General features: G+C 39.6%; 1 protein-coding gene and 1 pseudogene across 1 annotated transcript; one reads left to right on the forward strand and one right to left on the reverse strand.

Moving 5' to 3' along the window:
* Window positions 1-22,606: 22,606 nt before the first annotated feature.
* LOC132649943 (protein regulator of cytokinesis 1-like) lies at window positions 22,607-40,140 on the reverse strand (annotated as a pseudogene).
* Window positions 40,141-45,638: 5,498 nt separating this feature from the next.
* On the forward strand, window positions 45,639-56,866 carry LOC132649944 (synaptonemal complex protein 3-like). The gene is made up of 6 exons (XM_060374713.1): window positions 45,639-45,701; window positions 48,899-49,041; window positions 52,696-52,813; window positions 53,570-53,669; window positions 54,109-54,207; window positions 56,454-56,866. The coding sequence occupies exons 2-6, from the start codon at window positions 48,912-48,914 to the stop codon at window positions 56,544-56,546; spliced, it is 540 nt and encodes a 179-aa protein (XP_060230696.1). The 5' UTR covers window positions 45,639-45,701; window positions 48,899-48,911; the 3' UTR covers window positions 56,547-56,866.
* Window positions 56,867-72,089: the final 15,223 nt, after the last annotated feature.

The following is a 72,089-nucleotide window of genomic DNA, read 5'->3' on the forward strand; positions in this document are numbered from 1 at the left end:
TGTGTTCTTTCACCGACCCCTGGCCATTTGGTTATCCGTAGTGTTCACTGTCTGTTTCTGGATTCTGCAGATCAGACTAGTCTTTCTCTGGTGTCTGGAGAATTCTTCAGGAAATGAGGGAGTTTCAGTGGCTTCAGTGTGTGTGTTGGTGATTCAGCTATACCGGTAGGAGGAAAGTTCGCAGGCACAGAAGGGCAAATGCAGGTTAGCATGTGATTGAGCGTGTGCTTGTAGGTGTGTCTTAAGTGACAGGGTGTTGGAGAATGAAGAGCCCTTCAGTGTGTAAGATGGGTGCCTTGCAGGTACTGAAGGTGTTGCAGGCACTTAAGGGATCACAAGCACTGTTGAAGATTGAAGGTGTGTGTTGTTTTTTCAGGTCTGCTAGGCTTTGGTGGCTATTCAGCTGGTTATCTACCATTGAGGGGTTGGATGGCCCATACAATCACTGGCTGGGCAGCCCTGTGTAGTCAGTACTGCCATTTGCAGACTTGGGATCTGGGAAGGATTGTACTGTGGATCTGACTCTCTGTGGCTGGCACTGTTTGGGCATGTGCTCTGGCGGGGTGAGGTTTCTGGTGGTGTGTGCACTCCGGCGGGGCCAGGTGGTGGTGGTCATGGGGGCTGCGCTCTGAGGGTCCAGAGCTCAGCAAGAGGGCACTAGGCAGGGCGTGGATTGCTCAGAAGTGTGCTCTGAGGGGTGGCATTCAGCAGGTGGTTACAGCTCTCTGCCGCGGCTGTACTTCCCCTATTCTTATCCACTCCTCCATTCCCCTCAGAAAAGGGCAGTCCTCCCAGGGATATCAACCAAACATGTCATATCAAGTGGCAATAAGATTAGGTACCGCCCCTCATATTAAGGTTGGACAAGGCAACCCAATAGTCCTCAAAGCCAGGCAAAAGCATCATAAATAGCCCCCTACTCCCACTATTAAGAGTCCCACAAAAAAACAAGCTAACAACTATAACATATATACAGAGGGCCTAGGTAAGACCCATGCAGGCTACCTGAGTGTCAGTTCAGTCTCTGAGCCCCTGTGAGTTCAGGTTTGTTTACTCTGTTTTTTTTTTTTTTTTTTTTTTTTGTGGTATCCTTGACCCCTCTGGCTCCTACACTCCTTCCTCTCCCTCTTCAGCAAGATTACCAAAACTCCACATAATTTTTGGCTGTGGGTCTCCGTATCTGTTCCCATAAGTTTCTCAATGAAGTCTCTTTGATGAGAATTGGCTTAGGTGACAATTTATGTTTATAAAAGAACACTATTAGGCATCATTTAATTGACACTTTTTTGCTATTCAAGTTTGGTTCAGGTTGAGTCTCAGGGACACCCAACCTGTGGTTTCTGGTCATCCAGGCAGTGTTAGGGGCAGGCTCCCTCTTGTGGCATGGGTCTCAAGCTGGACCAGTCATTGGTTAGCCACTCCCACAATTTCTGTGCCACCTTTACCCGAGCATATCCTGTAGGCAGGAAAAATTGTAGGTTGAAGGTTTTGGGTGGGATTTGTGTCCCAAAACCTCTACTGAAAGTCTTGCTTGGTTGTAGGAGATGGCCATTTCAGGCTCTGTATCACCCATTACTAGGAGTGGGTCACCCTATTAGGAGAATTCCTTGGAGTTCCTGTTGCTCTAGGTTTCTAACTTGCCCTCAGATTGCCCCCCAATACCACTTGTCTCCCCCATTTCTTTAAGAGTTTCTCAGTCATTTGAGATTTCTCTGTTGAGAATTTTGTTTAGATCTGAATCCCACTTTTAATTGGATTATTTGGTTTGTTGATGTCAGTTTCTCCATATATATAAATAATATATATACTATATATAACATTATATATATATATAACATATATGATATCATATGATATGATATATCATATATATCTATGATATTAGCCCTCTTCCAGGTGTGGAGTTGATGAAAGGTTTTTCCCATTCTGTAGGTTGTAATTTTGTCCTATTGACAGTGTATTTTCTCTTACAGAAGCTTTTCAATCTCATTTATTGTTTGCTGTTCTTAGTGCCTGTACTATTGGTGTTCTGTTCAGGAAGTTGTCTCCTGTGCCAACGCATTCAAGGCTATTTCCTACTTTCTCTTTAGTATATCTGGTATTGCTGTTAATTTAGTGGTATGGTCTAACAATATTATTATTCCTATAATTATTTTGGTGGTATATGTAACCCACTATCACAAACAATAAATAACACAGACACCCAGTAGATATTAGAATAGCCTTATCTTACCTGGGACAAGGCAGATATTAACCCTCTAAACTCCCTTTAACTCCCAGCCCCATCCCAAGTTACCTCCCATCCATAATTCCATAAATATTTGTTTTTTTCTCCAATTTAGGCCAATTCCTCTATCCATTCTGGCCATGCACTTTTCTCTCCCATCTAACCCATGGTGGCTTCTTCCTTCTCTCTCCTCTTACCCTTGTGTTCTTCCCTAGATTCTCCTGTCCCCTAAGCCTCTGAATCTTAGCCAGGGCTAACAACAACTTCTACCCTATGCAAGTGTAGGCTTTTTATCAGCCAATCAGGAATAATTGGGGAACATTCCCTCTTATCACGTGAGTACAAGAGACAGTTCAACATTAATAACAATGCCCATGGCAAGAGAGTAATCACATATCAAGTCACTAAAATCAGCATTTGAATACATAGCACCAGACCAACTCTCAACATCTGGTTTCATGTTGAAGTCTTTGATCCACTTGGACTTGAGTTTTGTGCAGGTTAATACATATGAATATATTTGCATTCTTCTATTTGCCAATGTCTCTTAGACCAGCACCATTTGTTGAAGATACTTTCTTTTTTTCATTGTGTATTTCTGGCTTCTTTGTTAAAAATAAATTAAACGGCTATAGTTCTGTGGATTCATGTCTTTGATTTAATTCTATTGAACAATCTTTTCTGTTTTTATGCCAATTTCATGCAGTTTTTATTACTACAGCTCTATAGTACAGCTTGAATTCAGGGCTAGTGATACTTCCATATGTTCTTTTATTGTACAGGATTGTTTTAGGTTTCCTGGTTTATTAATTTTTCCATATTAAGTTAGTTATTGTTCTTTCAAAGTCTGTAAAGAACTGTGTTGGTATTTTGCTGGAAATTGCATTGAATATGTAGATTGCTTTTGGTAAGATGGCCATTTTTACTATGTTAATTGTACTGATCCATGAGCCTGGGACATCTTTCCACCTTCTGATATCTTCAATTTCTTTCTTCAGAGACTTGAAGTTTTTGTCATACAAGTTTTTCACTTGCTAGGCTTGTTACTCCAAGAAATTTTAAATTATTCATGGCTATTGTAAAAAGTGTTGTTTTCCCGATTTATCTCTCAACCCATTTGTCATTTGTATATAGAAGGGATACTTTTTTTTTTTCTTTTTTTAGCTAATCTTGTATCCAGCCACTTGACTAAGGTTGTCTATCCATTGTAGGAATTCCTTGGTAGAAATTTCAGGGTATGTATACTATCATAGCATCTGCAAATAATAATACTTTGACTTCTTTCTTTCTAATTATTTATCCCCGTCATCTCCTTTAGTTGTATTGTAGCTCTAGCTAGGACTTCAAGCACTGTACTGAATAGATATGGAGAGAGTGGGCAGCCTTTTCTTGTTCCTGACTGTAGTGGGTTGGCTTTGAATTTCTGTCCACGCAATTTGATGTTGGCTATTGGCTTGCTATAAATTGCCTTTGTTATAGTTATGTATGTCCCTTGTATCCCTAATCTCTCTAAGACTTTAATCATGAAGGAGTGCTAGATTTTGTCCAAGTCTTTTTCAGTATCTAATGAGATGACTATGTTTTTTTCTTTTCCTTTCGGTTTGTTTATATGGTGGATTATATTGATGGATTTTCCTATGTTGAACCCTCCCTGCATCTCTGGAATGAATCCTACTTGATCATGGTGGATGATGATTTTGAGCTGTTTTTAGATTCTGTTGGTATTTTATGGAGTATTTTTGCATCAATGTTCATGAGGGAAACTGGTCTGTAATTCCCTTTCCTTGTTGAATGGTTGTGTTTTGGGGGGAGTATCAGGATGACTGTGCCCTCATAAAATGAGTTTGGCAACATTCCTTCTGTTTCTATTTTGTGGAATATTTTAAGGATCATTGGCATTAGCTCTTATTTTTAAGCCTGACAGAATTCTGAACTCAAACCATTTGGTCCTGGGCTTTTTTTGGTTGGGAGACTTCTAATGAATGTTTTTATTTCCTTAGGCTTATAAAGTCTATTTAAATTGTTTATTTGATCTTGATTTAACTTTGGTAAGTGTTATTTATTAATAAAATTATATATTTCTTTTAGATTTTTCACCTTTTTGGAGTATAGGTTTTTAAAAATATATGACTTGATGTTTCTTTTGATTTCCTTTGTGTCTGTTGTTACGTCCTTCTTTTTGCTTCTGATTGTATTAATTTGGAAATTTTCTCTGTCTTTTAGTTTAGATAAAGGTTCATATATCTTGTTTTTATCAAAGACTCAACTCTTAGTTTCATTGTCTTTGTTTTTATTTTATTTATTTCAGCTCTCAATTTGATTATTTCCTGCCATTTACTCCACTTTTGGGTGTGTTTTTAAATTGCTAGTATGAGATATCTACAATTTCTTTATATAGGTCCATAAATAGTCCTTTCATTACGTGCCACAAGTTTGGGTATATTGTGACTTCATTTTTATTGAATTCTACAAAGTCTTATTTTTTTTCTTTATGTCTTCTGGAACCCAGTTGTCACTGAGTAGAGAATTACTCAGTTTCCATGAGTTTGTAGACTTTTTGTTGTTGTTGAAATCTAGTTTTAATCTGTGATGGTCTAATGAGATGCAGAGGATTATTTAAATTTCATTGTATTTGTAGAGACTTGCTTTGTGGCTCAGTATATGGTCATTTTTTGAGAATGTTCCATAAAGTGCAGAGAAAAAGGTATATTCTTTTGTGTTTAGGTGAAATGTTCTGTAGACATCTATTAGGTCCTTTTGGCTCATAACATCTGTTAGTGTCAGAATTCTTCTGTTTAGTTTTTGTCTGGAAGACCTGTCCATTAGTAAGAGTGGGGTACTGAAGTCAATGTGTGATTTAAGGTTTAGTATTATTTACTTTACAACTATGTCAGCCCTTGTGTTTTGGGCATAGACATTAAGAACTGAAAGATCATCTTGGTGGATCTTTCTTTGATATATATGATGTGTCCTCTCCTATCTCTTTTAATTAATTTTAGTTGAAAGTCTATTTTATTAGATATTAGAATGGCTACACTAGCTTATTTCTTAAGTCTTTTTACACTGAGGTAATATCTATCTTTGATGCTGAGGTGTGCTTCTTGTATGCATCGGGAGAATGGATCCTGTTTTTACAACCATTCTGTTCGCCTGTGTCTTGAGGGGGGATTAGGTCCATTGAGATTGAAAGATATCAATGACCAATGTTTGCTAATTCCTGTTATTCTGTTGTTGGTTTTGTTGTTGGTGGTGGTGGTAGTGGCGTTGGTGGTGGTGGTGATTGTGTGTGTGTATGTGTGTGTGTGTGTGAAATTGTCTACTGAGTGAAGTGGGGACAAGGAGAAGGGAAAGGATGAAGGAATAATTAGAAGGAAAAAATAAAAGAAATGTGATTATATTTTTTAAAAAATATAAAATAAGTTTAAAATACAAAAATTTCATTAAAAACTTGTAGAGAGAAAAAGTGTGGGAGATTCCAGAGAATACAAATTAGAGCAGTCAGAATGTACTTTATATACAGGGAACTGTCAAAGAACAAACTCAGTAAGGTTTTTATATGCATATACACACCATTAGACACACTAGTTTAAAGCCACACAATATGCCAAGACTTTCTTAGAACATGCACCATACTGTTTGTTACTCTCTGATCATTTTCCCCCTTTGGAATTGAAGTCAGTCAGGGACTTAGGTACTCATGGCATGCACTCTTCTAACAAGATTGACCCACAGTGTCAGTGCTCTGGATGAACAGCCATTTGTTCTCATCATGTAATAAAGATTTGGTGTGACCTGATTAACATCACCTGATGGTATGTTTGACAAAATGCCAGTATTTGTGTATTCCATGTTAAAGAACCCTCATGCATGGACTATGAATGCAGTTGGTAGAGTACCTGTCTTTCATGCTTAAAGAATTGTTTTTTTTTTTTGTACCAATATGACACAAACCAGGTATGGTGGTATGTCACTATAATCCTCACAGTCAAGGGGTGGAGACCAGATGATCAAAAGTTCATGATTATTCAGCTACACCAAAGCTAGCCAGGGATACATGAAGCCCTATCTTAAAAAAAGAATCTTTTCTGTTCTCATCACCATATCCTGGCCCAAAACTCCACCAAAGCCTTCTGCTCTATTAGTGGTTACAGCAGCTGGTATACAGAACCTCAAGTAAGACTTCCAACCTCCCCACCACACCACTAGCAGAACACCAACAATCCCTCAGTGCCTACTCAGTGTACTCCCAAATATATTACTCTCCTCATCACTAAATACAGGCCCACAACTCCAGAAGAAACCTCCTTCTCCACTATAGGCTAAGCTTGCAACTAGAAGCTCAGGTACATCATTTCCACCCACAGATCACCAACATTCCTACCTAGTCATTCCAGCCTACACTCAACCACCTATTCCCCCTTGTCACCATATCCTGATCCATAACTCTGGTGGAAGCCCCCTGCTCCAGCCAGCCAAAAGAGCCCCAGGTAAAGTGGTCACCAGTGGATGATACCCACTTTCTCAGTGCTTTCCCAGCACACCCCTAACTGGTCCTCCCCTCCTCCTCCTCATACTGTGAACTGAAACTTCAGCCAAAGGAACCTGCTGGACCATAGGACACTCCAGGCCACCAGAAACACTGGTAGCCTATGTGTCTCAGACAGTCCCCACTCAGTGCCTGCCCAGCCTACCCCCAATTGCTCCATCTGTCCTCATGAAAATATCTCAGTCCCTAACTCCTGTGGAGTTGAGAAACAAAGGCCACAAAACCAGCCAGAATTACAACCCCCAGCTTAGGTAAAGATCCTCTACTCAAACATAGGACACTCCAGACAGAAGACCAGAGAGGAAACCAAAGCCAAGGGGAAAAAACAACAAAGACAAACTCAGGAATTGACACTTAGACCTAAAATCATCTCAAATCCAGATGCCTAGATGCCAGTGTCAGAACACAATCAACAACACCCAAGACAATATGTCAACACGAGAGCTCAGCAATCATAGAAAAACAAGCCCTGAATATTCCAATGCAGATGAACCACAAAAAATCAAACCAAACCAAAAACAAAACAAATCAAAACAATCTTAAAAAAATTAATGAAAAATCCCTTAAAAATTGAGGGAAAGGCAAACAACAAAAATTGTTGGAAACCAATAAATCCCTAAAAGAACGCTAAGAAAAAACAACAAACACTTGGAAGAAATGAATAAAACTGTTCAAGATGTAAAACTGGAAATAAAAGTAGTAGAGAAAATAAAAACTGATGGAAACCTTGAAATGGAATACCTAGACAAACATCACCAACAGAATATAAAAGATAGGAGGGAGAATATCAGACATTGAAGAGATGATAGAAGAAATAGATACATAAGTTAGAGAAAATGTTAAATCTGAAAAATTTCTGACACAAAACATTCAGGAAATCTGGGTCATTATGAAAAGTCCAAACCTAAGAATGAAAGGAATAGAAGAAGGAGAAGATTCCCAGATCAAAGGCCTAAAAATTATTTTTAACAAAATCATAGAAGAAAGTTGTCCCAACCTAAAGAAGGACATAGCTGTAAAGGTACAATGGGAAGTTTACAAAACAACTAGTAGAATTAGACCAAAAAAAGAAAGTCCCCCTGCCACATAATAATCAAAACACTAAACATACAAAACAAAGAAAATATTAAAAGATCCAAGGGGAAAAAAACCAAGTAACATATAAAGAAGTATTAAAATTAGAACTGATTTCTCAAGGAAGACTGTAAAAGCCAGCAGGGCCTGTACAAGTATTCTGAAAACTCTAAGAGACAACAGATGCCAACACAGACTACTATAACCAGCAAAACTTTCAGTTACTATAGATGGAGAAAACAAGATAGTCCATGACAATACCAAATTTAAGCAATGCCTTTCCACAAATCTAGACGTATAGAAGGTACTAGAAGAAAAACTCCCACCCAAGGAAGTTAACTGCACCCATGAAAACACAGGATATAAATAATCTCATACCAGCAAATCCAAAAGAAGGGAAGGAAGTACAGGCACACACTTTAGTGCATGCATGTGATATATAGATATACACATATATATGTGATATACAGATCTTCCCATAAAGCAGAAGTTTATGCATTGCATATTAGACTATAGAAAGGGCAATGGCTTATGTCGGTTTCTTATTCTGGGGGTTCCTTTGCACAACTACAACTGGGGAAATGTTCTACATTTGACTTTGACCAGCAATCACCAGATTTAAGGCCAGAACTATTGGATGAATGTGTATAACAAGGTGATACAAGGCAAAAACAAATACAAAACCAAACCAAAACAAAATAAGCAAGAAAGTAAATTCTTACATTGAAAAGGGGACAGGATATTCCTCTTGTCCTCTTTTAGGCATGGACAGCTGGGCATGGGATACTGGAGGCAGAGCTGGAGCCAAGGCTGGTTGGAGGCACTGCAAAGCCTGTAGATGGCTGAGGTGGCCGCATGTGGCTGGCACTCTCTGTGTGTGAGTGTTGAGTAACCTGGGGCTTCTCCAAACAAGCTGGGAATCTTTGCCACTCTTTCCTGTTACTGTGGGTGGTCTAGCCCAGGTCACATCCCAAGCTCAACCCAGCCCAAATCGTTCCTGACTCTTCCAGATTTAGGCTGTTGCCTCCACCACCCTCTTGTTGTCTTTTCTGTTACTGGGCTTTCCACCACTCCCATCCATCTGCTAGTCACCAAAGCTTGCTTTCTAAAATACTCCAGAAAAGAAGGACACTTATACAAGGTCCTGGCTGGGAAGACATAGCTCACCCAGAAAGAATAAAGGAGGCTGCATAAGCCCAGGTACTCATGATGAATGGTGGGGATCTGTGATGTTGTATTGGGCCACAGCATGTGGCCTAGAGTTTTTCATGTATTGAGTCTACTGTGATGGCTGGGCTCTCTAGGTGCTGTTATCTTTTAGGCTCTTGGAGCAGAAAGAGAGGCTATAGGTAAGCTGCTGGTTTTTAAAAATATGAGTGGACTATCTGTGCAGGTGTCCAGAGAGGCCAGAAGAGGCCCCTGGTCCCTTGGAGCTGGAGTTACAAGCAGCTTTGAGCTGTCACCTGGGTGCTGGGAATTGAACTCTGGCTCTGTGCAATAGCAGCCAGTGCTGTTAACCACTGAGCCATCTCTACAGCTCCAGAAGGTATTGATGGTTCTTATTAGGGCTCTCAGTTTCCTCATGTTCTTTCCTAGGTGCCAGCAGGGTCCAACCTGAGCAGGAAAGAAGAAGACAGGGGGCTAGAAACAGCCTAAAGGCAGATTTCACACTTAAGGTTCAGGAGTTTGAGACCTTGTGCCCACAAAAGAAGTTGAAGCTTAGAGGTAACAAATGAGGCTTCCTAGTTTCCAGTCTTCATGCTAGCCCTATGATCTTTGTCGTGGTGCTTAATCTCTGTGTTTCATTTAACTTCAAAGTGATGATATTGTCATATAAATACTTCTAGGGCTTTGCGATTACATCTGGAAAGTATATAAAACACAGCAAGGAATGAGCATTTTATAAAATTACTATTAGTGAATGTTGTGCTCCAAGTCTCATTTAAGACCAGCCTGGCCTCAAACTGACGGACCTTCAACTTTTATTCTCCTGTCTCTGCCTCCCAAGTAGTGATGCTAGTGATTCTTTGATATTAGGTGTCCAACTTGACACAAGCTAGAGTCATCTTAAAAGAGGAACCTCAGTTGAGGTCATAAAGCACAAGAGACTGTGCTACCCCTAAGCAGGTGGTCCTGGGTGTTATAAGAAAGCAAGAGGATCCAGGCAGTGGTGGTGCATGCCTTTAAACCCAGCACTTGGGAGCTTGAGTTAGACATATCTCTATGAGTTTGAGGCCACCCTGGTCTACAGAGTGAGTTCCAGCACAGCCAGAACTATATAGAGAAATTCTGTCTCAAAAAACCAAACCAACCAACCAACCAACCAACCAACCAACCAACCAACCAACCAAACAAGCAAAATATGGGGAGCAAGCCATAGCAATAAGCATTATCCTTCCATAGCCTCTGCTTTAGTTCCTGCCTCCAGGTTCCAGCCCTGACTTCCCTCAGTGGTGGATCCAATAAACCCCTTTTGAGTTGCTTTTGGTAATAGTTTTTATCACAGCAGTTCACAGTAACTAGGCCATTAGGGATGTCACTCCAACCCTCCATCTAATGTAGACCAGTAGAGCTATGAAAAGAAAGGCAAAAGAGAGAAGTAAAATGTTTTTAATAAAATCTCAACCATTGTTGGGCCTGATAAGTCCTGCTGCATCTACCTGAGCCTGGCTCGAGTTTGGGGACCTGTCTTTAGCTTCTGATTTAAGAGGCACCACTTCCTGGCAAAAGTGATTCAGCATATCCGCCTTAAAATTAACCCTGCCTGGCAACTGTTACGTGGAGTTTTATTGCTGGCCCACCTCTCCTTGCACCACTTAACCTCACCCTCTACGTTATCTTACATCACTTCCTTAATCCTGCCCCTTGACTCAAACCTATAAAATGGGCTGTTTAATTTAATAAATCGAGTTCCTGCTTTGACAGATCTCCCGGCTTGGGTGTTTTATTCCCTGGGGCAACCAGGGGGGCCAACACTCGCCATCCTGCTTAGCCATGGAGGGCATCCAGGTGGACTGGCCACCCTCCTCTCAGATCTACCTGGCTGTTACCAACCCAGCAAACCATTTCATTTTACCAATAGAATCGGGAGACAGATGTTGAGTTGAAAGTCGGCTTGCTCAGTGAACCAGAGAAAGCATCCAGCTAACCTTCCTCAGCCAACACACCGAAAGGAATACCCTCACTCCTACATTGTTTCTAACAGCCTCCTTCCAACTGAATATCCCTCCCTTCTACTTCCTGTGCAGCTTACTCTCTCTCCTCCTTACTTCCTCTTACTCTCTATATTTTCTTTTTCCTATGTTCAATTTTTGTCAATTGGTTTCTTGCTCTGCCTCTTGACCTAGGGTTAACTATATTTAATTCTGTTTACAATGTTCAAGAAGAAAGCTCTTGGATTAAAGGTGTGTGCTAAGGCTGAGCCATACCACAACAAGAAAAAGTTTTTTCCAGTAAACAACACAACCTTGGGTTCATAGTGTGATTAAATATCCTGCAACATTTCCCTTTTTTTGCCTAAATAAAAAGGAAAGATTGGGTATAATGACACATACATGTAATCCCAGCACTTGACTGTAGTCTCAGCACTCAGGGAGGCAGAAGCAGGCAGATCTCTATGAGTTCAAGGCCAACCGGGTCTACAAAGGGAGTCAAGTAAAACAAAGGCTACCAGAGAAACCCTGTCTCGAAAACCAAACCAACTGACTAAACAACAACAACAAAAACAACAAAACCTAAAAAGGAAAGGTTTTAACTCTAGCATAGTAAAACTGTTTACAATAATGAAGCTATTTCTCTCAAGATTTCCAGAAAATCCATCTTGGTTGTATTTGGTAGTCTTGGGATTAAATACTTTTGAGTTCCATGTTGTGCAAAATGTTCTTGTCAGTCTCCTATGAACTCATCAATTTGAATGTCCTGAGCAGTTTGTAATCTAAAGCTGATCTTTGGATGGTGTTTGTCAGCTTAGTGGCAAAACTGACTGGAACACAACAGTCAACCCAAAGGTGTCCACTGTTTGCTCAGAACCTGGTGGCAGAGTGCATTGGAGCAGTTTTTCCCAGTGGTTGGTGTTCCCACAGTCTAGATGAATTCATGGTTGCAGGATTGCATCATCATCTTGGATACCTCAAAGGTTACTATTAGGAATGGTCATGGTTTGTTGTTGAAAACTTAGCAGATATCCAAAAGATCTGAGGACCACGATCTGTTAAGCACATCTGAGGTACACAAACTTTGTTCCTTGTTACCTGCTTCAGACTCAAACCTGAAAACACATACAGGAAGCTGGATATAGCTTATTTCTAGAATTAGTTAGTACTCTGTATGGCTACTAGTATCACAACAGAAAGCTTATATATACATAATAATCTTAAAAATTTTGAGATATTATTTTTTTTTATTTTTTATTTTTTATTTTTTTTTTATCAGTTACATTTTATTAACTGTATCCCAGCTGTGTCCCGATCCCTCATTCCCTCCCAGTCCCTCCCTCCCTCCCTCATCTCCACCGTGCCCCTTTCCAAGTCCACTGATAGGGGGGACCTCCTCCCCATTCATCTGATCCTGTTTTATCAGGTATCTTCAGGACTGGCTGCAAAGCCCTCCTCTGTGGCCTAACAGGACTGCTCCTCCCTTCGGGGGTGGGGAGACCAAAGAGCCAGTCATTGAGTTCCTTTTAGAAATAGTCCCTGTTCCCCTCACTTTGGGAAACCAATTGGTTACTGAGCTACCACAGGCTACATCTGAGTGGAGGTTCTAGGTTATATTCATACATGGTCCTTGGTTGAATGTCATAAGAAAAGTTTTAAAGTTAAACGAAAACCAGAAGACTATGGGATTAGTGGCAATAGAACAGTCCCTTGTTTTTGATTTTCCTCTGTCCCATACCAGGTGGCTCTTCTGCTATGAGACAGAGATTTTGGACACTCCTTTAACAAGTACATGTGGATTAAGAGGAGAGAGCCATACTCCAACCCCAATGCCAGCTTTAATTTTTAAATGAATTGGAAACATATTTGCCACAAATGTCTGTAGAAGGCAGCAAAAATAAGCATTTGGGAATCCACCATGAGTGGGCCAGCCACACGGCCCTCATAGAGTACTTGCCCAGTGGGAAGAGCCAGCCACTCAGTGGGCCAAGGTATTGGCATGGGTCCTGGCAGGATTTCAGGCCGGCCAGCTGGAGGTGGGTGATACCACTTGGTTAAATTACTCTTTTCCTTAGGACATTTCCTCTTTTTTATTTTTATTTTTTATATTAATTACAGTTTATTCACTTTGTATCCCAGCTGTAGCCCACTCCCTCATTCCCTCGCAATCTTACCCTCCCTCCCTCATCTCCTCCCACTCCCCTCTCCAAGTCCACTGATAGGGAAAGTACTCCTCCTCTTCCATCTGACCATAGCTTATCAGGTCTTATCAGGGCTGGCTGCATTGTCCACAGCCTGGCAAGGCTGCTCCCCCATCAGGGAGGGTGGTCAAAGAGCCCACCACTGATTTCATGTCAGAGACAGTCCCTGCTCTCATAAATAGGAAACACACTTGGAGACTGAGCTACCATTGGCTACATCTGAGCAGGGGTTCTAGGTTATTTCCATGCATGGTCCTTGGTTAGAGTATTAGTCTCAGAAAAGACTCCTTTGCCCAGATATTTTGGTTCTGTTGCTCTCCTTGTGGATCCCCTGTCCTCTCCTTTCATCAGATTCCCCACACTCTGCCCAAAGTTGGGTTAAGAGTCTCAGCATCTGCTTTGATAAACTACTGGGTAGAGTCTTTCAGAGGCTCTCTGTGGTAGGCTCCTGTCCTGTTGACACATCCTTTTTCTTTAGATGTTTCACTTGTCCAGTGGGTCTTGAGATTCTTAGTTGGATGCTTTTATTCCCCTGGAAAGATAAAAGCAAAACTCTGCCCCAACCCTAACTCTTGTGGGGGGGGAGGGGTTAGGGTTTTTGGCAGGTTATATCATTCCTAGGGAGAAATGGTTTCTGGCAATAAGAAAAGTATTACCTTTCAATTTAAATATAAAAAAAATATTTTTGAAATTAACTATATCTTAGCATGTGTGGATAAATATAAATATATTCCCCTTTCTCTCTATTTATAAATTGAAGGTTTAATTTTACTTATATTTAGATCACAATTTGCTTTGAATTTCAGCCTGCTTTTTGCAAGCGTCTTTTTAAATTTAAATCACTGTAATTCTTATGTGCTGGGATGAAGGGTGTGACCCACAATCTGGTGATGGATTCCTTATAATAGTTATTCTCATAGGGTAGTCCTGGTTTTATTTGGTTCTCCATTTCCCCTTAATTTTTAGTGTTAGGGGTAAACTCTTTAGTTTTTTGAATGTGTAATCTATCATTCTTGCTGATTTATTCTGAATTTTGTTCCTGGCTAATTTTATATTCTGGTGGGGTTTTTTTTTGTTTTGTTCTTTTTACTTTTAAAAATTTTTATATTTTTTATTTTTTATATTAATTATATTCTATTCACTTTGTATCCCAGCTGTAGCCCCTTCCCTCATTCACTCCCAACTCCACCCTCCCTCCCTCATCTCCTCTCTGCCCCTTTCCAAGTCCACTGATAAGGGAGGTCCTCTTCTCCTGCCATTTGATCCTAGTTTATCAGGTCTCAGCAGGACTGGCTGCATTGTCCTCCTCTGTGGCTGGCAAGACTGCTACCCCTTGATGGGGGGGGTGTCAAAGAGCCCTCCACTGATTTCATGTCAGAGATAGTCCCTGTTCCCCTTACTAGGGAACCCACTTGGATACTGAGATGCCATTGACTACATGTGAGCAGTGGTTCTTCTGTAAAGCAAAGGACACTGTCATCAGAACAAAATGACAGCTTACAGACTGGGAAAAGATCTTCATCAACCCTTTATCTGACAGAAGGCTAATATCCAGAATATATAAAGAACTCAAAAAGTTAAAAAGCAAGAAATCAAGTAATCCAATTAAAAATGGAGTACAGAGCTAAACAGAGAATTCTCTGTAGAGGAATATAGAATGGCAGAGAAACACTTAAAGAAATGTTCAATGTCCTTAGTCATCACGGAGATGCAAATCAAAACTACCCTGAGATTTCACCTTACACCCATCAGAATGGCTAAGATCAAAAACTCAAGTGACAATACATGCTGGAGAGGAAGGGAGAGAGGGGAAACTTCTTCCATTGCTGCTGGGAATGTAAACTTGTACAACCACTTTGGAGATCAATCTGGCACTTTCTCAGACAACTGGGAATAGTGCTTCCTCAAGATCCAGCTATACCACTCCTAAGCATGTATATCCAAAATGTGCTCAAGTACACAACAAGGACGTTTGTTCAACCATGGTCCTAGTAGCTTTTTTTTCCCTGAGATTTATTTATTATGTATACAGTGTTCTGCCTGCATGTCAGCAGAGGGCACCAGATTTCATTATAAATGTTTGTAAGCCACATGTGGTTGCTAAGAAATGAACTCTGGAAGAGCAGACTGTACTCTTAACCTCTGAGCCATCTCTCCAGCCCCCATAGTAGCTTTATTCATAATACTATTCTAGCCTTAATTAAACATGATACCAATTTGTCAACTATTTCATTATTTTTGGACATTTTGTCTGAAAAATGAAAATGGAAGAAGGCTAGCAGGGAAGCTAAAAAATGACTAAACTGGGTGCTTACAAATAGTTTCAAGTACTGGAGAGGCTGAGACAAAAGACCTTAAGCCTGGAGTTAGACACCAACCTACGCAATATAGTAAGATCATCTCTGAAAGAGGAAGTGTAAGGAAAGGTGGGCATGATTGTTTCAGCAATCAAGAAGAGGATGAGGACTTTGAGGATAGCCAGGGAGGTATATAGTGAGTCTGTTTGGAAAAGAAAGAGGGGAGAGAATGTGACTGATCGTGTTGTATGGACAGGGAATCTAAGACAAGGAAGCTGCTACGACTTGGTAGGGGAGCTGCCACGGACCGGCCCAGTCGGGCTCCCGTCGTCCGCGGGAGAACAAGGCTTTAGACAGGAAGACACGGTTTCGGTGAAGAATTGACAGACAGAGACACCTTGATGGTTTTGACTCTGCTGCAACTTTACTGAAATCAAGCTAGTATTTTTATAATGATTTCACAAAAGGCACCTTAAAATTGGCATACTTCCCAGAACATTTAGACTTTTACCAAGAATACAAAGTTTACATTTTAACTCAAAATGCAATCAAACATAAAGCAGTACCCACAAATAATCTTGGCCTAAAAACTTTTTGATCAGAGCAAACAAAGGAAAAGAAACCTCAAATATAGTTTTATTATTGCTAACCAATGAAGAGGAAAGTCAGGAGCTAAGTCAGATGCCTGCCAAAGTCTTTCTCTATATCAAAATCTAACTACACCTTTGTTAACCCTCCTCCCATATGTCCTGCCCAAGATTTATGATCGTCTCTAGAAACAAGGCACTGAAGGGAGGGGGAAACTCCCGCCAGCTGCACTTCTCATGCTATTATTTCTTAAGAAGAAGCCTATTATTATTTTACTATTCTTAATGCCTATTAATACTAAATCTAATTCATTACTTTCCTTAAACTTATTTTTATTAAAGCCTTTAACAATCTACTAATAATAAATTTCTTTATAAAGTTAGTTGTGCTGTTTCAGGTATCACAGGGAAAAATCAAAGAATTCATTATTCCAGCCCCAGAGCCACAACTGAAGAAGCGTAGAAATCTCAGAACACGTCTCTTTTCCAAGTGGGATGAGTTTGCCAGGGACCTTCCAGGGGGCATTATTTCCGGGGAAATCATATCCCCCGCCCTGTAGCTTATGCTATTATGGCGAAACTGGCATGGGTGTGGCATCTCCCCCTTTCTTGTTTTTAAGACGCAATTCAAACAAATCTCGCTCTACAGTGCGGATGGAGTGGAGCAGTAATTTAAAAAGACAAGGAAACAGGAGCACAACCAATAAAAATAATAAAATCAGGGCTCCTATCATCACTAAATAATGAATCCAATTTAAAGGATTTAAATTTCTAATTCCTGACTCTAAATCAGAAGCTAAGGAACTCAAACTTGCTTCATCCAAATGAGCCTTGCTAATAGCTGCTATATTCTTTTGCAAACTATCTAAATCATAAGTAATATTCGTATCTTTTTAAACTCCTTGTAAATGATTTTTTACCTTTTCCCATTGGTCAGAAGCATTGTATGGTAAAGGTGTAACACAAATATATGAGAAGGCAGCATGGCATCGAGTTTCCATCCTCGTCCTAATATTAACCATATCTTGTCCCAAGGCTAAAACTGCTTCCTCCAGCGCATTTATCTTGGATTCTAACTTTTTATCTATAATAAATTGTTCTAAAAGGGCTAAAGAAATATTTTTATTCATCTCATTAATAAAATTTGCTGTATGTATCTCTTGAACTAAGGCTGTAGTAGCAATAGCAAAGGTGGTCAAAATTGCAATTAATGCTGAAATCCCTAATATAAGTGCTGCAACAAATCTCTTAGGCCTAATCAATTCACTTAGCTTTTCTAAAGTCTTTAAAGCAGTATTCTCATACCATTCTTCTTCCTGTAAATCAACAGGAAGCATAACATAAGCAGGTCTCTTAACTAAAATCATAACAGCAATATTCTTATCCAAACTAGAATCAATACAATTAGTAACCCTGCAAGCTATACAATGAATTTTATAAGAATTTCTAACATGAATTATATTAATTTGAGAAGTATATCCCATAAGAAGAGCAAAAGGATAAGCAACACATGCCCTGGTTGCCAAAGGCACAGAATTTTTCCTTTTAGGCCTTTTTTGTAAAATCATATTGGCACTAGCTGCCAATCTAAACAACTCATGATGTGAAACTGTAGCATTGATCTTAGGATCTCTAGAGACCCAAATAGGTTTCACATAACCAGGTGAAAACCATCTTTGTACTTTTTGTCCCAATCCTGGAGGGATATATCCATTGAACTTATCTGAATTATTCTTTAAATATTTAGTATAATCATAATTACCTGAAACAATTGAAAAATCTCAAACCTCCATATGGGTCCCTATAGGCACATATTTTGCTGTAGCCTGAGGGAAGCCACATTCTAACCATTTAGGGGCACCTGTAAGGCTACTTTCCCAAAATTGATCTTTATCTCTAAATTTCTCTGCACAAAGAGGGAGAGGCATAAAAGGAGCCTTTTTAAAAGTAACATTATAATTAAGGTACCCCTAAGTAGAAATTTGAAGCTCCCACATTAATCTTTTATCATTTTTTTTTTGCCTTTAACTGTCAAATCAGGAACATCTGTAAGAAAAGTTTGATAATTTATAGGCAGACAACCATATGGTGGAGATCCTTTTAGGGCAATGTAAATGGGGAGCGAATCAGTTCTGCCCTCAAAATTTAAATAAGCTGAGCTATTTATTTTTCCCTCATAATCCTAGAAACCTCCAAGAAGTTTAGTATCATTAGTTAGTACTTTTACATAATCTGGATCCATCCAACCCACAGGGTGTATAAGGAGTGGTTTTGGTACATAAGCCCAATAACTTTTACTATGCACAACAGCATTTTGACACATGAGTAATGACAATACAGCCAGAAATATAAATTCAGGGGTTTTAGGCTTTTGTTGAGCCTTTACCAATTCCTCTGCTTCTCTCATCAGGTGTTTTAGTTGTGTCCATGTTGTCATTTTCTTGGGCATCAACGAGAGCTTCTGTAGCTTCGCTTCCATTTTTTTCCTTTTTTGCTTTTGTCTTTTTTGTTGCCGTCTCGATATTAGCCGGCTGGATGAGTCTATCTGGGATCCAGATGGGGGAGTCGGCATCCTGTGGAAACACACATGCATATCCCCTTCCAGAGGAAATTAGAGCATCCGGTCCCTTCCAGGATCCGGATAACAAATCCTTCCAATATACTTGTGGAAGTTGTTCATTTTTAAGTCCAGACCAATGTTTCATAGCAGGAGTATTGCCCTGCTCATCAGTATTTAAATGGTTTAATACAAACAATGAATGGCTCAGCAAATGACCAGGTGAGAAATAAGTGTGAGCTTGTTTAAGTCTGATAATTTGATTTTTTAATGTTTGATGTGTTCTTTCAATAATTGCCTGTTCTCGGGGATTATATGATATACCTGTCACATGTTCTATGTTCCAGCTCTGTAAGAATACTGCAAGGGCTTTTGATGTATATGTTGGAGCATTATCAGTTTTTATTCTTTTTGGACATCCCATAGTTGTAAAGCATTGGATTAGATGTTGAATGACGTCCTTAACTGCCTCTCCTGTTCTTGCTGAGGCAAATATCATATGAGAATATGTGTCCACAGTAACGTGGACATATGCTAATTTTCCAAACTCTGGAACATGAGTAACATCCATCTGCCATAATGATAGAACTTTAAGTCCTCTAGGATTAACCCCCATTTTTAATGGATGGTACACCTGAGGACAATCACCACAATTTTTTACAATTTGTCTTGCCTGTTCTCTTGTAATATGAAATAGCCTTTTAAGGGCTAATGCATTTTGATGATGTAAAGCATGGCTTTCTTGAGCTTCTAATATATTCATTACTATTCCTCTTGTTAAGGCATCTGCCATATAGTTTCCTTGACTTAATGGACCAGGTAATTTTGAGTGCCCTCTAATGTGGCCTATAAAAAATTTTTCTGTCCTATTTTTAATTAAAATTTGTAAATCCTGAAGCAAATGAATAATTTGAGAATGCCCCGACAAAAGAGCAGTTTCTATTACGGGAGAAAGGCTAGCTACGTATCTTGAATCTGTATAAAGATTAAATTTTTCTGAGAAGGTTTGAAAAGCCAAAATAACCGCTTTAATCTCTGCCTTTTGAGCAGAAGTCTGTACATCTTGTCTTACTAGCGGTTCTCTGCCTGGGACATAAACTGCAAACCTTCCGTTAGAGGAACCATCTGTGAAAATGCAAAGAGCGCAATCTATAGGCTGTAAAGAACAGTTTCTTGGAAAAATTACCTCTGTTTCTTTAAAAAATTCTATTAAGGGATGTCGGGGGTAATGATATTTAATTTGTCCTGAATAGCCCTGCAACGCTATTCCCCAGTCTTTATCTTCTATTAATAATATATCTGTTTGTTTTTTATTATATGGAACAATTATATTATGCATTTCTTTTCCAAATAATTCTTTTGATCTCATCCTTCCTTTGCTTATAATTAAGGAACACATATATCGATAGGAAGCAAGCATTTTTGCTTGAGTATGGGGTAAATGCACCCATTCTAAAATTCCATTTTGCCATAAACATCCTGTAGGAGTATATGGTGTTTTGAAAATAATTAAATCCCATTTTTGATTATAAGCTATCTATTTAACCTTTGCTTTATTTAATTGTTCTTCCACCAAAGCCAAGGCTTTAATAGCCTCAGGAGTCAAATTCCTGGGAGACTTTGGATTGGAGTCCCCCGGTAACAACTGAAACAAAGGACTCAGTTCTCCTGTGGTCAATTTTAAATAAGGCCTAACCCAATTAATATTGCCTAATAATTTTTGGAAGTCATTTAATGTTTGTAACTTATCCAGCCTGATAGATACCTTTTGAGAACTTATATAATCATCATAAATTAATTGACCCAAATAACTTAATGGCCTATTCTTTTGAACCTTATCTGGAGCTATAATTAAACCAAATTTAGTAAGTTGCTCAATAATATAAGCGAGAAGCTCTTGTATAACTTCCCTGGAGAAATGGGCCAACAATATATCATCCATCTAATGAATGATATATGCATCTTTATATTTTTCTCTGACTTTTTTTAAAGCTTTATCTACAAACTTTTGACATAAAGTTGGACTATTTTTCATCCCTTGAGGTAAAACTTTCCAGTGATACCTCCTATATGGACGTTTTAAATTTACTGATGGAACACTAAAAGCAAAACTTTTACAATCTTTTGGATGTAACTTAATTGTGAAAAAACAATCCTGTAAATCTATTACTATTATCTCCCATCCCTTAGGGACTGCTACAGGAGACGGGAGGCCAGGTTGTAATGCCCCCATATCAATCATTGTAGCATTAACAGCTCTAAGGTCTTGTAAAAGTCTCCATTTTTCTGATTTTTTTTTAATAACAAATATTGGAGTATTCCAAGGACTATTGCTCTCTTTTATATGTCCTTTATCTAGTTGTTTTTTTTACCAATTGTTCTATAGCCTGTATTTTTTCTTCTGTTAGGGGCCACTGATTGAGCCATACAGGCTCTTTTGACTTTCAATCAATTTTATCTGCATAAAGTGAGCTCTCAGTGGCCCCTATGAAAAATGTTGATTGTTTAAATTATCTGAGGTAACCAATTTTACATTTATCTTTTGTATCATATCTCTGCCCCATAATGAAAATGGCAAGGATGGTATAACATAGGGCTGAATCATTTTTGATTTTCCTGTCTAAAGCCTTGTTCTTCCGCGGACGACAGGAGCCCGACTGGGCTGGTCCGTGGCAGGTGGCGCCCGAACAGGGACTTGAACCCTGGACCCTTCCATGTGCCAGACAGCATCAATAGCAGAGCTATGCCCTAGCCCAGAACATTTAAATAGCTGCAAAATAAGAAAATACCAAAACATGGAAATATGTAAATAAAGAGGTATTACCCAAATGAGAATAAAGAGTAAACCCAAACTATTCTGAGACTAGACTCTTTACAATTTTCTTCTATTTTCTTTTACTTTTAAGCCTTTTACTGAGTTTAACCAAACATTGATTTGGAGAAAAATAAGAAAACATAGTGTTTGAAAGATAAATATATACATTTTATTTTAATATATTTAAAAATAGAATATATATATGTAAGTAAAAAGACAACCAATTAATGTGTTGACAGAACTGGCAGAGAAAGAATAAATAACAGGGCTTTGGGAAAGGTAGTGATGGACTAGGTAGGTAAAGAGCGTCTCATTGTGGATGTGATTACAGGAGTAACTTCCTTGTGGATGTGCAAAGTTGCTGAGTCCATGACAAAATGGCCCAACTTACCTAGATACCCTTCTCATCTAGTTGTGAACTACAGGGAATAGAACTAATCCCTGCACTGGGATGGGAGAATGAAGAATGTAATGTTCATACACACATAACTCAAAGAGATGCACTCTCTATAGAAACTAGTTTGTTTTTGCCACTTTTTGGCAGCAGGTCAAGCCATCTAAAATGCTAAAACACTAGAAATCCTCATTGGGAGAGTGCAGAGCACGGGACCTTGGGTAAGATTAAAGCTACCATAGCTAAAGCATTAACTGAATGACCCTAAACAAAATATATAGATTTTAAAGATGATTGCTAATTCCAAGTCTATAAGCCACAATTATTTCCTGTCTCATACCCCAAAGCTGAGCATAACCATTTTCTCATTTTCCAATATAGAAGAGAAATAAAACAAACCCTTGATCGTTCCTTAAGTAGACTTATGGGGTAGAGAAAACAAATTTAGGTACCAGATGTCAAAATTGCTCCTTAACTGTCATAACTAGATTTCTGTCTCTTGAATGAAAAACATATCTCTATGGAGTCATTACACCAATGAGGGCTTTTCATCTGTTGCACTCCTGTCTAAGTTAGGCCCATGGTAACAGACCTGCCCAAGGTTGCTTCAGATATATCTAAGCTGATGAAAAACTATAAAGCCACCGCTTGTATAAGTCAGTCAGTCCAGTGTAGGCACAGGAAGCTATAGTTGACTAACTGGTCAAGGATTCTCAGAACTGGATGTTGGTTGAATTGAGGATTCAAGAAGTAGCATCAGATCTGGAAGCCTTTGAAAGTTCTCACTGTTGAAGACTAAACAACATTAGTGACAGTACTACTTTGTACCCCTCCACCTATAAATGTGGCTAAGGGTAGCATGAAGCTTCCAGGGCAGTTTCCCTATGAGCTACAAGCACAGCTGTGTTAGGAACAAACTGAGAAACTCTAGCACCATTCTGTTAGCACAAGCCTAGCACACATGCATTTATGCCCTGTTCCTATCCTCAACCAGTCTAAGCTTAAAATGTCACCAAGAGAAACCCTTTATATTTCACAAAAGTACTCCTGTAGTTGTTTTAGCAAGAGAGCAACATGCTTTTTCATTTTTTTCCTCTTTTCCCAGGGCCTTACACATGCTAAAGCTTTGGTTTCTTGATCCTAAAACAAGGGACAGACGACTTATCTACTAATTCCTGGGGACGAGGACTTTGTAACCTGCTGGTGATTTGCTTTCATGCTGGAGTACATGGTGAAAAGGCAAAAAGATTAAGCATGCATGAAGGGTCATGGAGGAAGACAGGTATTTGTAACAGTCAGTTGAGGGAGTGGCTTTGGTGCTGCCCCACAGACTCTGTTAACCATAGCTGCTGGTGTCAGAAGAAAACCTCCAAGCTTAGTCAGAGACAGATGGATGTGCCTCAAACAGAAAATGGGCTTAGGCTGAGCAAGCAAAAAGGGGAAAACTAGATCTGTTTTTTTAGCAATCGGCCAACTAGAGCTACGCACACCCATTTCTCCTATTAGAAATATGACCAGAACATAAAATTTTCCAGATTCCAAACTGGCCATGCTCTCATGTCCCAGTCTCCTTCCCTATGTTAACAAAAGAAGAGCAAGCTCAAGATTTGACTTGGTGTCCCCTTACAAGGGAAGGGGCAGCCTTTACCTCTCACTGGTAAGATATTGAGAGAAGAGAAGACAGATGGTTAAGAAAAGGCATTGTAGTTAAGTGTCAGCAAATTCAGAGCAGGATAATTGAAAGTAAATACCACTGTGAAAAGACACTCTCAGTCTTCACACACATAGTAGCAACTCAGTCTGATAAAAATAAGTAGAGTGGAGGAAATAAGCATAGGCCAGCCTATGTAGACTGACAGGATGATTCACGCTGAGGGTTAGTAAGGTATGTGCTCCAGGAAATAATCTCACAAGCCAAGAGCCTCAGTAAAAGCAGCACACAGTAGGGTTTCCCATCTCCATTTGACGTGGCTGTTAACTCTTTCTAGCACATTCTAGGCCTCTGGTATTACAAATGGGGATGTGATGGGGGCCAGGTATTTTTTTTTAATTTCTTTTTTTTTAAGTAGGTAAGGAAAAAAATCTTTGCATAATCTTAGGTGGCGCTGAGAATCCAAGTCAAGTCTGAACATGTTTTTCTTGCTAGCCAGCACGTCAGTCTCCTGGAAACAGACACCAGATACTTATTTTTGAAGCCCATAACAGAAATTATTGCTTCCTTTATTTTTATGGGTTAGTGTAGTTTTGTGCCCAGATGGGAATGAAGGCAGCACATAACAGACCAATTTGGAAAGGGGATAAGCAGTGGTTCACATACAGACCTGAAGGCCAAATGTGGAGCTGTCAGAGAGGGATGGGTCCTTCTAAGAACAAAGAATTAAGACAATTACCAAGAACTCCATCAAGAGAGCACCAGGGCAGTCATTAACAGGTTACCTCCTGCAATCAGGGAATGGTACAGCTTAAGCAGAAGGATCCAAGTCAAATGTGTAGTTGTTGACATCAACTTCCTGTACACACCTTTATGCCACCCACATGATCAAGGCAGGAAAGGGATTCTCAGCCTTCAGGTCACTGTCCTGAATGAATATCCCCGTTGCCCTTGGGAAGATACCCGCTCTGTCAACTCTGTACTCCCCAGAGACTGGTAGATATCTGAAAAAACAAATTACCAAAAACTTTGACTACGTGCAGGCAACAGACTTAATGCTTCAGTTGTGCTGGAGGGGCAGGGGTGGGTGTCGAGTCATAATGCCCACTACTCAGGATGCTGTCATTGAGCTCCATATTCTCCTTGTTGTCCCTAAGCCGGGCAGCTTTCAGTGTTTTCTTTCCAGAACACATAGAAGTGACTACTGACTGCACAGAAGAAAGATACCCATGTTATCTCTCACCTTAGAATGAATGCACTCACACACATGAAACCCAAGCCTACATTTATATCACTCATATGTCTATAATCCTACAATTCTGGCTTAAAAGATGGTGCAGTTGGCACAATGGACACCTTTAATCCCAACAGAAGCAGGTGATCTCTGAGATCACCTCTATAGTGACAGCCAGAGCTCTATAGTGAGACCCTGTCTCCAAACAAACAAACAAAAAAAACAGGTGCAGTTTCCCCTGTGTGTGTGTGTGTGTGTGTGTGTGTGTGAGCACTCACATGTGCATGCACCAGGGCTTTACATTGTCAGTGAGTCCCCTGCCTCTGCCTCCCAAGTAGGAGCATTATAAGTATACACCATCAAATCCAGCTTAAAATAAATTTGTTATTTGTGTATCTCTTGTTTGTTTGCATCTAAAGCATGATCTCATGTTGCCAGGTGTGTACCTATGCTTCATACATATTTATATAACCAGGGTTATTCCTTATGTAGAAAGAGATCATGCAAGGAAAGTTTCAAAAGCCCTGGTCTAATGATTATCTTGCTCTGGCCTAATTCTCAGAATCTCAATGATCACCAAACCGTGATTTTAGAAACTAGACCGAGGAGGACCTCTGGGAAAATAGGTAACAGATAGGGATGTGTTTGTACACAATATACTGACCTTGCTGCCAGAAGGAGGTAGTCGAGACACAGGTGAGCGGTCCACCATTCCAAAGACAGGCCCAGTGCTGTTACTGGGTGTAGCACGGGATGTGGAGGTAGTGTTTGTTCATCTAGGAACAGAGACGTTACTGATGTGAGGTTAACAACATCAACCTTTCCAACAACCCAGCCCTACCCTGCAGAGAAGTGAGCATGAAGTGTCCAGGAAATGAGCTTCCACAGTAAAGTTGGCTGTGCAAAATACTGCACAGCTTGAAGGAAATTTAAGGACTGCTTCAAAGCCTTGTTATACCAATCTGATGGAGCTATACACATGTATACCTACTTATGGCACAAGATGTGTACCAGTTGACCCAAGAGAAACATAAACGTAAATGCATATGAAGACTTACACATGTTTATGGCAGTTTTTAGAAATAAATATCCCCTGACAGGTGACTGGACAAGCAGATTATTACATATGCATTAAATAAAATACCTCTCAATAAAGAGGAATGATTTATTAATATATGCTACAATGCAGATAAATCTCAAAAAACCTGCCAAATTAAAGAAATTCTACAAAATATACTTCATGAGTCTATTTGTTTAAAATGTATAAAAGTCTATTAGACTATACAAATTTATTGTGACAGTAAATAACTGATTGTATTCTCCTCCTTTTACCTCAGACCCTAGCAAACTGCCACTAGGAACCTTTTAGAGCCATAGATATGTCCATTGTCTTCCTCATAGTGATAGTTTTAAGTTGTGTATGTTTGTCAAAGTTTATTAAAACTATACATTTTACATAATACATGCTTATTATACTAAATAAAGTTGTAAACTTTTTAATTCTATGGATTGAACCAGAGCCTTCCAAACACTCTACTTAATTTTTAAAAATCTTCAACAAGCTGGGTGTGGTGGTTCATACCTATAGCTCAGCCAGCATTCTCAAATCATTTATTAAAAGCATGGAAGGTGTCGTTCAGCTAGTACTGTGGCCATCTGTTAGAGTTACAGGATGAACCTTACCATAGAATGCTGTGGCAATTATTAGCCCCTAGGAGTTTAATGTAAGGTGTTGATAAATGGCACAGAGTTGGCTACACTTTGATTCTCACTAGAAGCTGTTATCTAGCATTAAAGTATTTTCCCATTTGCTCTCAAAGGGACTCAGCCTAGGAAGACAGAAATCTTTTCGCCTTCTTATCAGGACAGAGGGCAATAAAAAGCAAAGAATTCTCTCTAGCTTTCCTGGTTCCTTGTGAAAAGCAGCAGCATGAATATAGTTAGCTTGCATACTTTGCCAGACTTTGGGAGTAAATCCTGGTCTCTTGCTAGGTGCCAGGGTAGCACTGCCAAATAACATCTCGGTCTCTGTATCTTGTTCTTCAGTTACCGTGGGAAACAATGATAGACCCAGTAATACAGCAGGCCCAAAAACCAGATAAAAATCTCTGAGACCTGGGGTAGATGGAGCTGCTACAATCTACCGATTCTTCAATAAACCCTGATTTTCGACAGAGATGCAGGACCGCTCTAATTGCAATCCTTTTTTTCCTAATTCATGTGCACAGCTTACCTTTTCCTGTTTGGCTCTTTTTTTCTCCATCCGACATAATTTCCATTGTTCTGTAAAATATTCCATGAATTTTTGCCCATTCACAACAAATTCTATTGACTGTCTTATTCTCACTTTTCAATCAGTGCTTGCAACTCCACCTCCAGCTGGCCTGAAAACAAAAATAAAAAAGGATGTGTTATAAATACTTCAAATCTTTGGTGTTTATCTCAAATGAAATAATTATCCTAAAGAAAGACTCCTTCCCAGATAGCTTCTGATAGCTGTACCCACATGGATATAGGTTGGATCAAAAGAAAATCATAGAGGGTTCATTTAGACACACACTAAAGAGGGAAAAAGGCAAAACCCAGTCTAAAAATGGAGGTTTTGATGACTAAAGTTGGAAACAGCACTGGGAAACCAACATTATCTAGACAGGGTGATTTTTTGGGGGGAGAGGGTGAGTTTTGAGACAGTTTTTCTCTGTGTAGCCTTGGCTGTTCTGGAAGGTCACTCTGTAGAAGAAGCTGGCCTGGAACTAACAGAGATACACCTGCCTCTGTCTCCTGAGTGTTGGGATGAAAGGCATGCACCACCACCACCAGACAGGATGATTTATAAACAGAATTATGGTACCACACTACCAGGGTGTCTATATGGAATCAACATCTTAACCATCCCTAAAGGTGGATAAGTTAAACTTCTTAATACCTCAGTTACACATGGAAATAATATAAACTATAGGGATACTGGACAATGGTATGAATAAATTAAAAACTGTGGACTAGTATCTGGCAAAAGTCTATGAAAGGTATTCAATACTATTACAAAATAGAAGACAATAATAAAATGCACAGAACTTTTTGTAAGTTTGCCCATGCAAAGGCATGACTGTTTTCCTGTAGTGGTCACTGAAGTCTTGACAATATGGATGCCTCATGGTTATTATCTGGAGACAGCTTTAAGATGGTAAGTGGATTCAAACAAGGCCATTAGAGTGGGCCTTAATCCATAGGATTGGTAGTAATTAGGACCGAGACCCAGAGAAAGACCACATGAAGACACAGGAACAGAAGATAGCCATGTCTAAGTCAAGCACAGACTCAGAAAAGACCCAATCCTATCAAAGACACCTTGAGCTCATTAAACAGGTAAATTTCTGGTGTTCAAAGTCAACTAATCTACGGTACTTAGTTGTGGCAGCCCTAGTAAACTCACATACTCTCATAACCAGTTGCTACAATAAAGGTCCAATACATGCTCATGCTGTCCTTTCTATGTTTAGAAAAGACAAAGAATAAGGTATCTTATAACCAAAGTTACCTTAGGGAGTATTTTCTGGAGCTTTGCAAATTCTTTTTCTTCTTTTGGAAGATTTCCCCCTCTGTTTGTAAACCACCTTGGACCTGAAGCTTCTCTCTGTGAAAAATACACTTATTAGAGTAAAACCTTGAGGAATGTGGAGATAACACAGTAAAGTGCCTGCCATGTAAGAGCTGCATGTGGCAGCACATCCTGTAACCCCACGCTCAGGGGTTGGGGTTGTTGGACAACAGGATGGATCCTGAGGTTTGATGGCCAGCCAGTTCTAATTTCTGAGCTCCAAGTTCAGTGAGAGATTTCAAGAAATAAGATGGAAGACAGCACTCAGGAGGCAGAGGCAGGAAGTTTTCTGTGAGTTTGAGGCCAGCCTAGCCTACACAGAGTTCCAGGGCAGACAGAAACCTTGTTTCAAAATTAAGAAGGTAGATCCAGGCATGGTGGCACATGCCTTTAATCCCAGCACTCTGGGAGGCAGAGTTGGGCACATAGCTGTGAGTTCAATGGATGCCTGGTCTACAAAGTGAGTTCAAGACAGCCAGGGCTACACAGATAAACCCTGTCTCAAAAACCAAAAGAAAAAGAAAAGAAAAAAGAAAAAAGGTTGGAGAAGCATTAACATACCTGGTATTAATCTCCTGCTTGCACATGTACACATGTGCATCCACACAAATGAATACATACATATACCACATGAAACATCAAAATCAGAAACCTATTACAGACACCAATTATTTCTGCTAAGACTCCTCATCAGATAACTTTAACACGCGTTTACAAGTTTTGTATTACTGTCTACTCAAAAGTGAGAAACAGTAATTTTCTATTCCATGGCCATTCTCTGCTGTATATAAGGTCATCCACTAGGGTTTAGGGAAACTAGCATTTCCATTAAAAAACTTATCAGCAAAAATTAATTATTACAAAAGTTTTACAATCTTATGAATATATGTGATATATTTTATTAATATTCACCCTCCTATTATTCTATTATTGCCTTCCTACTGATTTTCTTCCTCTTGTCAACTATTGCTGTTCTACTTATAGTTTTTTGGAGACTTGTGGGCCAATGACTTTTTAAAAATGGTTGCTGCTGGGTGCAGTGGTACATGCCTAAAATCCCAGCACTCAGGGAAGCTATCCTACTCTACAAATTGAGTCCAGGACAGCCAAGGCTACACAGAGAAAACATGTCTCAAAGGAAAAAAAAAGATTGCTTACAAGTCATGGGAGAAGTGTTTTTTGTTTGGTTTTAGAGACAGGGTTTCCCTTTGCAGCCCTTGCTGTCCTGGAACTCAATCTCTCTGTAGACAAGGCTGGCTTCTAAGTCAGAGACCCACCTGCCTCTGCATCCCAAGTGCTGTAATTAAAGATGTGCACCACCACTGTCCAGCCAAGTGAAAGGTTATTTATAGGAACATGAGCAACTTTCCAGGACCCACTACCTACACTATGTAAAAAGAGAAAGTCAACCTGGTGGTGGTGGATTATGCCTTTAATCCTGGCAATTGGGAGGCAGAGGCAGGTGGATTTCTGAGTTCAAGGCCAGCCTGGTCTACAGAGTGAATTCCAGGTCAGCCTGTGCCTCACAAAGCATACACCCATACACAATAAGAGTAATGAGCTCTCTTTGTTGGGATGTTATAAGCTAGGCTTGTTATCACAAGCTTCTATCCCCAGTACTCAGTGGGCAGAGGCAGGCAGATCTCTGTGAGTGCCAGCTGGAGCTACAGAGTGAGACCTTGTTTGTTTTTTTTTTTTTTTTCGTTTGTTTTGTTTTTATTTTTGCTTTTGAGATAGAGTTTCTTCTGTGTAGCCCTGGCTGGCCTGAAACTCAGAGATCTGCCTGCCTCTGCCTCCTAAATGCTGGGATTAAAGGCCTATGCAACCATTGCTCAGTGAGATCTTGTTTTTTAAAAAAATAGTGTAGCGCCTTTACTTCCTTGTTAACTTCAGCCCACTTAGCTCATGTGTGAAATCACCAGCATTTCTAGAAAATACAAGAGGTTAGGGTTGGATGTAGCTGAATGGCAGAACATGCATAAGATCCTGGGTTTAATTCTCAGCAACACACACACTCAATTTTCAGTAACACACACACACACACACACACACACACACACCTGCCATATGTAAGTAATGAGTACATAACATTAAATTAGGTGTACTACTCAAAACTAGGGCCAGGTAACTAGTAACATTTTTGAAATAATGTCTGACAGATACAGCCTGTAAAAGATAACTGCAGGAGGCACTGATCTCTTATTCCCTCTTAAATGTGGGTATGTCAACCAGGGAGTCTGCTTCATACCTGTTCATGACTTCTCTTTCCTTTCAACCAAAAGTAAGGATTACCAGAGGACTAGCTGTAAGCTTCAGTTTTTCTCACTTCAAAGTCTGACTTCTCTATTTGTTTAATGCTTTTTGCTTTCACTTTAAGCAGAGGCCAGGCTAGAACTCATGACAATCCTTCAGCTTCTGAAGTGCTGGGATTACAGGTATGGGTTACCTTACCTGGCATGCTTTCATGGTGCTCAATTCACTCTAGAGAAAACCAGATAATACAAGGCAGGTCTCTCAAACTCTAGGAAAAGTTTCCAGTTATCTTCCCATTTCTGGACACCTTCATACAGTTCCTTGTGAACGTCATAGTAATTTCTTAACTGTATAATCTCGGTGTCATGCCATGCATGGATATAACCTAGAACCCCTGCTCAGATGTAGCTCATGGCAGCTCAGTATCCAAGAGGATTCCCTAGTAAGGGGAACAGGGACTGTCTCTGAAATGAACTCAATGGCTGGCTCTTTGACCTCCCCCTACCCCCGAGGGAGGAACAGCCTTGCCAGGCCACAGAGGAGGACATTGCAGCCAGTCTTTTAGAGACCTGATAAGCTAGGGTCAGATGGAAGGGGAGGAGGACCTCCCCTATCAGTGGACTTAGACACGGATAGGGAGAAGATGAGGGAGGGAGGGTGGGATTGGGAAGGAATGAGGAAGGGGCCTACAACTGGGATACAAAGTAAATAAACTGTAACTAATATAAAAGAAACTTTTAATATCAATTTATACAACTTGTAAAATAATTGTGGTAAGGAAGGATACAAGATTATACAAAAATGCAGATTGTATTTACAAACTTTAGAGGATTAGTAATATTTTTATTATTTAAAAGCAAATTTATAAAGCTTTGTGTGCCATTAAAAAAATCTCGGTGTCATGAAGATGGAGCAGGTTTCTGTATAGTTCTCTGCTACAAGCTTACAAACTTAGTAGCAGTTTTTCTTTTTCCTTTTTTTTTTTTTTGCTTTTTTTCTAATTTTTATTTATTTTTTAAATTACGCTTTATTCACTTTGTATCCCCCCATAAACCCCTCCCTCTTCTCCTCCTAATCCCACCTTCCCTCTCTCTTCTTCACACATGCTTCTCCCCAAGTCCACTGAGAGGGGAGGTTCCCCTCTCCTTTTTTCTGAGCTTAGTCTATCAAATCTCATCAGGAGTGGCTGCATTGTCATCTTCTGTGGCCTGGTAACACTGCTCCCCCCTCAGGGGGAGGTGATCAAAGAGCAGGCCAATCAGTTTATGTCAGAGGCAGTCCCTCTTCCCATTACTATGGAACCCACTTGGATACTGAACTGCATTGGGCTATATCTGTGCAGGGGTTCTAGGTTATCCAAGTACCATGCCTGGTACTTGGTTGGAGTATGATTCTCTGGAAAGACCCCTGTGTTCAAATTTCCTGGTTCTGTTGCTTTCCTTGTGGAGTTCCTGTCCTCTCCAGATCTTACTATTTCCCTCTTCTTTCATAAGATTCCATGCACTCTGCCCAACAGTTGGCCATAAGTCTCAGCATCTGCTTTGATAGTCTGCAGGGTTTCTTTTCTTTTTTTTTTTTTTAATACTTTTTAGTTTATTTTTTTATTAATTACACTTTGTTCACTTTGTATCCCCCGTAAGTCCCTCCCTCCTCCCCTCCCAATCCCATCTTCCCTCCCCCTTCTCCACGCATGCCCTTCCCCATGTCCACTGATAGGGGAGGTCTTCCTCTCCTTCCTTCTGATCCTAGTCTATCAGATCTTATCAGGAGTGGCTGCATTTTCTTCCTCTGTGGCCTGGTAAGGCTGCTACCCCATCAGGGTGAGGTGATCAAAGAACCGACCAGTTAGATAATGTCAGAAGCAGTCCCTCTTCCCATTACTATGGAACCCACTTGGACACTGAACCGCCATGGGGTACATCTGTGCAGGGGTTCTAGGTTTTCTCCATGAATGGTCCTTGGTTGGAGTATGAGTCTCAGGAAAGACCCCTGTGCTCAGAGTTTTGGTTCTGTTGCTCTCCTTATGGAACTCCTGTCCTCTCCAGATCTTACTATTTTCTCTGTATAAGAGATATGGCTGTCCTGTAACTCACTCTGTTGACCAGGCTGTTCTTGATCTCACAAAGATCTGCCTGCCCCTGCTTCCCGAGTGCTGAGATTAAAAGCATGTGCCACTATTGCCTGGCCAAGTTTAGTGGTTTTCTTTTTTAAATTCCTCTAGTGCAGCAGTTCTCAACCTATGGGTCATGACCCTTTGGGACTGGAACAACCTTTTCACCAGATATTTACATTACAATTCAAAACAGTAGCAAAATTGCAATTATGAAATATCAACAAAATTTATGGTTGGGGGTCACCACAACATGAGGAACTGTATTAAAGGGTGGAAACATTAGAAAGTAAGAACCACCACTATTGTGTTTGGTATTCCAAGTAACTAACCCTATACTGTAAAAAGTTTTCTTCCTCATAATAAAATGACATTGGAATAAAGTAAAAATAAATCATTTTTGTTTTGTTTTTGAGACAGGGTTTCTCTGTGTAGCCTTGGCTGTCTTGGGCTCGCTTTGTAGACCAGGCTCTGGCATCAAGCTCACAGAGATCCTCCTGCTTCTGCCTCCCTGAGTGCTGGGATTATAGGTGTGTGCTACCAAGCCTGGTCCAGGACAGTCAAGGCTACACAGAGAAACGCTGTCTCATCTCAAAAAGAAAGACAAACAAACAAACAAAAAACATAGACTAAAATGAAGAACATTCTCTAAAATATACTGTCTCTTTCTTCTGTTTTTCGTTCTCTTCTTTTTTGCCTTGCAAAGCCAGTAAAAGATTAGGTGGGCTCCATAAACTATCTGAACAGCTGTTACTTTATTAGGACACTTTCACCTTCCTAGCAGTTTAAGGAAGCCCATTGGCTGTTCAGTTTCTAAGTGGTTTCCCTAGAAGGGGTATAGGGGCTGTCTCTGGCATGAACTCAGTGTCTGCCTCTTTGATCACCTCCCCCTAGGGGTTGCAGCCTTGCCAGGCCACAAAGGAAGATGATGCAGCCAGCCTTGATGAGACTGGATAAGCTAGCATCAGATAGAAGGGAAGAAGTCCTCCCCTATCAGGGCACTAGGGAAAGAGCATAGGGGAGAAGTGGGAGGGTGGGTAGGACTGGGAGGAGATAGAGGAGGGGGCTGCAGAGGGGATACAAATTGAATAAATTTTAATAAGTACATATATAATATTAAATTAAGAAAAGATAGCTTGGCACTCCCTGAGCTCAGACAAAGGCTAAAGCATTTGCCTGTTATAACTGCATTCAGCTGTTTAAGATTTAGTTAACAGCCCTTTTCTCATGGCATAAAAACTGAGTGAGGTAATATTTTTAAGGCTTGGCTGTATCTGCTCAAAGTGGAAATGCAGAACTTCCTGGTATCTGAGCTTATGAAAGGCCTGTGAGGGTGGCAACATGAAGATCATGACCTCTGTACTTACCAGAATAGTAAGGGGCAAATGCCTGCCTCTGTTCCTGGCTATAAAAACCCTGCTCCCAGAACTGAGCCAGCTCCACTCGAATTGTCTCAATCACTTGCTTTGTGTCTTGCATTTTCAGTTTTTGTACCTGAGCCACTTCTAATTGTAGCTGAAAAAAAAAAAAAAAGAGAAAGGTTATATGGCCATTCTTTTATATTCACCTGTTTGTCTTTAAATAAAATTGCAACATGAAGTAATACAGGTAAATCAACAACATGCTTTATATCAACATTATAAGAGCAATAAACTAAGAAACATGCCCACAAAAAATGTGCCAAAATAGAACATGTCTTTGCTGGTTCAAGAGAGTATCTAGTAAGGACATTAGACTAGACCCAGAAATGCTCAGAGAGCCCTATTTATCCAGCATCTATTGGCTTTTTTAATGTCATTCCAGATTTTGGCTTGTGATTCAGTCATAAATGCAACCACAGGTTCTCTCTCTTCTTCAGGTATTTGCAACCTATCCCAGAGCTCTCGGATTTGAGCCCGGAGTGGAGTGCCTCACACTCTGCATCGTCTTGTGATTTTTTTTTTTTTTTTTTCATTTCCAGCTGAAAAAAGAAAAGGCAGGGGTTATATCAAAAGAGCAAAGACTGTCCTTCTAGTCCCTCAGAGGAAACTGTCTGAACCCATGAGAAGAGAAAGCACTTTTAGGAGATTCATATATATTCATATCCATATCATCTCTATGTAGCATAGGCTGGCTTCAACTTTGACTCAGCTTCCTGAATACTGGATTATAGTTTAGGTGTGTGCTATCATACTTTCACATTAAAGGATAAGAGATTTCTTTCTGTCTAAACATATGCTGTAAGACCACCATTGCTGTTGGATGGTGGTGGCACATGCCTTAGTCCCAGCACTCGAGAGGCAGAGGCAGAAACAGACTGATCTCTGTGAGTTCAAGGATACCCTGGTCTACAGAGTGATTCCAGGAGAGACAGGCTACACAGAAAGAAACCCTGTCTCGGAAAACAAAACAAAACATAAACGATTGTTATTGCCACAGGACATCAGACCTAGAACTGGGTTCAAATTTGACTTGATTTGTTGTTGTTGTTTTAAGGCAGGGTCTCATTAAGTAGCCCTGGCTAGCTTGGGATTCAGACATTCAACTTCCCCAGCCTCCTGAGTGTTAGGTTTAAAGTCATGTGCTGCCATACCCAACTTAGGATTCAAATTTTGAATTTTTCATTATTAAACATTAGGCTAATTAAAATGGCTAATACTATTTCTACCGAAATTTCAATTTAATATTCTAAGAATATTGTATTTCTTATTCACACAAAAGGTGAGCTATTTTTCTAAATTAAAAAAAGATCAAGACTATGGATAGAGCTCAATGATACAAAATTTGATTTATGACACTGTAAGGTTTAAATTCAATTCTTACCACTGAAATAGGAGCTGGGGAGTTAGCTTAGCCAGTAAAGTGCTTGCCATTCAAGAATAAAACTTGAGTTCAATCCCAGAACCTGCATAAAAAGTAGCGCATGCTTGTATCTTAGCATCGAGAAGTGAAAGACCTGTAAGGCTCACTGTCTGGCAAGCCTAGCCTAATAAGTGAGGACTAGTGCCATTAAGGACTTATCTCAGCAAGGTGTACAGCTCCTAGTATAGACCCTTGCAATTGACCTTTGAACTGTGCCTTCCTCCCACCAAACAAACAAACAGATATTTTACATATTGTTGTCTTCAGTCTTAACTCATACCATTCCTTTATTTAACACTAAATAAAACGCTGTCAGTTCTTTCCAAGTTGGTGAATACTACTGAGATGGTACAGAATCATCTGAGCAGATACTACCTGCGGTAGCAACTTCTGTAGTGTTGCAATAGTCTCCAGTGATAAACAAAAGGCGCTTTCATCTTCACACACTACATCTCTTTCAAAGCTTGGATTTGGAGTGTGTCTAATTCTCCCATACACAATATGATTTGTTTCTTAAGTTTGACAAATTGTTCGTGCCTAGATTCCTTAGAAAACAAAAACAAAAACAAAATTAAAGATAGCTAGAGGCCAAATAAAGTTTTAGGGTAGGATGAATTCAGGCAGCATACCTTTGTTTCCCTCAAAGTTGCGACACGTTGTAGGAACAGGTTCAGCTCTTCTAAGGTAGGGACAGAGGTGCTGTCTACATCACAGGGAGGCATACAACGTATTTCAAGGAGTTCTTGATCTTGTTCTTGAAGTAGGTTAAGTTCCTGCTTTCTCTCCTTTTTCTGTTTTCGTGTCAGTTCTTCTTGAGTACAAAAATCTTTTTCTAGTTGCAAGACAGTTGTTTCTCTTTCTTCCTGTATGAAATAACATATGACTATTTAAGGTGGAAGGCTGGGAAGGACACTGGGAGAAAACATGAATACCAATTTGTCTATTTACAAACAAGGCAGTTTAAGCCAGGCATGGCATACACACCTTTAATTCTAGCACTTGGAAAACAGAGGCAGGGGGATTTCTGAGTTCAAAGCCAGCCTGGTCTTGAACTTGAAGATCTCCTAGGGCATACAGAAGAAAAGGCAATCAGAGCTTTTCTTTCTCTTGATCTGTACTATGTGGCAAGGAAAACCTTGGAGTCCAGATCCTCCTGCTTTTGTTTCAGGTGCCAAGGTTACAGGGGTGGGTCACCATGCCCAAATTCCTTTTCCATTTTTCTTTTACTATGGTAAAAATGACCCTAAATTATCATCATACATACTATCTTTGCCATTGTTTAAGTGTGTAGTGCAATGGCCTCTCACTTAATTGATTTCATGATTTTTCATCTTTACAATGGGGCAAAAGCAGCAATATGCACTCAGCAAAATCTGTATTTCAAGAACTAACACAACCACAGTTTTTCACTTTCAATACAGTACTCAAATTATATAAACTATATCACACCTTTTTTGCGATAGTCTCACTGGCCTTAAACTTGGTACCTTCTTGTCACAAGTCTCCACATGCTGAGATTACAGGCCTGCACTGTCATACCAAGCAACAATCATGTATGTACAATCTTTTGACTGTGGCACAACACTAACATATACATAGTTCATACCTAAGAACACGGCTGTCCTGATTGCTTAGAGAGTAAAGGCTTCCTGTCAAGCCTGAAGATCTGAATTTGATCCCCAGAGCCCACATGGGAAAATGAAATAAGCAACTTCTGCAAGGTGTCTTCTGACCTCCACACACCAATATCATGTGCACACCCACACATCCACATTAAATTAAAAAACATATATATATATATATATATATATATATATATATATATATATACCCAAGCAGTGGTGCTGTACACCTGTAATCCCAGCTCTCAGGAAGCAGAGGCAGTTGTATCTCAGTTCCAGGCCAGCCAGGTCTACAGAGCCCAGGACAACCAGGGTTATTATACAGAGAAACTCTGTCTCAAAAAACCAAAACAACCAAACAAACATACCACACTAACAATAAAAAGCTCTCATGTTTTAAGAACTTCATACTTTCTTTAAACCTAAATAGTTATAAATTTTAACTTTGTTACTATTGTTTGCCATGACATGCACATGACACTCACAGGACTACAGCATTGTGGAGTTCTTTCTTCTCATGCTTATGCGGGTTATGGGTACTGAACTCAGGTCATCAAGCTTTTATATGACAAGTGCTTTATATTGACCCATCTTATTGGCCTGATCTCTCTTTTCATTTTGTCCAGTACCAAACTTTGAAACTAGAACATCATGCATGCTGGTAAAATCTCCTATACTAAACTACATCCTCAACAGTTTACAATTTTGTATTAATCCACACGTTGGACATTTGTGTATGAAGGTGCTGAACTCTAGACTAATGTGTTTTGTGCGTATGTACAATAACTAAGTGAGTGTAACTTACAATTTTCAGTAACTTAATTGTACAATTTTTAAAAAATTTATGATGGTTTTAATAGCACATATGTCTAAGTTAAGAAGCAATTGTAAATATTGCTGTGTAATCATCACTATCAGTGACCTCCAGAACTCATTTTATCTTGCAAAACTAAGGCTATTCATTTGGTAAATGAATAATAAACTATTCATAGTATGCCCCCACCCACTCCATTCTATTCTATCTTCTGGCTCTATGAACCTGACTGTTTTAAGTACCAGAGTACTTTTGTAAGAGGTGTACAAGGACCAGAAAGCTTGCTTTGGCTAGCTAGATGATGGTATATCTAATTGTTATTAACTGAAATACTTAGACTAACAATTCTATGACATCACTTTACCCTAACAATCAATTTAGTAGATCCTGTCCTATTGTTAGTGGATATTCTACAAATATATGGTTTCGATTATCATTGTTAAAAATTATCATATTAGGCAGGCATGGTGGAGCATGCCTGTAATTCTAGCACTTGGCGGAGGCGGAGGCGGAGGCGGAGGCGGAGGCAGCAGAGGCAGGTGGATCTCCATGAGATCCTGGCCAGCCTGGTTATGAAGCAAGTACAGGACAGCCAAGACTTTACAGAAAATCTCTCTCCAAACAAAACAAAACAAAGGCAAAAAACCTGCCATATATTTAAGGAAGACAGATATACCAGTGTACACCCAATTCTCATGTACCTAATTTCACGTTGAAAATTTAAAAATGAAAAGAGACTGAAAAGAAACTTTTTGTAGTAAATCAATGTCATTTGTGTTAATCTCAAGAAACTTCTCTAATGACACGGACTGCTTGAATGCTTTTGACTACCAGTGATGAATTACCCTTACCCTTTAAAGGCAGTCTGACTGCTAGACTTCCTGCATCTAAAGACCCAGATTGGTATTAACAGCAAACAAGACATGAGAACCTGTCACTATCAACTTTCAAAGCTCCCTGTGTCCCAGCTCTTAAAGGGCAAGTATTCTGACTGGTGCATGGTATGCAGCTTTTGAGTATGAAAAGAACAAAGGTTGAGTTTTGTTTGGTACCATTTCTTTGTATCACTAGGTATCCTTGGCTCCTATATACTCTGCTTTATCCTTTGGGGGTGGATGAGAGCATGTACATTAATATGAACAAATGGATGGAAGACAGAGATCAACTTTGGGTCTTTAGGTATAGTCCACTTTGTCTTTTGTTTTAAAGATTTATTTATAAGGGTATGAGCTTTTCTCCTCCATGTCTTTAAGTGTACTGCATGTGAACCTGATCCCCACTGAGGCCAAAAGAGGATGCTGGATCCCCCTGGAAATAGAGTTTAGAACAGTTGTTGTTTTTTTTTTTTTCTTTAAGATTTACTTATGGTATATACAGTGTTCTGCCTGCACATATGCTTGCAGGCCAGAAGATGGCACCAAATCTCACTATAGATGGTTGTGAGCCACCACATGGTTGCTGAGAACTGAACTCAGGACCTTTGGAAGTGCTCTTAACTGCTGAACCTTTTCTCTAGCACCTAACTTGTTTTTTGTAATTTTTTTTATCTTTCTTTCTTTCTTTCTTTCTTTTTTTGAGACAAGCTCTCTCTCAAGCTGTCTTGGTTAGCAGATTATGGATTTGGCTAGGCTGGCTAGCCAGTAAGCCTCCTGTTTCTGACTCCTCATTTCTGAGGTTACAAGCATATGCCACCATATCTGGCTTCTTTTCAGGGATATGAGGCTTGAATTCAGGTTCTCGTGCCTGTGAGGGAAGGAATTTACCAACAAACCCAATCCTTCAGCATTTTCCTATCTTTCTATTAAATATCATCTATGTCTACCTTTTCCTCAAAGTTAACTTAAAAACATTATTATACTCTATAAAACAGAAATACAGCAACAAGTTTTTGATAAACTATTACCTGCTTCACTTCACTAGGGTAACTCTATCTTTCACATTTTTCATGTCAAGCCCTACCCCTACAAAAAAAAAAAAAGCTTTCCATTTACAGTCTTAAAACTTATTCTTGTATCTTAGACCCAAACCAATCTTCCGAGCACTCTGTACCACCATATACATGAAATAGCTCCACTTGTAACTCACTGCACAGGGTATTCAGCTCTTTCTTAAAGATGGATATGCTTTTGAGAAGCCTTTCCCTCAGACTCTCCTCCTCAGCAATCATCCTATCCAGAAGATCCTACAAACGAGAAAACAGTTGGTAAAGGTTTGGAGCCATTGGAAATAAAATAAAACAAAACAAAACAACAGACCCACAACAAAACTAACCAGCATTAATATCAAAACCTCCATAACTTCAAATTTTGCAGACAGGCCTTTAAATAAACAAAACCAGGGAGAGCCTTTACTATCCTAATATAAATGACTAGGAATTATTTCTTCTTAAAGTTGATTTATTATTATGTGTGTTCAGTATGTGGAGTTGAGGAAAGGAGGACAGAAGACATCTTTAAAGAGTCAATCCCCATTATACCTTATATGGGTTCTTTATTTTAAAGAGCATATTGTTACCATGTAAAGCATACCTTTAAGAATTGGTCATGTACAGATTTAATTGTTCTCAGGCTCTGCATATGAATAAATATAGATTTTTGAAAAATATTTTCTTGTTGAAAATCATTCTATAAGTACAAAAGGAAAAGCAGTATTAACAGTTTGGTAAAAGATGGTGGTGTTGTGGGCCTCAAATATGCAAAGCAAACACTGTCACTCTGATCTACAGCTTAATCTCTAAACTTTTAAAATTAGAAAAAAGTCCCATTTTAATTCAGAAAAAATATTTTAAAAAGACTGCATTAAATATTTTTCTTTAGCAACTATTATGCCTAAATTTAAGTTATTCTTTTACCACCCACGTGTTATGACCTTCCTTCCTTGGCTTCATAGTTTCGTAAAATTATAGACTATACAAGAAGAAAATAATTTTTAAGACATCGCTTATTCTTGGAAATTTCAATATCTAAATAAACCTGGGTTTGTTTCTCCCATCTCACACACATAGGTTCTCTATTCTTACAAAAGATTTACTTATAATAGATTATTTATAATTGTTAGACCAACAATTAGTTTATCATGTTGTTCTCAAATTTTCTGAAAATCTGAATTCCATTGCTCAAACGGTTTCATGAATGACAGGGCAGAGTCTTCATTAAACTTCGCCCTGTAAAACACAATAATGAATGGTGTTATTTCTTGTACCATTATGAAAACAACATTCAAGACAAAATTAAACTCACATACTATCATACTATATGAAGGAAATAATAGCAGTTTAAATATTTTGATAGAAACCTCAGAAGTAAAATTAGATTTATACTGATTTCAGAAGTACTTTTTCCTAACATAAAAGTCCCTTCTCATGCGGCAGCTTTTGGAAACTAGAGAAGTTTTGCCAAACCTATCAATTTTCAAAACAGTATTAACTCCAAATAGTTTATTTTTCATTTTTTCTACAGAATATAGATTCTCACAAAAATATTAAAAGAATTACAAGCACAAGTGTTTGACTAAGTTCTGCATTTCCCATTTTGGCACAGCCACAGTTTAGTATAAAGCAAGAGCTAAGTGTTTAACATATTCAAATTGACCTTTCTCTACACTGGCAACCATGGTTAACTAACAATTATTAGATTCTACTCATCTAAACTATATTCAAATAATTTCAAGAGTGAATTTAAAATACTAGCAATCGAGGAGTAGTACACCTCAATTGTTACTTAAAGCAGAAAACCATAATCTTCACTGGCTTCTATGAAGCCACTATAAAAGCAGAGGTCACAGAGTCACCTGCCTAGAGAACAGTCAAGTCAACTATTTTCACTAGAGACTCAAATAAACAGAAGATGATAACATTTTCATAAGTGATATATATATATATTAAAATTGATATAAACATGGTTCTTTTTAAAATACTACTTACACTGCAACTTCATGTGAGTGCCAAATTTGTTTCATTTTTTGGTCAATTCCCTCAACGGCCTCTTGGGCAGCTGTTTCCATTCTGTGTCTCTTAGCACTAAGAGCAGTGTTAATGTGAGCTGTATGAAAAATTAGCATTCATTAGAATTCAATGTTGAAGAAAATTGCTTTGTTCCCATATATTAAATTAATTATGAATTTGAGTAATGCTCATAAATTTGGGTAATATTCACTCAAAAGCAAAAATATTTAAAGCTACATTTCAAAATATTGTTAAAGTGATACCACACAATTTTCATACATTGAACATACAGTATTTTGGACATTCTGACTAGGTATGTTCAATCAGCAAATTGGAAATCTAAAACTTTGAAATCCAAAACATTTCCAGCAGCTATAATACATTTATGAAACAACAGATGATAAAACTTGTACTGTGACACCTCGAAACAGAGCACATCTTTAAAAAAACTGATTATATGAATTATAAATAAAGGGGCCTAATATTAACTATTTTTGTATGTGTAAGGGTTGCCTGCATTTAAGCCTATGCACCATGAGCCTGGGTCTCACTGAGTCCCAAAGAAGAAATTGGAACCCCATGTACTGGAGATAGATAGCTGTGAGCCACCACTGGCATGCTGGGAATCAAACTTGATTACTCTGAAAGATCAACCAGTGCACTTAAACCGGTGAGCCATTTCTCCTTCTCTTATTAAGTATGTTTAAGAATACTGTCCCCAGTGGATGAAGAGAGGAAACTGGGCAGGAGAAGGAATGGGGGGGGGGAGCACAAGGGGTCAGATGTGGGGAAAATGGGGGGTGAGAAGGCTGGGAACAAGAAGGGAAACTGAGGGGGGATATCTTTTTGTCAAGCATGAGGCCTGTGACAGGGAAGGCTCCTGGGAGGACATGGATGTGACTCTAGAGGAAACACCTAAAAGGTATGGGGGGGGGGGCACAAAGACTGAAACAACCATCTTCTAGCCAGGCAGGATTAGTGGAAGGAGGGAAACAACAACCCACCAACAAAACCTGTGAACAGAATTTACTCTGCCTACAAGATGTGCAGGGAAAAAGAGGAAACAAAAATTGAAGGACTGTCCAACCAATGATTGGCACAACCTGAGACCCACCGCACAATAGAGAGCCAGCCCCTGACACCATTAATGATGCTCTGCTATGCTTGCAGACAGAAGCCTAACTTGACTTTCATCTGGCAGGCCAGCCAGCTGATCAAGACAGATGCTGAGACTTGAAGCCAAGAATGGAGCAGAGCTCCAGGGGTCCTGTGGAAGCGGTGGGGGAAAGATGGAAGGATCGGGAGAGGACAGAACCACTTAAGAAAACCAACAGAGACAACTAACCCAGAGCCATGGGGGCTTACATAGACTGAGATATCAACTAAGGAGCATGCATGGTCTGGGCCTAGGCCTCCTGCACATATGTGGTCAATGGGCAGCTTGTTCTTCATATGGGCTGCCTGGAGGGGAGGGGTAGCTCTTTCTAACATGGGCTCTACTGCCTGCATTTGGATCACTTCTCCTGGCAGGGCTGCCTTGCCTAGCTTCTGGGAATGAGGATGTCCTTAGCTAGTCTTGATGTGACTTGATGTGGTAGGGAGGGTTGATACTGGGAGAAGTGTTTTCCCTTTTCAGAGGTGAAGAGGTGAAGGGGGAAAGAAAGGAGGAAGGGGCCACCCTTGGGATGTAAAGTAAATAAATTGAAAAAAAAAATAAAAAGAATACAGTCCACTTGGTTGGGTTTCTCTGTCCCTGTAATCTTAACACCTGTGAAGTTAAGTCAGGTTAATGCCAGCCCTATAGTTGTGTGTTTCAACTTTCTCAAAATAAACTACAGTGAATATTCTCCCCAAGAAGCTTATATAACTGATCCTTGACATTGTTCTTAAAGCAAAAGGAGGGGTGTTGTTGCAAAGGCCTTTAATCCCAACATTCAGGGAGGAAGAGGCAGGAGGTTGGATGTGGGTTCCTGGCCAGCATGGTCTACCGGGTGAGTTCCAGGACAGTCAAGGCAACACAGAGAAACTGTCTTGAATAAAAACAAAGCAAAAACAAAAAATAAAACAAACAAACAAACAAAAAAAACAACACAGGTTTTTTTGGCTCATTTTAAATTTCTTACTGATTATCAAAGATTTCACCTTAGTTTATAATTTATTAGAAAGAAAAATAAGGAGTTATATCACAAGCTTCAGTTTTATACTGCCTTATCCTAAAGACAGACAGTGAAAATATGAGGAAATAAATTAAATATAAAAACTGATATAGAGCATAAAAGAAGAAACTGATATATAGAAATAGTATATCACTTAATCTGTTCAAAGAAGTATAAAGACTTTTCTATCTGTTTTTTTCTTCTGAAATTCTATTGAAGTCACATCCTAACAACATTATGGAAAAGTATAAGGAAGAATATCTGTGAAGCTAAATCACAGATGTTTATTAAAAATCTTATAAATGAGAACAAGGTTTCAAAGAGCAGACATTGGTTAACATATTCTACGCAAATTACTACGGAGTTTTCAACAATTTTATTAAAATATAATTATCTCCAAAAACATACCTCCAATTTTTCCAAGAGTAGTCTCTACCTTTTCCCTATGAAGATACCACATTTAAAAAGAAATTAAAGCTGACACTGTAGTTCAGTAATAGAGCATTTCCCAAGCATGCACAAAACCCTGTTAGATATCTAACACTATGACAAACACTGTTTAATTACGATTCATCAGGTATAATAGTTTTGAAGAAAGCAAATGTCAAATTGTTTTACATATGCTACTTGTTGCATAAATAAGGCAAACACATTTCTTGACTACATTATTTACAAACAACAAAATTTAATTATTTAAAATAATTAAAATTATTTTTACTATATTACCCAGCATCCAAAAACAGTCCTGTTGGACTTTGTGTCCCACGTGAATCAGTTGGTAAATTCTGTTCTGTTGACAAGAAAAAAAAAAAACAAAAACATTTTTGACATTAAGTATTTCATTTTAAGTAACTGAAGTAAAGCCTAGTGTGGTGGCAAATGCTTTTAATCCCAGCACATGGAGGCAGAGGCAGGCAGACCTTTGTGAGCTCAAGGACAGCCTGGTCTACAAAGAGAAGTCCAGGACATTTAGGATTGTTACACAGAAACAGAAAAAAAAAATTGAAAAAAGAGAAAAGAAATTGCTAAGAAACACTTCAAATAGCAGATACTATTTGAAGTTCTTTCAGACACTTGACCTCACACCTAGAAAGTGCCCACAGAGGCCCGAGGTGTTGTGTTCTGCATGAAGCTGGGGTTACAGGGAGTTGTAAGCTGCCTGATGTGGGTGCTGGGAATGGAACTCAGGTCCCCAGGAAGAGCAGTGAGTGGTCTTAACCACTAAGCCATCTCTCCAGCCCCAAATGTGAATTTTAAACCTTATTCTAGTGGGCTGGTTAGTGGGCCCACATCCATTCACCCCAACTGGTTGACCATGGCTCCCCCTGTACAACTCCTGGGACCCAGCCCCTCCCCTTTGGATGCAGCCTTATCCAGTCTCCCTGCACATGCAGCCCCGCCTCCCGATACAAAGCCCCGCCTCCCAAGGTGCCGCCCACCACAGGGTGCCCCGCCCCAGACCCGAGTTTCTGCCGCCCTGGAAAAGGCGCCTAGCAACCCGCACAGGACAGTGCACAGCTTTCAGCCAATCAGCGCGGCTCCCGCCCGAGACGGCCTCCTCGAGGTCGGCTACCTCACCCTCTCCTCACAGTGGGGAGAGGAGCAGCCGGCGGAGGAAGCAGACCGAAGGTGTGAAGGCGGCTGTGTCTTGGGGCGGTAAACTCGGTTCAGCCAAGGGGAGGAAGGCGAGGAGGGGAGCTTCGGGGTGAGGCAGAGGAGTGTGAGGACGGGAGGAGGGTCCCCCTCGAGGGAGGCCCGGTCCGGGGGCCATTTTAGCTGTGAGGCCAATCCCGGTGGTGTTCCCTGAGGCCGCTGAGGGGAAAGTGGAGGGGGTGGGACTCGGGGAGGCCTCTGATGGGAAAGTGGAAGGGGTGGGACTCGGGGAGGCAGCTGACGGGAAAGTGGAGGGGGTGGGACGCGGGGAGGCAGCTGACGGGGGTGAACCTTACACCAGGCAGCTGAAGGGCAAGTGGAGGGGGTGGGTCTCGGCGGGAAAGTGGAGGTGGTGGGACTTGGGGAGGCCGCTGACGGGGGTGAACCTTACCCGAGGCAGCTGAAGGGAAAGTGGAGGGGGTGGGTCTCGGCGGGAAAGTGGAGGTGGTGGGACTTGGGGAGGCCGCTGACGGGGGTGAACTTTACCCGAGGCGGCTGACAGGAAAGTGGAGGGGGTGGGACTTGGGGAGGCTGCTGACAGGAAAGTGGAGGTGGTGAAACTTGCTGAATATTGGGCCTTGAACAGATGTTAGGAAATCCTGGATAAGAGTTAGAAGAGAAGAGGAGCTGGGGAAGGTTCTAGGGGTGAGGAGGCTCTGGGTAGGGGGAAGGAAGATCTGGAGGTGAGGAGCTGGGACGAGAAAGCAGAGAGGAGGAACTTCCTAGCAGCAGCTAGAAAGGAGGGTCTGGAGAAGGACTAGAGATTAGATGGGGAGAGGAGAACTTGGGGAGTCCTTAGAAGTGAGAAGGAGCTGGGAAGGATTAGAGATGAGATGGGGATGAGTAATTGGGGAGCTACTAGAAGCAAGGAGGAGCTGGGAAGGGTTAGGAGTTATGAAGACCTGAGGAGGTGTGAAGACTAGCTAGAGAAGGTTGAGGAGGGGCTGTGGGTGATGTGTTGAAGATGGGCAGACTAGAAGGAACGAGGACCTACTGGATGAGGAGGATCTGGGAAGAGGTTGGAAGTAAGGATGAGCTGGAGAGGGTTTCAGGAATAAGACTTGAGCAGAAATTAAGGCGTGAGAAGTAGCTGGAAAGGGATCAGGAGGATGTGAGGCTAACTGAAGTTGAGAACAGGAGAGAAACAGGGAACAATTAGGGTTGTGGAGAAGCTGGCCAGAGGTTTTGGGTAAAGAGGAGCTGGAGAGGGGTAAGAAGCAAAGAGGAACTGGGGGTGAGGAGCTGGGCAGTGGCTTAGAGATAAGGAAGTCCTGGGGAGGAATGAGGAAGAGCTAGGGATGAGGAGCTGGGCAGTTGTAAGAAACAAGAAGGTAAGTGGTAGCTGGGAATGGGTTGGGTAGGAGAATCTAGGAGAGCTTGAGGTGAGGGACTGGAAGCAAGGGTGAAGCTATTGGTGAGGATTAGCTAGGTGGTTAGGACGAGATGGGGATTAGTTAAGGGTAAGGAGGAGCTGAGGGGAAGGGTAGGACCAAGGATGAGCTATGATGTGAGGATGATACAGGGAAGAGCTATGAGTGAGAAGGTGCTGAGAAGGTGTGGGTAACAAGGAGGGAATGGAGTAAGGAGGAGCTTGGAGAGTTGAAGCTAAGGAGGGGCTAGAGGTAGGATCTTGGGAGGTCGTGGAGTTTAGAAGGTGCTGGGTAGTAGTTTCCAAGGAGGAGGACCTGGATAGGAAATAGGATGAGGATGAACTTTGTATGGTTTGGGGATGTCTGGGGGCAGCAAGAACTGAGGAGAACTTTAAAGCAGGGAGAAGCTAGGGGATGAAGAGGTAAGGGTTCCAAAACTGCTTGGGGGGAAGAAAATCTGAGGAATGAGATGTAGTAAGGAGGAACTGGGGAGCAGATGGAAGGAAGGAGGAGCTGAAGGTGAAGAGGAGCCAGGGAGAGGTTACTGGAGAGGAGTAAGGGGTGAGGAGGAACTGGAGAGGGTATTAGGTGAGGTGGAACTGGAGAGAGGATTGGAGTAAGGAAAAACTAGGGGATCAGAGCTGGAAGAGATTGGGAGAACAGAGTTGCTGGGGAGTGTCTGGGCTAAGAAGAACCTGGAGGGCAATGACAGGCTAGATTGAGTAGGGAGTGAAAGTTTTTAGAAGTGTTATAGAGGACTTGGGGGACTAAAAGGCATGTAGGAGCTAGTGTCAAGGATGGGTTCAAGGCTCAGAAGGAGTTATGGATGAAAAGGGAGTGTGGAGCTCTAGAGCTACTGGGCTAAGATGAGTTGGGAGCCTAAGGATGACAAGGGGCCCAGGGAAGTTGGTTCTGGGAGCTCTGGTAGAGTTTGGGGCCATGGAGAAGCTGAGGAGCAAGTGGAGCGCAAAATTGGGGTTGGAAGGAGACAGAAGGAACCAGAAGGGGACAGAGAGTAGGGAGTGAGTGGGGATGGCATGGCCTAGAACAAGAAAGAATGGGAGAAACAACTATAACTGTATAACAAAGATGGATTCAAACTGGTGATTCTCTGGCTTAAACTTCCTGCATACTGGGATCAGAGGCATGTACCACTATATTGTGCTTTTTCTGTGTTTCGTTTTTGTAAGAGAGGATATTTTGTAAAGTGGGATATTACTTTGTAGCCCAGGCTGGCCTAGCTTGGATTGGCTTTAAACTTGCAATCTTCTGCCCTTTCAACTTCAGCACCTTAGATACCAAGACCTTTCCTCCCTTTAGAGGTGGGGTTGTGCTTGGATGGAACCTAGGTCTTCTTACATGCCAGGCATGAACTTTACCAGTGAGCTACATTGCCAGTGCTTGGAAAGTTTAGCTTTTAAGATTTTTTTGTTAGGATAAGGTTGTTGTCATTCTTGTGGTCTATTTTTCTAGTTATAAATATTTAACTTTGCAAATGATATACAAACTTACACGTTTGTTCAAGTTTATAAAGAACTAGCAAAAAACGATACCAAAATTCATGTCATTGAGTGGATAGGTGCAAACATTTGCAAACCAGGTTAAACAAACATTGGGTTAACTTCTTTTTTACATTGACAATTGACAAATTATTTACTTTTTGATCCACTAAGGTAAGAAAATTAACACCATTATAGTAAAACATCTTAATTTTATATGATAATTTTCTAAGTTTAACTTAAATGATGCCTTTGGAGTCAGATGGTATGAGAGATTTTTTTTTCTTTCTGTGCTTTAAAACAGGAAACATACAATTATGTTTCCACATGGACGAAATGATTCTGAAGAATCTGAAGGGACAACAATAGAGCAAGAAGAGCACATGATAATTTATCACTCTGATAATGATCAGGATTCCAGTGCTTCACAGACGGGTGATATTCTAGGTATAAAACGTCAAAAGTTGGGGGCTGGCAAACTGGCTCGGGGCAAAAGCGTGTTTTCCAGGCAAGCCAGAGAGGACCTGTGTTTGATCTCCAGAATCCATACAATAGAAGGAAAGAATTTACTCCAGAAAGCTGTCCTGTGACCGCCACATGGATGTCTGTTGTAGACACGTAATAATAATGTAAAAAAAAAAATTAAAGATTACAAATGTTGAGGATTGATGTCTTCTACTTCTTTTGTTTTGAACCTAATGCACTTAATTTATTCCATGGAGTTTGCTCTTATCTGATCTTCATATCCATGTATCTAAGTTCTAAAAATCCATGTAGTGTGTCTTATATTTGAAGTTCTAACACATCAATCAATAAGTAGTATATAACTTGCTATATAATCATATCCTAGAAAAATCTGAAAATTTGTTTCTATGAGTGGTCATGAATTCTGATTTAACTTCTGTAACCTTTAAAAAATTTTTGAATTCATTTAACTAATACAGAAGCTTAAGTTGTCAAGTGTCTGAAAGAACTTCAAATAGTGTCTGCTATTTGAAGTGTTTCTTAGCAATTTCTTTTCTCTTTTTTCAATTTTTTTTTTTTTTTTTTTTTTTTTTTTAGGTTTTTCGAGACAGGGTTTTTCTGTGTAACAACCCTGAATGTCCTGGAACTCTCTTTGTAGACCAGGCTGTCCTTGAGCTCACAAAGGTCTGCCTGCCTCTGCCTCCATGTGCTGGGATTAAAAGCATTTGCCACCACACTAGGCTTTACTTCACATACTTAATGTCAAAAATGTTTTTGTTTTTTTTTTTTCTTGTCAACAGAACAGAATTTACCAACTGATTCACGTGGGACACAAAGTCCAACAGGACTGTTTTTGGATGCTGGGTAATATAGTAAAAATAATTTTAATTATTTTAAATAATTAAATTTTGTTGTTTGTAAATAATGTAGTCAAGAAATGTGTTTGCCTTATTTATGCAACAAGTAGCATATGTAAAACAATTTGACATTTGCTTTCTTCAAAACTATTATACCTGATGAATCGTAATTAAACAGTGTTTGTCATAGTGTTAGATATCTAACAGGGTTTTGTGCATGCTTGGGAAATGCTCTATTACTGAACTACAGTGTCAGCTTTAATTTCTTTTTAAATGTGGTATCTTCATAGGGAAAAGGTAGAGACTACTCTTGGAAAAATTGGAGGTATGTTTTTGGAGATAATTATATTTTAATAAAATTGTTGAAAACTCCGTAGTAATTTGCGTAGAATATGTTAACCAATGTCTGCTCTTTGAAACCTTGTTCTCATTTATAAGATTTTTAATAAACATCTGTGATTTAGCTTCACAGATATTCTTCCTTATACTTTTCCATAATGCTGTTAGGATGTGACTTCAATAGAATTTCAGAAGAAAAAAACAGATAGAAAAGTCTTTATACTTCTTTGAACACATTAAGTGATATACTATTTCTATATATCAGTTTCTTCTTTTATGCTCTATATCAGTTTTTATATTTATTTCCTCATATTTTCACTGTCTTTAGGATAAGGCAGTATAAAACTGAAGCTTGTAATATAACTCCTTATTTTTCTTTCTAATAAATTATAAACTAAGGTGAAATCTTTGATAATCAGTAAGAAATTTAAAATGAGCCAAAAAAACCTGTGTTGTTTTTTTTGTTTGTTTGTTTGTTTTATTTTTTGTTTTTGTTTTGTTTTTATTCAAGACAGTTTCTCTGTGTTGCCTTGACTGTCCTGGAACTCACCCGGTAGACCATGCTGGCCAGGAACCCACATCCAACCTCCTGCCTCTTCCTCCCTGAATGTTGGGATTAAAGGCCTTTGCAACAACACCCCTCCTTTTGCTTTAAGAACAATGTCAAGGATCAGTTATATAAGCTTCTTGGGGAGAATATTCACTGTAGTTTATTTTGAGAAAGTTGAAACACACAACTATAGGGCTGGCATTAACCTGACTTAACTTCACAGGTGTTAAGATTACAGGGACAGAGAAACCCAACCAAGTGGACTGTATTCTTTTTATTTTTTTTTCAATTTATTTACTTTACATCCCAAGGGTGGCCCCTTCCTCCTTTCTTTCCCCCTTCACCTCTTCACCTCTGAAAAGGGAAAACACTTCTCCCAGTATCAACCCTCCCTACCACATCAAGTCACATCAAGACTAGCTAAGGACATCCTCATTCCCAGAAGCTAGGCAAGGCAGCCCTGCCAGGAGAAGTGATCCAAATGCAGGCAGTAGAGCCCATGTTAGAAAGAGCTACCCCTCCCCTCCAGGCAGCCCATATGAAGAACAAGCTGCCCATTGACCACATATGTGCAGGAGGCCTAGGCCCAGACCATGCATGCTCCTTAGTTGATCTCTCAGTCTATGTAAGCCCCCATGGCTCTGCGTTAGTTGTCTCTGTTGGTTTTCTTAAGTGGTTCTGTCGTCTCCCGATCCTTCCATCTTTCCCCACCACTTCCACAGGACCCCTGGAGCTCTGCTCCATTCTTGGCTTCAAGTCTCAGCATCTGTCTTGATCAGCTGGCTGGCCTGCCAGATGAAAGTCAAGTTAGGCTTCTGTCTGCAAGCATAGCAGAGCATCATTAATGGTGTCAGGGGCTGGCTCTCTATTGTGCGGTGGGTCTCAGGTTGTGCCAATCATTGGTTGGACAGTCCTTCAATTTTTGTTTCCTCTTTATCCCTGCACATCTTGTAGGCAGAGTAAATTCTGTTCACAGGTTTTGTTGGTGGGTTGTTGTTTCCCTCCTTCCACTAATCCTGCCTGGCTAGAAGATGGTTGTTTCAGTCTTTGTGCCCCCCCCCCATACCTTTTAGGTGTTTCCTCTAGAGTCACATCCATGTCCTCCCAGGAGCCTTCCCTGTCACAGGCCTCATGCTTGACAAAAAGATATCCCCCCTCAGTTTCCCTTCTTGTTCCCAGCCTTCTCACCCCCCATTTTCCCCACATCTGACCCCTTGTGCTCCCCCCCCCATTCCTTCTCCTGCCCAGTTTCCTCTCTTCATCCACTGGGGACAGTATTCTTAAACATACTTAATAAGAGAAGGAGAAATGGCTCACCGGTTTAAGTGCACTGGTTGATCTTTCAGAGTAATCAAGTTTGATTCCCAGCATGCCAGTGGTGGCTCACAGCTATCTATCTCCAGTACATGGGGTTCCAATTTCTTCTTTGGGACTCAGTGAGACCCAGGCTCATGGTGTATAGGCTTAAATGCAGGCAACCCTTACACATACAAAAATAGTTAATATTAGGCCCCTTTATTTATAATTCATATAATCAGTTTTTTTAAAGATGTGCTCTGTTTCGAGGTGTCACAGTACAAGTTTTATCATCTGTTGTTTCATAAATGTATTATAGTTGCTGGAAATGTTTTGGATTTCAAAGTTTTAGATTTCCAATTTGCTGATTGAACATACCTAGTCAGAATGTCCAAAATACTGTATGTTCAATGTATGAAAATTGTGTGGTATCACTTTAACAATATTTTGAAATGTAGCTTTAAATATTTTTGCTTTTGAGTGAATATTACCCAAATTTATGAGCATTACTCAAATTCATAATTAATTTAATATATGGGAACAAAGCAATTTTCTTCAACATTGAATTCTAATGAATGCTAATTTTTCATACAGCTCACATTAACACTGCTCTTAGTGCTAAGAGACACAGAATGGAAACAACTGCCCAAGAGGCCGTTGAGGGAATTGACCAAAAAATGAAACAAATTTGGCACTCACATGAAGTTGCAGTGTAAGTAGTATTTTAAAAAGAACCATGTTTATATCAATTTTAATATATATATATATCACTTATGAAAATGTTATCATCTTCTGTTTATTTGAGTCTCTAGTGAAAATAGTTGACTTGACTGTTCTCTAGGCAGGTGACTCTGTGACCTCTGCTTTTATAGTTGCTTCATAGAAGCCAGTGAAGATTATGGTTTTCTGCTTTAAGTAACAATTGAGGTGTACTACTCGATTGCTGGTATTTTAAATTCACTCTTGAAATTATTTGAATATAGTTTAGATGAGTAGAATCTAATAATTGTTAGTTAACCATGGTTGCTGGTGTAGAGAAAGGTCAATTTGAATATGTTAAACACTTAGCTCTTGCTTTATACTAAACTGTGGCTGTGCCAAAATGGGAAATGGAGAACTTAGTCAAACACTTGTGCTTGTAATTCTTTTAATATTTTTGTGAGAATCTATATTCTGTAGAAAAAATGAAAAATAAACTATTTGGAGTTAATACTGTTTTGAAAATTGATAGGTTTGGCAAAACTTCTCTAGTTTCCAAAAGCTGCCGCATGAGAAGGGACTTTTATGTTAGGAAAAAGTACTTCTGAAATCAGTATAAATCTAATTTTACTTCTGAGGTTTCTATCAAAATATTTAAACTGCTATTATTTCCTTCATATAGTATGATAGTATGTGAGTTTAATTTTGTCTTGAATGTTGTTTTCATAATGGTACAAGAAATAACACCATTCATTATTGTGTTTTACAGGGCGAAGTTTAATGAAGACTCTGCCCAGTTATTCATGAAACCGTTTGAGCAATGGAATTCAGATTTTCAGAAAATTAGAGAACAACATGATAAACTAATTGTTGGTCTAACAATTATAAATAATCTATTATAAGTAAATCTTTTGTAAGAATAGAGAACCTATGTGTGTGAGATGGGAGAAACAAACCCCGGTTTATTTAGATATTGAAATTTCCAAGAATAAGCGATGTCTTAAAAATTATTTCCTTGTATGGCTTGTAATTTTAGGAAGCTATAGATCCAAGGAAGGAAGGGCATAACACGTGAGTGGTAATAGAGTAACTTAAATTTAGACATAACGATTTCTAAAGAAAAATACTAAAGGCAGTCATTTTAAAATGTTTTTTTCTGAATTAAAATAGGATTTTTTTTTTTAATTTTAAAAATTTGGGGATTAAGCTTTAGATCAGAGTGACAGTGTTTCCTATGCATATTTGAGGCCCACAACACCACCAACTTTTACCAAATTGTTAATACTGTTTTTCCTTTTGTATTTATAGAATGATTTTCAACAACAAGAAAAGATTTTTCAAGAATCCAGATTTATTCATATGCAGATCCTGAGAACAGTTAAACATGTGCATGAACAGTTCTTAAAGGTATACTGTACATAACTGTATGTTTTTTAAAATCGAGTGTACATTTTTCCTTTTAAAAATAAGATAGTTTTCATATTGAATTAATTGCTTCTAATTGATATGGTAATTAGATCTTTAGCATTCTAATAGTTTCATGATGGTTATTAAAGACAGAAGATGGTAAGTTGTGAATTTTCTATAGGTATGTACTTCACATGTGTTACAGCTGTACTTCCAGTTTAGTCATTGTTCTTTATTGAACTGGAAAGAAAAACTCTACATGTCATTTTTATGGTTCTTTTGTCTTTGCAATCCCAGTATATATTAAATAAGAAAGGCTCAAAATAAATACTTTTTAAAGATTTAAGTCAAAGTATCCCCTGGAACTGGAGTTACAGAAACTCATGTTCTACCTTATGAGTGCTAAGAATCAAATCCAGGCCCTCTGGAAGAACAGTCAGTGTTGCTAACTGCTGAATTATTTCTCCAGACTCAGGGAGGATCCAAATAGAACACTTTTTTTTGAACTCGTATTCAGTTTTTAGAATTATTGCAATGGCTAAAAATAACATTATGTATCAAATTGTAACCATAAGTATTATAACTCACAATTTAGTAGTTAAAGATTTGTTACTTGAGAATTAAGTATATGCTAGTAAGTTGAGGTATAAAAAATAATTTTAAAATAAATAGTTTAAAGTACTTTAAAATAACTTCTACACAAGTTTTTCTATGTGTTTACAAATACATCTCTTGCCAGTTTGCTCTGATGTTCCCTGTAAACAGTCAGTTAGTTGGCACCAATAAAGTTATCTTCTAAATAATATCACCAGACATTATTATTATTGAGGAACTTTAGTATAATTTTTAATTTCTCCATAGCATGTTTTCACATTCAGTTATTACTAAAATTCTACAATTTTTATCTCAATAGTACTTCATTATTTCTTTAATTTCTATTGCTGAGGCCCTATTTCATACTATTTAATATTCTCATTATCCTTTGCTTGTATTATGAAAACTGTTTTCTCTGTTCTTCAATCCATGCTTCATAGTCTTGCCATGTTATATTTTTAAAACATGTCTTTCTTCCTATATATCTGTAACTTCCCATTTTATATTCTAAAGAACGTCCATGACATGCATCTCTTTTAAGGTTACATTTATTTTAATTGTCCATTAATACTCCTCTCTGCATAATAATTTTCCCTGCCCCTACTGTCTGGTTATACCCTTCCCCTAAAATATTGTTAATTCATTTTCATTCATTGAAATTGGCTCCTTCTTCAAGTAATCTTGTAAGCATTTCCCACTTTTGACTTTATATTTATAGGAAGCTACATTTTCATCCCCAGTATAATTTTTTTTTGGTATTTGGTTTAAATATTTATTTTGTCTGGAAAAAAAAGAGCAATTATGTATTATCCTCTTTTATTTTTTCCACAGCACTTAACATGGTACTTGTCACTTGGTTGATGATTTATCTCACTGGAAAATGATTAGAAAAGATTAAAAATATCCTTTTAAATGGATAGAACATGCATAAAGTATGAATGCTGGGGAGACTGAGACAAATGGACAGCTGGAGGGTATCCTGTTTAATATAATGAGATACCGCCTTACTTAACAAATATGATAACATAAATTTTGCTATTATTTACTTGAAAATGATCTCATAGTATAGATTGTTTTCACTTTAGTAAATTGATGTCATGCTGACTTTATTTATTTATTTATTTTTGAGATAGGGTTACTCTGTGTAATAACCCTGGCTGTCCTGGAACTCTCTCTGTGGACAAGGTTGGCCTCAAACTTAGAGATCCATCTTAAACTTACTAGAAATATTCACAATTGTTATGTTTGCTGAGAAGATCCTGTGTTTGTTTTTATATTTCTCATTCTCTTTTCTTTAAGAGAAATATCTGTATTTCACAGACTAGCCCTTAAGCTCTCACTCCTTCTAGTTGTGCTTGCAAACTTTGTGATACTCTGATACTCTTCCCTTTTTCCCTCACCTCGTGCTATCTTGACCTTAGTATTTACTAAACTATTTCTTGAGCAAAATGTACCATTGTATCTGCTATAATTATTTTTGACTTATGTTTTGCACTGACAGTAGCAATTTGGGACCTCTTATATTAGAATGTTTTTTTGACTTGAAATGTGTATTACTTAACTATTGAAATTTCTTTTGAATTTTATTCTACAACTTAGAACTTGAGATGGAAACTAATTCCATAAGACTAAGCTAGCCTTTTGTGTTTTAGGATTTGGCAGAAATGGAGGAGAGGAACAACGAACTGCTTACTGGTGCACAAAATGAAATTAAAGATGAAATGAATAAGCTGCAAAAAAATTAGGAGAGAATCTATAAGTTGTATTTCAGATTGGAAAGATAAATTAATGAGAGCACTGCAGTATTTTATTTCCTATGTATTAATAATATGAACTAAAACATAAACCTGTTTACAGTCTCTGTTCCTTAAACAGCAACAGGAAAAGATGGCAAACGTTCAAAATCAATGATGTTTTGATGGGAGGAATATTTGAAGGAGGAACTTAACCTAAGTGATACATTTCAAATGTCAGCTAGGAAACATGGTTTAAGACAAGTTTTAGTTTAAATGATAAGGTCTTTAGCCATTAGTTTGTTTACCTCGTCCTACTTTCTTTCAAATAAAACCCCATTATGCTAGTATCAAATATTCCTGTATGTTCTTTTTTATGAATTTTTCCTTATGACATTGTTGATATTTTTATCAATAAAATTATTTAAATTTGGATATTGGCTGTAGTATACTAATCAGTCGCAAAGTTACAAAGTCAAGTATAGAAAGTTACATTGGTTTTATTTCATTTCTTTTCCTGGTAAGGTCTTAACCATGTTTGCCATGATGGTATCTTACACGATTTAAAAATAAACTTAAGCTCAGGTAAGTTCTTGAACCTCAGCCTCCAAAGTACCTGACACAATAGGTGGCCACCACTATGCCTAGTTTACAAACCTTCAGGGCTGGAGAGATGGCTCAGCAGTTAAGAGCATTGACGGCTTTTCCAGAGGTCCTGTGTTCAATTCCCAGCAACCACATGGTGGCTCACAACCATCTGCAATGGAATCTGATTTCTTTTTCTGGTGTCCATGAAAACAGAGTGCTCATATACATAAAATAAATAAATAAATCTTAAAAAAAAACCTGATTATATATATAAAAAAAAGAACAACCTCCAATCCATTTTCTATACTTACTAAATTTTATAACCCATTCTAAGAAAATATGTTAAAGAACTTGACTTCATGGCTTGGAATAAAAAAGTTAAGACATTAATCAAGCTGACAATTTATATATACTAGGTTTTATTTTGGTTTTGATTTTTGAGACTAGGTCTTGCTATGCTGCAATGCCTGGCCTGCAACTTGTTTTGTAGACCAGGCTGGCTTCAAACTCCTAAATTGAACTGCCTCTGCTTCCCAAGTTCTAGTATTAAAGGTACATACCAACATGCCCTGCCTACATACTAGTTTAAGACATTCATTAATTCAATTTCTGTAGTTAAATGGCACCTGTTCTTAGTAACTGTTAAGAGCATATCATGAGGGCAGGGCACAGCAGCACATGCCTTTACTTCCAGCAATATAGAGGCAGAGTCATGCAGATCTCTGAGTGTGAGACCAGTTTGGTCTACCTAAGCTATTTCCAGGACAGTTGGGACTACAGAGTAAAACCCTGTCTCAGAAATGTAAAAAAGAAAGTATGAGAATAGATACTTTTTATCATTTAAGGTTATTATACCTGTCTCCAAAGATAAATTTCCAGCTGATGGGAATAGATACAGAGACTCACAGCCAAACATTAGACAGAGCTTGGGTAATTCTTGGAAGAAGGGATTGTAGGAGCCACAGAGGTCAGGGACACCACAAGAAAGCAGCCCACAGAACCAACTAACCTGGGCTCATACGTGCTCACAGAGATTGAACTGTCAACCAGAGTGTCTGAATGGGACTGATCTAGGCCCTCTGTACATATGTTACAGTTGTGTAGCTTGTTCTTCATGTAGAACCCCTCACAGTGGCAGCAGGCACTGTCTCTGTTGCCTGCCTTTGGAACCCTTGCTCCATACTAGGTTGCCTTGTCTGACATTAATAGGAGAGGAGGTGCCTAGTCTTACTACAACTTATGTCCATGGAGGCCTCCCCTTTTCTGAAGAGAAAGAGAGGAATGGAATGGGGAGGGAGGAGAGGGAAGAGAGAAACTGAGAGGAGGAGGGAGGGGAAACTGCAGACCAGATGTAAAATAAACAAAGATAAATTTCCTAGGCTAACAGTTCAAACACTTGAATGTTAATGTTAGCAAATATTTAGAAGCTTTGTTTTTACATTTATTATCAAACATAACTAGTTTACTAACTTGCCTTTTTAAACTGTACATTTTGAGCTGGGAGGTGGTGACACACACAAATAATACCAGTACTGGGGAGGCAGAAGGAGGTAGATCTCTGAGTTTAAGGCCAGCGTGGTCTACAGAGCAAGTTCTAGGATAACCAGGGCTACACAGAGAAACCTTATTTCTCCCCTCCCCAAAAAACCAATTTTACAGAGCAAGTTAAAAGTATGTAATGGTTCTGTTGCTCTCCTTGTGGGGTTCCCGACCTCTCCAGCTCTTACTATTTCCCACATCTTACATAAGATTCCATGCACTCTGTCGAACAGTTGGCCATAAGTCTCAGCGTTTGCTTTGATAGTCTGCAGGGCAGAGGCTTTCAGAGGCCCTCTGTGGCAGGTTCCTAGGTTATTTTCTATTTTCTTCTTCTTCTGATGTTCATCCTCTTTGCCTTTCAGGATGGAGATTGAGCATTTTAGTCAGGGTCCTCTCTCTTGATTAGTTTCTTTAGATGTACAGATTTTACTAGGTTTATCCTATGTTATATGTATATATGAGTGAGTATATATCGTGTGTGTCTTTCTGCTTCTGGGACAGCTCACTCAGGATGATCCTTTCCAGGTGTCACCATTTACCTGCAAATTTCATGATTTGACACAGGGAACTTCCCAGAGACTTATACTCCAACCAAGGACTATTCATGGAGATAACCTAGAACCCCTGCACAGAAGTAGCACATGGCAGTTCAGTGTCCAAGTGGGTTACATAGTAATGGGAAGAGGGACTGCCTCTGACATAATCTGATTGGCTTGCTCTTTGATCACCTCCCCCTGATGGGAGAACAGCCTTACCAGGCCACAGAAGATGACACTGCAGCTACTCCTGATGTGATCTGATAGACTAAGATCAGAAGAAAGGAGAAGAGGACCTCCGCTATCAGTGGACTTGGGGAGGGGCATTAGTGAAGAAGGGGGAGGGAGGGTAGGATCAGGAGGGGAGGAGAGAGGGGCTTATGGGGGGATACAAAGTGAATAAACTGTAATTAATAAAAAATTAAATTAAATTAAAAAGTGTGTAATGTAATAAATGTGAAACTTTAAACATATGTTTGAAATTGGTCAGTTAAACTCATTTTTGGTTGACATTGTTTTCCATGGAGCATTCAGAACAACAACAAAACCTCATTAGAGGGAAAGAAGCAATTCTTTTTCATGTTTAAATTATATTTTTCTCTAATATAACCCATGCTGAGCTTACAGTCAGTGTACTCCAACCTGAAAAAAAAAGACAAGTATATAAGATGTTTTTTCCTAAATTTGTATGACTTATAGAGAAAGAAATTAGTCTTCCACCATTAATACGTGTGTGTGTTTGTGTGTGTGTGTGTGTGTGTGTTGCTGATATCCTTCCGATGTCTTGTCTTCCTCTTGTTACTGGAGGGAATATCTTGACATAAAGTTTAGTTTCCTTTCAGCCCTTAAGAAAGAACTGAGCAGACACATGGTAGTTATGGTTAAAGTCCATAGTTATTAGAAGTAAAGGCAAAAGCATAAAATATACTGTATGGAATTGGAATGACCTAAACAAATGTGTGGCTGAAGAACCCCATTTTATGTATCCACATGCTTTTTTTTTTTGATCACTTTTTTTAAAAATTTTTCATCAATTACACTTTATTCATTCTGCATTCCCCCATAAGCCCCTCCCTCCTCCACTCCTGATCCCACCCTCCCTCCTCCCTCTGCATGCATGCCACTCCCCAAGTCCACTGATAGGGGAGGTTCTCCTCTCCTTTCTGATCTTAGTCTATCAGTTCACATAAAAAGTGGCTGCATTGTCCTCTACTATGGCCTGGTAAGGCTGCTCCCCCCGAGGGGGAGGTGATCAAAGAGCAGGCCAATCAGATTATGTCAGAGGCAGTCCCTCTTCACATTACTATATAACCCAATTGCACTCTGAACTGCCCTGGGCTACATCTGTGCAGGGGTTCTAGGTTATCTCTATGAATAGTCCTTGGTTGGAGTATGAGTCTCTGGGAAGTTCCCTGTGTTCAAATTTTCTTGTTCTGTTGCTCTCCTTGTGGAGACCCTGTCCTCTCCAGATCTTACTATTTCCCACTTCTTACCTAAAATTCCATTCACTCTGCCCAACAGTTGCCCATCAGGATCAGCATCTGCTTTTATAGTCTGTAGGGCAGAGGCTTTCAGAGGCCCTCTGTGGTAGGTTCCTAGGTTGTTTCCTGCTTTCTTCTTCTTCTGATGTCCATCCTCTTTGCCTTTCTGGATGGGGATTGGACATTTTAGTTAGGGTCCTCTCTTTTGATTAGATTCTTTAGATGCACAGGTTTTAGTGGGTTTGTCCTATGTTGTATGTCTATATGAGTGAGTATATACCATGTGTGTCTTTTTGCTTCTGGGACAACTCACTCAGGATGATCCTTTCCAGATCCCACCATTTACCTGCAAATATCATGATTTCCTTATTTTTCATTGCTGAGTAATATTCCATTGTGTAGATGTACCACAATTTCTGCATCCATTCTTCAGTTGAGGGGCATCTGGGTTGTTTCCAGCTTCTGGCTATTACAAATAAATCTGCTACAAACATGGTTGAGCAAATGTCCTTTTTGTGTACTTGAGCCTCTTTTGGATATATGCCCAGGAGTGGTATGGCTGGATCTTGAGGAAGCGCTATTCCTAGTTGTCTGAGAAAGCGCCAGATTGATTTCAAGAGAGGTTGTACAAGTTTACATTCCCACCAGAAGTGGAGAAGGGTTCCCCTTTCTCCATAACCTCTCCAGCATGTGTTGTCACTTGAGTTTTTGATCTTGGCCATTCTCATGGGTGTAAGGTGAAATCTCAGGGTTGTTTTGATTTGCATTTCCCTAATGGCTAGTGAGGTTGAGCATTTCTTTAAGTGCTTCTCTGCCATTCGGTATTCCTCTAGAGAGAATTCTCTGTTTAGCTCTGTTCCCCATTTTTTAAGTGGATTACTTGGTTTGCTGCTTTTCAGCTTCTTTAGTTCTTTATATATACTGGATATGAGTCCTCTGTCAGATAAAGGGTTGGTGAAGATTCTTTCCCAATCTGTAGGCGGTTGCTTTGTTTTGATGACGGTGTCCTTTGCTTTGCAGAAGCTTTTCAGTTTCATGAGGTCCCATTTATTGATTGTTGGTCTTAGAGCCTGTGCTGTTGGTGTTCTGTTCAGGAAGTTTTCTCCTGTACCAATGAGTTCTAGGGTATTTCCCACTTTTTTTTCAAGCCGATTTAATGTGTCTGGTTTTATGTTGAGGTCTTTGATCCACTTGGATTTCAGTTTTGTGCAGGGTGATAAGTATGGATCTATTTTCATTTTTCTACATGTAGACATCCAGTTAGACCAGCACCATTTGTTGAAGAGGCTATCTTTTTTCCATTGTATGGTTTTGGCATCCTTGTCAAAAATCAGGTGTCCATAAGTGTGTGGGTTTATTTCTGGGTCTTCTGTTCGGTTCCATTGATCCACCATTCTGTTTCTATGCCAGTACCATGCAGTTTTTAAAACTGTTGCTCTATAGTACAACTTAAGATCAGGGATGGAGATGCCTCCAGAAGATCTTTTATTGTAGAGGATTGTTTTAGCAATTCTGGGTTTCTTGTTATTCCATAGGAAGTTGAGAATTTTTCTTTCCAGGTCTGTAAAGAATTGTGTTGGTAATTTGATGGGCATTGCATTGAATCTGTAGATTGCTTTTGGTAAGATGGCCATTTTTACTATGTTAATGTTGCCAAGCCATGAGCATGGGAGATCTAAATCTTCTCATATCTTCTTCTAATTCTTTCTTCAGAGATTTGAAATTTTTTTCATACAAGTCTTTGACTTCCTTGGTTAGGGTTACTCCGAGGTACCTTATGTCATTTGTGGCTATTGTGAAGGGTGTTGTTTCCCTAATTTCTTTCTCAGCCCTTTTGTCTTTTGTATACAGGAGGGCTACTGATTTTTTTTTTTGAGTTAATTTTGTATCTGGCCACTTTGCTGAAGGTGTTTATCAGCTGTAGGAGTTTCCTGGTATTGTTTTTGGGGTCACTCACGTATACTATCATATCATCTGCAAATAGTGATAATTTGACTTCTTCCTTTCCAATCTGTATCCCCTTGATCTCCTTCAACTAGCAAGGACTTCCAGCACTATGTTGAAGAGATATGGAGAGAGTAGGCAGCCTTGTCTTGTCCCTGATTTTAGTGGGATTGCTTTAAGTTTCTCTCTGTTCAGTTTGATGTTGGCTATAGGCTTGCTGTATATCGCCTTTACTATGTTTAGATATGTGCCTTGTATCCCTGATCTCTCCAATACTTTAAACATGAATGGATGTTGGATTTTGTCAAATGCTTTTTCAGCATCTAGGGAGATTATCATGTGGTTTTTTTCTTTCAGTTTGTTAATATGGTGGATCACATTGATGGATTTCCGTATATCGAACCACCCCTGCATACCTGGGATGAAGCCTACTTGGTCATAGTGGATAATATCTTTAATGTGTTCTTGGATTCGGTTTGCAAGTATTTTATTAAGTATTTTTGCATCAATGTTCATGAGGGAGATTGGCCTGAAATTCTCTTTCTTTGTTGAGTCTTTGTGAGGTTTAGGTACCAAGGTGACTATGGCTTCATAGAATGAGTTTGGTAATGTTCCTTCTGTTTCTATTTTTTGGAATAGTTTGAAGAGAATTGGTGTTACCTCTTCTTTGAAGGTCTGGTAGAATTCTGCGCTGAAGCCATCTGGTCCTTGGCTTTTTTTGGATGGGAGACTTTTGATGACTGCTTCTATTTCTTTGGGGGATATAGGGCTATTTAGTTGATTTACCTGGTCCTGATTCAGCTTTGGTAAGTCAAATGGATCAAGAAAATTGTCCATTTCATTGAGATTTTCAAATTTTGTGGCATATAGACTTTTGAAGTAAGTTCTAATGATTGTTTGGATTTCCTCAGTGTCTGTAGTTATATCCCCCTTTCCATTTCTGATTTTGTTGATTTGGGTAGTGTCTCTCTGCCTTTTAGTTAGCTTGGCTAAGTGTTTGTTGATCTTGTTGATTTTCTCAAAGAACCAGCTCTTGGTTTCATTGATTCTTTGAATTGTTTTATTTGTTTCCAATTGATTGATTTCAGCCCCGAGTTTGATTATTTCCAGCCGTCTACTCCTTCTTGGTGTGTCTGCTTCTTCTTTTTCTAGGGTTTTTAAGTGAGCCATTAAGGTGCTTGAATGAGCTGTCTCGAATTTCTTGAAGGCACTTAGTGTTATGAACTTTCCTCTTAGCACTGCTTTCATTGTGTCCCACAAGTTTGGGTATGTTGTATCTTCATTTTCATTGATTTCTAGAAAGACTTTAATTTCTTTATTTCTTCCCTGACCCAGCTGTCATTTAGTAACAAGTTGTTCAGTTTCCATGTGTGTGTAGGCTTTTTGCTATTTCTGTTGTTGTTGAGGTCCAGCTTTATTCCATTGTGTTCAGACAAGATACAAGGGATTATTTCAATCTTCTTGTATCTGTTGAGGCTTGCTTTGTGACCCACTATATGGTCTATTTTGGAGAAGGTTCCATGAGGTGCTGAGAAGAAGGTAAATTCTTTTGTGTTTGGGTGTAAAGTTCTGTAAATGTCTGTTAGGTCCATTTGATTCATGACCTCTGTCAGAGACATTGTTTCTTTGTTTAATTTCTGTTTTGTTGACCTGTCCTTTGTTGAGAGTGGGGTGTTGAAGTCTCCCACTATTACTGTGTGGGGATCTATGTGTGATTTAAGTTTTATTAATGTTTCTTTTCCAAATGTGGGTGCCTTCGTATTTGGGGCATAGATGTTCAGGACTGTGATGTCTTCCTGGTGGAACTTTCCAATGATGAGTATCAAGTTTCCTTCCCCATCTCTTTTTATCAATTTTGGTTGAAAGTCTATTTTATCAGATATTAGAATGGCTACTCCTGCTTGCTTCTTGAGTCTGTTTGCTTGGAAAGTCGTCTTCCAACCCTTTACCCTCAGGTAATGTCTATCTTTGTGTCTTAGGTGTGTTTCTTGTATGCAACAGATTTCTGGGTTTTGTTTACGTATCCATTCTGTTAATCTGTGTCTTTTTATTGGAGAGTTGAGTCCATTGATGTTGAGAGAGATTAATGACCAGTGGCTGCTAGATCCCTTGATTTTGATGTTGGCTGTGGTCATCAGGTTGTGTGCTTGGTTGCTTTTTGTTTTACTGAAGTGTGGTTATTTATTTCCTGTGTTTTCTTGAATGTAGCTAGTTTTCCTGGGTTGTATTTTCCCTTCCAGTGTCTTCTGTAATGCCGGATTTGTTTGTAGGTATTGTTGTAATTTGTTTTTGTCATTGAATATCTTGTTTTCTCCATCTATGAGGACTGAGAGTTTTGCGGGGTATAGTAGCCTGGGCTGACATCTGTGTTCTCTTAGGGTCTGCATGATATCCGTCCAAGCCCTTCTGGCTTTCATAGTCTGTGTTGAAAAGTCAGGTGTGATTCTAATGGGTTTGCCATTATATGTTACTTGGCCTTTTTCCCTTGCAGCTTTTAGTATTTTTTCTTTGTTCTCTATACTTACTGTTTTGATTATTATGTGGCGGGAGGATTTTCTTTTCTGGTCAAATTTGTTGGCTGTTCTGTAGGCCTCATGTACTCTAATTGGCCTCTCCTTTAGCTTAGGGAAATTTTCTTCAATGATTTTGTTGAAAATATTTTCTGGGCCTTGGAGAAGGGAGTCTTCTTTTTCCTCTATACCTATTATTCTTAGGTTTAGTCTTTTCATATTGTCTTGGATTTCTTGGACCGTCTGTGTCAGGAATTTTTCGGATTTAACATTTTCTTTGACAGGTACATCGATTTCTTCCATTGTATCTTCTACACCTGAGATTCTTTCTTCCATCTCTTGTAGTCTGTTGGTTATGCTTACCTCTGTAGTTCCTGTTTTCTTCCCTAGATTCTTCCTTTCCATTATTTCTTCCATTTGTGTTTTCTTTAATTTTTCCAATTCTATCTTCAGGTCTTGAGTTGTTTTGTTTACTTCCTTCATCTGTCTGATTGTACTTTCCTGTTTTTCTTTTAGTTCCTTCAACTCTGTTTCTTTTATTTCATTCTGTGCTTTAAGCATTTCCTTTCTAAAGGCCATAAACTATTTGGCTGCAGCTTCCTCTATTTCTTTACGGATGGCAATATTCTGTTTGAGTTTATCTTCCTCTATGTCTTTACGTATCTTATTTGTTTCCTCTGTTATCATCTTCATGAGCATAGTTGTTAGGTCATCTTCTTGGATTTCAGTTATGCAGGGGTGTCCAGCGCTACTTGCCTCTGGGTAACTGGGTTCTGGAGATGCCATATTGCTCTGTCTTTTGTTGCTTGAGCTTTTACGCTGGCCTCTACCCATTGTGCTATCTTAGGTGTTTGGGTTATTTTCTGGTGGTTCCTGGTGATCCTGTGGTGGAGAGAATCCCTTTTGCAGAAAGCTGGTTTTTCCTGAAGGATGTCTTCTCAGCTTTTTGGGTATAGTCCCTGGATGGCTGGTGTTTTTTCAGGAGTTGCTCACCTCAGGGATATAGACCTGAGTGGTAACTGTGGTCTTTGTTAGTCAAGAATGTTCTCCTCTCACCCAGGGAAGTCCTGAGGGCAGCTGCCCTGTTTCTTAAATTTAATGATTGTTGTAAATTTAATGATCAGCTGCTGTGACCCAGTTGGACATCAGGCGAGCAGCAACTGTTTGTGCCTGTGTCTGGAGCACAGCTGAGTGATGGCCCCACTGGTCTGCTAGACTGCTAGACTTTTTCTAGGGAAGGATTGGGTGATTTGAGTCAGTACAGTCTCCTTCCTTCCCTGTGGATTCTCTGGAGACAAGGATTCCCAGTGTCTTTTTTGCCCTGGTGCACACTGCTCAGTGTCAGCCAGCTGGCTGGCTGCAGAAACTGCCTGTGCCTGGAGCATAGTTGAGTGATGGCGGCTCAGTCTCCGCCAGCTGTCTGGTGTGCAGAAACTGCCTGTGTCTGCCTTTGCGGCCTTTGGGAGCCTGGTTGCCTCCCTAAGCTGGGTAATTTTCCGGGGACGTTTTCAGGCTGGGGGTGTCGGCTGAGTGCTCTGAGATCAGATCAGCCGTTTCCCTCCCTGTGTGTTTGCACCAGACAGTGAAACTCATTCGCTGGTGCCCTGGTGCCCACACTTCTATCTCAGGTGGCGAATCAGGCGCGCAGGCAGTCAGGGCTCTGTGCCGGAGCCTGGGTCTCGGGCTCTGGCTCCGGGCTGGGTCCTGGGGTGCCCGTGGAACCCGAGTCTTTTCCAGGGGATGTCTGGGTGACCTAAGGCCGGTCCCAATCGTTTCCTGTACCATGGGGTTATCTCTTGACTGAAAATTCCAGTCTCTGATAGTGTGGTGCGCATGGTTCAGTCTGGGACCGTGACCGAGACACTGGCTTGTGGCTCTGGGCTGGGGTTCGGGCTGGTGGCTGGCAGCCAAGCGTCAGGTGGAACCGGGATCTCTTCCGAAGTTTAGCCGGGTGAGTTAAAAGCTGATTGAATCCCCCTCCGTGGGGTATTCTCTCACCTGGGAAACACAATGACTGTGTTTTATGGCCGCGAGTTCTGATTACTGGTCACTGTGCTGATCCTGCTGCTGCTGCTCAGAATGAGAGTCCTCCCAGCGCCGCCATCTTGCCCCTCCCGTCATCCACATGCTTTTTTACTACAAAAGAGAAAGTAAAGATTCTCTGAAAGGGTGGACCCTTTATTGGCTTTTTATGCATCAATGTTCTTTGCTGGAAGGGATTTGTACAATCTTTGGAGCGGTCAAATGGGATGCTTTTTATTTTTGGTTATTGTAATCTCCTTATGACTCATAGTCATGTGTGTCTGACTCTATTTTCCTGCCTCAATTTTCAGTGTGCTATGTTTCCAACATGAAATAGGAATCTTAAATACCAGTCAAATTTCTAAGGAGGTCTTTATTTTCTAAGTCTTTATTTTACCAGTAGTTACACGGGTAAAATAAGTACTTCAGAGATTTTTATGTATCCTTAATTCACATGAGTATGTTTTTCCTTTTAAGGAACATTATCTTCACTATGCTTCTTCTTTGTATATATAAAGTATATGCTTTGTTACTACCCTAATTTATCAACCGACACATGGCATATAGCAGTACATATCTATGAAAATGTTACCTTTCTTCAGGAAACCCACCTTTCTCTTTTCCTCTACTGTGCTGTCTTAAATGCCAACTTTTAAAAAGCTGGTTGCTATGTCCTTCCTGTGGCAAACATTTAACACGATACTTTTTTCATAATCCAGACAAAATTTTGGATTCTTCCAATGTCTGAGGAGGAAAACATACTCAAAGCCTCAGTTACCATTTCATAGCATTGCATCCAGGTAGGAAATAAAGCCTCTCCAAAATGACAGTTGTGTGGTGGTACATTCCTGTATGGAATAAGAGTATGATGGAGACACTGAGTAGGTGCCTACTGGCTGTGACTGTGTTGTTGAATAGTATGCCCTAATGCAAGAATGGAGACAGGTCATTGATATCGCCACCATGTAAATGGCCAGTTGTTATCTGTGTAGCCAAATATCCAGTCTCTTAAATCTTCAAAACATCCAAAATAGCAATTTAGGGAGTAGCTAAATAAAGGGTCACATATTCTGTAGTGCAGTATACTGGTTCAAGATATAGGTGAAAGTAACTGGGTAACCATAGCCAAATAGAACAGTGATTGATGTAATAAGTGAGATACACAAATTTCTAGCCTGTTACAGAAGAACAAATTTCATTCCACCAGAGAAGTACAGGATGACTATTTTCCACATAAAACTTTAAAAGTATTGTTTTTTTCTTTCTACACTGTAATTTGATCATATCACCACTTCCTCCCCCAACTCCTCTCAGATCCACTTTCAGTCCTATACTCCCCCACAACTTCATAACCTATCTTTTAAAATAACCAATGGGTTCCAATTTAGGCTGCCCATACACTCTGTATGTAGGGTTATTCCTTGAACATATTTGACCTACTAGGAGCCACATCACCTCTCTGTGATTTCCACAAGGTGTAGGGTGTTGGGTTTCAGACCCAGGACAAGCAGCTGAGGTGCATATTTAACATACCAAAGTGGACATGGCCTCCCAGGTTCTCCCAGGATTCCTTGGTCCACACTTGCTGCAGGGTGTGTCTTACATACCCCCCACCCTCTACCCTGAACTTTCCATTCCAGGGGAAGGGGCCTCCCCACCCCCTTCAATATATAATCCAGACATTTTGGTGCCCTCCCTCTATCTTCTCTCACTCTCCTCTTCTGCATTTCTCTTCTTTTTCTTCTTTCTCTCTCTTCACCTGCTTTTTACTCTCTCCTCTTCCCCCAGCGTGGTGGCCAAGAGCTGCTTCCAATAAACCTGTATTGATATACTTTAACTTCTCTTGCATTAGCTTATATCACCTCAAGAAGGTTTACCATAGGATTGCTTAAGAATGATGACAATCACAGAGACTTGGAGCTTTCAGAGCTCATACTTGCCCTTTCTCTCCTATGTCATGACCCCTGGGGTCAGGAACATAAAAGACAGTGACATGGGCCAAGTTCCATCAAAACCTGGACATGTGTTCTTTTGATTTCACTCTAATGCCTAGGATCATTGCCTGATAGATAACACAGTGAATTCAAAGCCCATCTGGTCTACAAAGTGAGTTTAGGGCAGCCAAGGCTATACACAAAGAAAACCCTATTTTAGAAAAGCAAAAACAAACAATCCAAAACAAAACAAAATAAAACAAAATAGAATTGACTTAAGATTGAACTAGTTCACTACTATGGTCTGAACTATAAAGTGAGGTAACCCACAGGACCATGGGGAGTACCTACAAGAAATATAAGGCAAATTCATAATCAAACTTACTCAGCCCCAGAGCTCAGCACAACTTTCCAGAGACACATTGATATGGGCTTCACAATAGGGCTGTCACATGTGTCCATGCTATTAAGAAAAATCTAGGAATCTCATGGGGTAGACCAGTGTGATCTTAGGTGTTAGGAACAGTCTCCAGCTTGAGTAAGTAATTTCCTCTTCCTTCAGGTATTTTGGATTCGTCTGCAGATAGGCAGCACCTGTCCCACAAAGGGGATCATGGAACCTGATACATACTCCAGGCAGCAATGGTTTTTGTTTACAAAAAAAACAATGCCAGTAAGTAAACAGCTAATGGCACACACAATAATGTCATTTCTAGACTGAACGGCAAATTAACCACAGATAAACAGGGCTGCTGCTTAGACAACACCTTTTTTGAAGTTATTAATATGCAGTCTGCCTCAGGCACTGCCAAGAGGCTATTGGATTAACAAACACCTTATATGTATGAATTTGGTATTGTAACATGGGAGGATGGGTTCAACTAGGAAGATATTAAATTGATATACAAATTGAATAGGTGATGGGAAATGGATTCAAGGCATCTGTGACTTTAAATTACACACATTTACTTGATGGTCTCCCTCTGTGTGTTGCTCAAGGGATAAACAAGGCCAGTGGCAGCACACAATCCATTTCTGACTTTGGAGAAAAAAAGAATTTAAGCTAATGTGCAGCATTACTTCTTTGCTACAGACAAAAGCCAATTTGAGGATGTCTTTGAATAAACCAGGCACCTTCCTAAAAGTGAGTCCATATTTCCAACAAAAACACCAATTTATTTCCAAGAAAAACAACATTTAACATGTATTTTGGCTTACTAACTCAAACTATTGTATTAAACCAGCCCCTTCACTACCCATGGGGGTAACACTGAAGAAAGAATACAAATGCTTGGTTGCTACAGTGCTTTTACTGGGGTCATTGCAACTGCTCTCCAGAAATAGTTGGGCTGAATGCTCTGCACAGCAACAACATTGACAATATCATCTTGTTGAGGCACATATCCAGAAGGAAGTTTAAGAGAATCCAAGGTGAAAAAGATGGTGTCTTCTAACACCCCAGTTCTTCCATCTACTCTGGTAATACAGACCTGTGATGAAAAACGGCAGCAATGAGTAGAGAAAATCTTACTGCACTTCTTCTCCCTGGCTCTAACCAGAAGATTCCTCCACACCACTGCAGAGTCCCGTCCTCCTTTATATATTAGCAACATCTAGGGCTGTGGAAACATACCCCTGCCCAGATCTAACCTCACACGGGGATTAGCACCAGGACTTTGCTGCTCTCAGCAAATTTTGTTCTAAATACTACCCAAAATGGCTGTTAACTTCTAGTTAAGGCCAGCTGCTTAGAAAGAAACAAGTGAGAAAGGAACGTGATGTTGACTATCAACAACATACTGAGCTTCCTTGATTGCATTAGAAGCACATTCCTTTTTCCTATGGTGCAAAATGAACACAAACCAACTTGTTTTCTGTTTTCACTACTCATATCATACCCACATATTCCTGAGGAGTTTAAATGACACTCCACTCATTTTCTTAACATTTCCAAGAAACTTGGTCATTTTTGCTTTTGCTTTTGTTGTTCTAAGGACATTCTAAAGCCTCAGAGATAAACTATATAAAGTTCAGTTTTCATCACCTGTACTACATTATTCTCATAATTTCCTTTCAGAATTACAGTGTTTTTAATAAGAAAACAAACTTATAAAGCATATAAATTTCTTAATCCTTGTAATATAATCTTGAGCAACAAAAATTATCACTGAATTAAAGATAAACAGAAACAAAGGACAAATTCAGGACATACAAACTACCTTATTTACATGACAGTGCTTCATGGGCTTTATCAAGATGGCTCTTCTGCTCTGCATGCCAGCCCATTCGGAAAACTCAATCTCTACCAGAGCACCATTTTAAGGTTCAAAATTTGTAACAGTCATGGAGGAAAATCAAATTAGAAGAGGATTTATTTGGGGGTAATATGACACATCACCATTTACCATGATATCATACCTGATACCTTTTCTATTACACGCAGAATACATTTTTTCTGAGGAAATATAATTTTATTTTTTTATTAATTACACTTTTTTTCACTTTGTATCCCCCCATAAGCCCTTCCCTCCTCCCCTCCCGATCCCACCCTCCCACCCCTTTCTTCACGCATGCCCCTCCCCATGTCCACTGATAGGGAAGGTCCTCCTCTCCTTCTGATATTAGTCTATCAAATCTCATCAGGAGTTGCTGTATTGTCATCTTCTGTGGCCTGGTAAGGCTGCTCCCCCCTCAGGGGGAGTTATAGAATACATTTTGAACATTCAAAACCTTAGAGATGGAGAGATGGTGCAGATTTCATTGCTCTTGCAAGGGACTCAGGTTCACCTCCCGGTACCCACAGCCACCTCTCGTTTATCTTTGCATTCCTCTGGTCTCCACAGGCACCCACATGCATGTGGCATACACTCACACAAATGCACACATGCACACAGGTGAAAACAGACACAATTTTGTAAATGGTGAGGGCCAGAGAGCAGGTTCTTCAGTTAAAGGTACTTGTTGTTTTCACACAGCACATACGTTCAGTGTTTAGCAGCCA

The sequence above is a fragment of the Meriones unguiculatus genome, chromosome X (assembly GCF_030254825.1).
Source record: "Meriones unguiculatus strain TT.TT164.6M chromosome X, Bangor_MerUng_6.1, whole genome shotgun sequence".
Classification (NCBI taxonomy): Eukaryota; Metazoa; Chordata; class Mammalia; order Rodentia; family Muridae; genus Meriones; species Meriones unguiculatus.

Excerpts from the sequence above, each read along its gene's own strand:
- LOC132649944 (XM_060374713.1), top strand. The coding sequence starts at position 48,912 with ATGTTTCCACATGGACGAAATGATTCTGAAGAATCTGAAGGGACAACA. Across the intron at positions 52,814-53,569 it reads CACTCACATGAAGTTGCAGT|GGCGAAGTTTAATGAAGACT; the intron begins GTAAGTAGTATT and ends TGTGTTTTACAG. Across the intron at positions 54,208-56,453 it reads TGCATGAACAGTTCTTAAAG|GATTTGGCAGAAATGGAGGA; the intron begins GTATACTGTACA and ends TTTGTGTTTTAG.